The 61,256-nt window shown below is 42.6% G+C and overlaps 2 protein-coding genes across 3 annotated transcripts; one reads left to right on the top strand and one right to left on the bottom strand.

The window, feature by feature from the left end:
* Window positions 1–4,063: 4,063 nt before the first annotated feature.
* Window positions 4,064–54,960, top strand: XRN2 (5'-3' exoribonuclease 2). Of its 2 annotated transcripts, XM_042789676.1 has the most exons (30): window positions 4,064–4,228; window positions 10,753–10,880; window positions 10,961–11,072; window positions 12,164–12,275; window positions 13,387–13,445; window positions 13,525–13,614; window positions 14,701–14,773; window positions 14,878–14,928; window positions 15,227–15,384; window positions 15,822–15,896; window positions 15,997–16,130; window positions 16,223–16,280; window positions 16,379–16,486; window positions 17,545–17,589; window positions 18,794–18,925; window positions 20,298–20,416; window positions 23,779–23,914; window positions 27,544–27,651; window positions 27,731–27,820; window positions 28,331–28,403; window positions 30,745–30,828; window positions 31,653–31,750; window positions 31,843–31,922; window positions 33,783–33,839; window positions 35,927–35,995; window positions 36,094–36,228; window positions 37,609–37,736; window positions 43,616–43,676; window positions 49,224–49,365; window positions 54,144–54,960. In XM_042789676.1, exons 1-30 carry the CDS (start codon window positions 4,154–4,156, stop codon window positions 54,204–54,206), a joined length of 2,853 nt encoding a protein of 950 aa, XP_042645610.1. In that variant the 5' UTR covers window positions 4,064–4,153; the 3' UTR covers window positions 54,207–54,960. The 2 variants fall into 2 exon arrangements, with proteins under 2 accessions (XP_042645610.1, XP_009965320.3); XM_009967018.3 differs by lacking the exon at window positions 4,064–4,228 and having other exon boundaries at window positions 10,666–10,880.
* A 3,115-nt stretch (window positions 54,961–58,075) lies between these two features.
* On the bottom strand, window positions 58,076–59,236 carry NKX2-4 (NK2 homeobox 4). The gene is made up of 2 exons (XM_042789722.1): window positions 58,861–59,236; window positions 58,076–58,752 (listed from the first exon to the last, which is right to left on the bottom strand). The coding sequence occupies exons 1-2, from the start codon at window positions 59,231–59,233 to the stop codon at window positions 58,076–58,078; spliced, it is 1,050 nt and encodes a 349-aa protein (XP_042645656.1). The 5' UTR covers window positions 59,234–59,236.
* Window positions 59,237–61,256: the final 2,020 nt, after the last annotated feature.

The raw sequence follows: 61,256 nt of genomic DNA, 5'->3' as shown, positions 1-61,256 counted from the left end.
TATGTGCGAGCCCCAGTGATTTTCTGCTTTTACTTGCTTTGTAAAATCCATGCTGGCATTGCTGTATGGACATCACAGTAATTGGATGACTCTAGGAGCTTCATGCATTTTTAATTTTCTTCTTTTAATTCCTTTTATCTAAAATTAAGTTCATTAAACATGAGATTTTCTTTCGAAGGGAGAAACCAGGGGACATATTAAAAAAAAAATCTGTTCATAATTACGATAAGTTCAAAAGCAAAAAACAGCACCCCAATTAAACTCTGCTGCAAAGCAGTACTGCATCTTTGAATACAGGCACCAATCTTTGGGCCCAGACCATCAAAACAATTTTTAAATGGTAACTATTCAATTTAATAAAAAGAGCGCGTAGTCTGAGAGAAGCTCAAGAATATGAAATAAAGGCTTGCAAGAAGGCTTAAAAATTAGAAGAAACCCTTGGTACAGATGTCTGCTGGCTCGCTTAATCTCATGGGTTTCAGGCTGACATTGGCAATGGTGCGGTGTGGAATGTTCCAACAACTGGAAAATCAGCTGCACGGAGGCTGGAGCTGGTGAGTGTATGACCAGGGCTGATGTCATGTGAGGCAGCCAGACTTGACTAAAGTTGGGCTTTACTGAAGGCTTTAACATCCTTCCCCACTGTGCTGGGGCTTTCCATGCCCATTTGACCACAGGCTGTTTGGATTCAGGCTCCTGTGATCCCTCCCTTCAGAAGCTGGCTAGCTGATACAACCTCAGCCAGAAAACCAGCAAAGATCCTTCCGCCCTTCCCAATTTTTATCACGCTGGCTCCCCATGTCCTGTGGGACTGCTGCCCCACTGAGCAGCCCCTGCGCTGTGTGATGGGCAAGCTGGTCCAGGGATGGGAGGTGTGTGGAGAGGAGGAGGCAGCCCCCGGGGGCCACAGGAGGTCTCCTGCTTCCCAAAGCAGCAATTCCCACATGCCAGGCGATGGCGTGGGCTGTGCCTGGCTGTGCTGGAGAGGGTGGCACAGCTCCCGACTCTCCCCTGCTATGGCCAACCCCAGGCAACACTTGGATAGCAGGGCCTGGCAGGGTGGGGGGATGGCAGGACTGTCCTGCAAATTGTGACACTTGAAAACAAATCCTGCCGTGCGATGGCAATATGCCCAGAAGGGCTAGCGCCCTGCCACGCTGCTACGGCTCGCACCACCAGCTAGGCTTAGGGGCTTCCTAGCAGCGCGTTGGGGGCTTACGTGTGTGCTGCAGGCTCGTCGTCACCCAGGAGACCTGTATCAGAACCAGTGTCTGAACCCAACACCCAAAGGCTGGTGGTGGGTTGTGGCTCCCCGCTGCTTTTTCCTGATCATCCCTAAGCCGTGGTAATTCATTCCTGACGGTCCCAGAATCCACTAAACATAAGCTCACCAGCATGTCACCCCACAGACAGGCTACTGTGACGTGATTTTTCAGTGAATGTCAGACCAAGGTTCATCTGGAAAAAGTCTCTCTGGCAGCTGGTGCTGCTAAGTAACACTGCATCAAATCCATGGTGCCTTTGTAGTTTTAAGCTCTTCCTGAGTGATTCTGGGTTCTTGATGTCAGCCCATTTTATATCTCCTTGCATGATACAAGGCACCCATCACCAGTCTTTGGTGCTTTCCATTCCCTCAGTCCATCTCAGCCACAGACATGCAACTCATGACAGATGACAGATGGCTTTGGGAGCTTCTGCTAAGGCAGTATCTCTCTTTTGGTATTTAAGTGATAGCCGAGTTCCTCCGGAGCATTATTTATTATATTCTTATTGTGCACAGACTCATTAGATGCAAAACATTCTGCCAGTCAACTTTATTCTGCTCCTTCACAGCTGTCATACTGGCAGCCCAGAGATGATGACAGATGATGCTGATGGACAGGGGGACTGTAATCAATACAGCCTTAACAGATTTAAATCAGCATGCCACTCATCTATGGAAAATACTGCAAGGACAAGTCTTCCAGTATTCCTGCTGTGTATGTGCCACAACTCAGTGCTACGTTCTTTTTTTTTTTTTTTTTGAGTGTCATACGCACGCAGTTGTGAGGCGAAACTTCAGCTCGTGCCCCTGTACGTCTGCTGACAAAACAAGTTAGCACATAGGGGATGACAAAAAAAATGCCCGATGAGCGCCATTACCTGGTGAGCCGAAATAATGTCCGTGTGGGCACGCAGTCCTGACCCCGTGAGCCTGCAGAGTGAAGCCTCCGAGATGCGCGGCGGCGGCTGCACCGAGGAGAGCTCGGGGCGTGGAGAACCGCTGCTGCCTTCGGCTGCTGCCGGGGAAGCCAATGGAGCCAGTCGCTTCCCCGGAGAGCAAGGTGCACTGAGAAGAGAGCTCGTCCCCACTCCAAACCAAGTGTTGAGCAGAAACTGGTGCTGCTGGCTGTCAGCGAGAGGATTCTTCTCCATTGGCAGACTTCCGCTACTGCTTCCTGCACGAGAAAAAGACCATTTTTCAGTTTGCAGGTGCACACCTGGCACACCAGCATCTCACCTGCCCAGCTGCCTCTGCCTTGCCTGCCTTGTTCCTAGAAAGTTGTGCTTTCACCCAGCGAGTACCAGGCCAAGGCTGCCAGGTCCTAACTTGTTGCAGCATGGGTTTTGCTTTAGGATATTTGCAAGGGTTTGGTTTTTTGTTTTGTGTTTTAGATTGACTTCTCAAGGAAATGTTTGTTGCAGTATTAATTTTTTCAGTGCTTGTTTATGCAAGTAATTATAAGATAAGATGATCATATTTCATTTGCATTTGCTAGTGCCGCTGTTTTCTGTTTTCTTTAGCATTATCAGAACAACTGATTGCCCATCAATACAAACAAAATGTTAATACCAATCTGTCTTACAGTATACTAAATTCCAGGGGAAGCACTACAATAGGAAACTTCAATCAGGGTACATTTTGTAAGGAACAGATAAAGGACAATCTTTAGCTGATACCACAGATGTGGTGCCAATACAAAGTTGCTGGGGAAATGTATTCAAGTCACAGATTTTATTAAGAGGAGTGACAACAGAAAATGGCTTAACAGCAGCTAAGTGAGGCTAAAAATAATGAGAGATACAATATTGGGTTAATTTGTTCTACAGCAAATTAGCGAAGTAGCAAGGTTCCCCTCCCCAAATCAGCAGTATTGACTCAATAAGCACTTCTGATATTTTGTGATTTTTGTTAATGATCCCCAGACTGCTTTTTCATGTCCACACCCGCGTCACTGCCCTCCTAATAAAATTGGTGTATAGTGACAGGACATAGCAGAGCACAAAATCTTCCTCGTGTTAATCCCATTTAATACCTGAAGGTTTAATTCCATTTCAACATCGTCAAACGGCTAACTTAATAGTATTTGCTTATGCAACGGGCAAAGCGATGGGACGCTGCCTCTTGTGACTCTCATGAATCGCACCGAGCAATTTCACACTTGCCGCTTCTTGCAACGTCCCCTCAGCTTCTGCTGCTCTTCTACCCTCCTGCCAGTGCCCCGACGCTCCTTTTAAACCGCTGCCAACAGCTCCCTCTCTCCTCCCCGGGGGGAAGAGGCCTCTTGCAGAGCAGAGCCTCATGCTTCAGTCGCATTTCGTTGCTGTGGAAGCCGGCTCACTGGAGGCGGCCCCGCAACACTAGCTTTGACAGAGCAGCTTGTTTTGTTGTTGTTGTTTTTTTTTTTTTTTTTTAACCAAGGTTGTTAGTCGAGGGCAAGCTTCCACACACAGGCTTGCCTGAGAGCAAAGGACAGCATGCAGTGCTGCCTCAGGCGTCACTCAGCCCTCGGGCTTCCCCGTTCTGCCTCTTTTCCCTCCTGACCGCCACCTTTGCGCCTAAGGAGCTCCCCTCCAACCCCCGGGCGGAAGGTGGCACCCCGGGCCCCTCAGGGCCGGACAGGGCCGAGCCCCGGCCGCGGCCGCTCCACCTCCTCCCCTCACGCCGCCATGGCGCCCTCAGCCCCGCCCGCTTCTAAGATGGCGGCCCGAGCCTCACGTGACCTTCCCCCCGCTCCGCCGCCTCTCCTCCGCCGCCTCGCCGCCGCCGCCGGCGCGCGCGCTTCCCCATGGTGCCCCGCGCTGCCCTTTGCCCGCGGAAGCGCTGCCTGCCTTCTCGCCCGGCGCCGCCGCCCAGAGCCGCGGCCCGGCCGCCCGCGCCCCCCCGCCTGCCATGGGAGTCCCGGCCTTTTTTCGCTGGCTCAGCCGCAAGTACCCCTCCATCGTCGTCAACTGTGTGGAGGAGAAGGTGAGGCGCGCTTCCCGCCCCCGGGAAGGGCCCTCTGGCCGTCCCGTCCCACCCGTGGCTCCCCGGGGCCCGCGGAGCGCTGTGGGGGCCGAGGGGAGCGCGGGGGAACCGGGCAGTTCGGGAGGCAAGTTCGGGAGTTTGCCGGTCCTCAGCGCCAGCCCCGGCCGCGCCGCCTCCAGCCCGCTCTCCCGGGCGCCTTCTGAAGGAGTTTTAGGGGAGAGGGGGGGAGTTGGTTTGGGTTTGTTTGGTTTTTTTTTGTGTGTGTTTTTGTTTGTTTGGTTGGTTGGGGTTTTTTTCTGTTGTTTTTGTGTTTTGTTTTGTTTTGTTTTGTTTTCTGGATTCGAGGCTTTTAATCCCGGTGAAAGCGGTCGGTGTCGAGGCGAAGTTAACGCGTCTGCCTGCTTTCCACTCGCGTGTGAGCGGTTCGGGAGGAGTTGGGGGGGGTTTGGAGCAGGGAATTGGGTTTCTCCTACAGTTTTCTAGTCTTCAGATGGTTCACTGAAACGCGAGCCCTTCCCGGCGTGGTGGCTTCTGGCTTTGTGTTGCTTCGGGCAAAAAGAAGTAGGTTTTATGAAAGTGTCCGGCAAACCTTAGGGAGACTAAGGAGTAGCGGAATACTTGGTGCTGTTTCTTTTCTTTTCTGCGTGTGTTCTTCATAGGCCCTGCTTCTCAACAGCATTTTTGTAAATTGCAGGCAAGTTTTAGGACTTGTTGAAAACAAACCTGAACCTGCCTGTCTTGAAAAGAGTAAGGAAATGACAGTGTAAATAGTTAAAAGTAACCTGTGGGTCTGAAAATGCATCTCCCTCTGTGAGCCCACCATGTTTGCAGGCAGATTGGTTCCGTGACCCTGCTTGGGAAAGCCGGTGCCAGCACAGGAGTGAGGGCAGGAATGAAACATTTGAGAAGAAAATGGGCTGTTCTTTATAGCTACGTGGGTTTTATGTAAGATTAAAACAATATCTTGGTATATATATGGCCACACACTTCCTTGGACTCTCATTCTCCTGGCATTTCACTACTTCACAGTTGTATCATTTTCAGATCTTGTTAATTGTTTTTGTAGGTCTTTCCTTTCATGTGTTAGTGTTTCTGCAGCTTCCTACTTTGCTCTAATACTTATTTCTTTTTAATGCAACCACCAACACAGGATATCATGCTTGTATCCAAGACTTAAAATGAATCTGTACTTGCACGCTTTAACCTTGAGCAGCTTCAGACATTTTTGTCTCATTGCTGGTATTTTTTAGTATAGAACTACCTCCTGCCCAAACAGTAGGTAGAGTTGCTTGCTTGGTCACTGCTTCCAGCTGATGGTTTCTATTTATGCCCTCCCTTGCACCAGCACTAAGGTCTGCATGGTTAACTGGGGAGCCCTTTCTAGGAAGTAATGCAGATGAAATAGCATTTGTTTATATGTTTTTTCTAGGCAGGTTCTCGGATAAGCTAGTTCCTTTGTGCACGTCACTGCAGCCCCATGAACACTTGAGCCATCCGTCCTAGGGACGTAGTGAGAGGGGGAAGGTGATGGGGAGGATGGGGTTGTCTCCCTTCAGCGCCAGCCTGGACTTGCACTGCATTTGAGTAGCTGCGCTGTGGTCGCTTTAAAGGGCAGCGAATGCTTGCAGCACAAGTTATTCTCTTCAGTGCTAATTCAGCCAAAGTTTTTCTGAGAAGATGAACTCTTGAGTTCACGTTTCCCAAGCTGTTTTTCCTGTACACTTTCCAAATGATTTGTATCATCTTTTGTCAGGTTGTCCTAGTTGCGTTCTGCTCTTCTTCATAATACTGGTTTTGAAAGTTCACACCCCTGCTGCTGAGCACGTGCTGTGGCTTCTGTCTTTCCTACCTCCCATCCTTCCCTGGGAGAGACATGCCTCACATTTGGGAAACACTGTGCTGTGAAGGAGTGAGGTAGAAAAGTGTGGGCAAGGTGGAGAAGGGAAAAGAGAGTGAAGTGATTGCACTATGTGTTGACACTGGTTTCTTTTTGACTGCATGTGTTACCTGCCTGCCTTCAGCAAGATTCCAGTGTATGCGAATGGCAGGCAGATCAGTTTTAGTATTCTGTTCTTGTTACAGTCAGGGTGTTACTGCGTTTCAGATTGAGGTTGTGAAACAGAACTGTAGAGTTGGATTAATCAAATGTTGCACAGTTAACACTCTGAGTTACTCTTTTGTTACAATTGTGGTTTCAGTTAGCCCTTCTCGGCAGGATGTGTGAAGCTTATTTTACCTGTAGCTGCAAGAAGTGAATTTTTTTACTCCAGTGGATAGGTAAGATTTGAGGATTTGTTTGCCTGGGGGAAATGCTATAGAAAAAGGCAGTTTGTGGGTTTACAGGTACAGCTTAATAGCCACTCACTTGAGTGCTTACTCTGGAATAAGTTGTTGGCAGCTAGCAGTGATTGTTGTGGTTGCTTTACCAAACTCTTGGGTTTTGTGTCATCTCTCATGTTACCTATTCTGAAGATCTGGGTAGCCCTCAGTTTAGAGGGCTGTCAGGTACACGTGTCATGTTTGCATCTGCAGGGGAAAAGTGGGTAGCAGGGGTATTTGAGGGGAATTGGAGAACAAAGTGTCTCTACTAGCTACACCTATTGAGCATGTGACTATTGACGTGGCATTCGCTTTCTCCCAGCTGGGGTTGTGGGTCTTTAGGGTCCTAACACCTGGACACGTGTGTGTGTGTGTGTGTGTGTGTGTGTGTGTGTGTGTGTACCCTACCTGTTGTCTTTAACTCACACTGGTTGATTTGCTTTATCCCCGTTTCACCAAAGTGGGGAACTCACAAAGGTGAACAGTTTCTTCTTTTGCTTACAGTTGGCATCACAGCTGGCTGTACGGTCCAAGACTTCCGCTCACCGAATCCCCCTTTCCTTTATTATGTCAAAAGTTCACTTGTGCGAATGAACATCCATTTCAGCAGTAAAGTTAGATGGTGGAGACAGCAACTTGAATAGTTATCTGTCATATTTATAACCTTGCTGGCAAGATAGCCTTGGAGCTTGGTAACCATGAGATGAAGTTTAGTTGTGATGTTTTGAAGCAGCGTTCTTCTGATCAGAAGGGTACAGGTAGAGTTTTGACAGTATAATGTAGATTTTTTTTTTTTTTACAGATTTGTCTTTATTATTTATGGGTGTTTTACGTTTTTATCTTACAACCTTGTCCAGCTGTTTATGGATAATGCTTTAAGACCTATTTAAAAGCAGTCACTATTTAAACACCAAATGTACCTGCAATCTGTAACACTTAAGTACAGTTTTCTCTAAGAGCAGAAGTCTTATCTTTTTCATCACTTTTATAAACATTTAGATTAATCTTTATGTAATTGAAACTGCTCTAATATTTAGGTAAAATAAAGGTTTGTATTGTCTTGGTTTTACTGCATTAATGATTGGGTGTTATTTTTTTCATCTTTAATAATTGAGCTTGTAACAGCAAGTGTTCTTTATTAAAAGAAATGGAAAGATATGACAAATTCCCTTGGGCTAAGGTAGATTTAGTGTAACTGAAGTGTCAGATCCTGATGTCTTCATCTACGTTGCTTTGTTCCAATTTAAGAGCACATTGCAATTACAGTAAGGACAGCACATGGATAAATGATATTCATTAAATTTTTTTATATTCAAATCTGGTCATAAATTTGAGCGCGGACTAGGACAGTAGTGAGAAGCTGTGGTTTGTCTTACTGTAGATGAATTTAAACTTCTCTCACGATGTAATCAGCTCTGTGTATTTTAGGATTGCTTATAAATCTCTCTAATCAGAAATTTTGTATTTCCCAGCAGCTTGTCTCTTTGAAATATTAAAAAGTTGATCCTTGTTCTCTTACCTTGCTAGATTATTTCTTTTTCTTAAATCTGATTAATCTTCTTCTTAAGGTGAGCAGGAAGAATAAGAGGAAGATCTTGAAGATAATATAAAATCCAGGAGAGAATATTCTTAATCAAATTCATATGAATTAATAAAGCTGCAACTAAAGTATCATATTTGAAGATCTGTTTTCAATGGTTTCAAAAGAAGCTGTAGATTAAAAGTGAACAATTTAGTTATATCACAAGAGATATCACTTCCAGATACTTAAACCTTTTACAAGGCCGTTATATTAAAAATCTGATAGGTTTATGAGGATGTAATGGTAAAGTTGCTGACATAGCACTATGCAGATGAAAACTGAATGGCTTTCGAAGCCATCTGAAAGAGATCCTACTTACTTTGCTTTACCTTCAAGACTGAAAGTAAGATCTGTGGCAGGGGCAGTTTTATTTTCCATATCACATATTTGTAAGCGTTTGATATCTTCTGAGTCACAGTTAGCTCTGGCAAGAGGTTTGATGAAAGATCAAGTAGAACATAAGGCAAGCTTCTTGTCCCGTTATCTGATGTAAACCAGAATGAATAATCTTCTTTTAAAATTGTAGGTCTTGGTTACCCATAGTAACTTTATTAGGACTGCAAGCTACAGTAAGTACAGTGTTTGCACCTGATGGTTAGTTTCTTCTAAAACTATGTGGTTTTCATGTGTGTGTTCTAGGAAGTTCAGTAAAGGAAGCAAATGGTAGTCAAGATTTCATCTGTCAGGATTTGACTAGTTTGGATGAATAGTATAAGAAAGATGTGAAGTAGGAGAAATTTCACCTGTTTTTAAAAAGTGAAGTAGAAGGACTTAGTGTTCAGTTATTTAAAAATTACTTCACAAAATTGCCCAGAAATAATTCCATACACCTATAACTGTGAAAAATGTAAATACCGAATAAAGATTTATTTTGCTTTAGAGGTTTTAATTTTTGCCTTCTAAGACTGGGGTAAGTCCAACTAGTTCTGCTGCTTTTGTAAGCAGGAAAGTTGTAAGACAGCTGATGGCACAGTCTGTAAGATTTTTTTTTTTTTCAGTCATAAAGTCTCTGAAAATCATTTGATTTTTTTTCTTGATCATCTCATGTCTCTTCCATCACCGATGCTATTGGTGTTTAATATAGCGGTTTACATGTTTGGCTGGTGGTATTGCTCTGAAAGGGAGAATGTCAAGTTGCTCACAATTGCTGTGAGAGTGTTGCTAATTGCCTTTTTACCAAGCTAAACCAAAACAAACAACAAAACCCCAAACAGAACAAACACAAAACCCCAAACATATGGTGAGGAAACAAAATTGAGCATGGTTGCTAATCCATCTTGTAGAGGAGCCACTCTGAAACACTCACCAGTGTTTGAGAACTGCTTGCTTTCACAGCTTGGCGGAAGGGGATGTTTTTTGATGTAGGTGTTAGAGTGCCAACTCCAGTTTCTGCTCTGGGGCTGATCAGAGAGACTGTTCTCTTCACCTAGATAGCTGCTTGTTGTTGACATAACAGCATACACGAAATAACGTGGGATTATTTACTGTTACCAATTCAGATGAGATTTGTTTTCTTTGTACTTCTGGGTTTATCTCATATAGCCTGTTGTAAATGTTCAAGAATGTTGGAGTGGTACAGGAACATAGGTGGCTCCAGGTGGCTTAGGGCGATTATAAGTCCGCATCGAGTTTACCGTCTGCACTGTGGCCTGGATTTCAAGTTCATTAGGCAGCATCCTGGCAGTAGAAAAGGCACTGACGTAGAGGAAGTGAAGCATTAGAGTCAAAAGCTTGCTTACTTTTGTAAGTGGAAGGTGAGGACTGGACTTTATTTAGCATTTCAAATATATCTGCACACAAACTCGGAGGCAATAGTTGAAGAGTTCAGGGGTCTGAGCATCTTGGTGCATTTGATAGTCATGAGGAAAAGTAACACATATGTACCCAAAGTGAAGATTTGGCTGGTGGAACATGAAAGGATCTCCTCTGTGTAGAGGAATCTGGGAAAAGTCCTCTTTCTAGTTAAATCTCGTTGTCCTTTGCTCATCAGGATGTGGTGATATACTTTGGGAAGCTTACCATGTCATCAGCTGGGCTCCAGTATATCATCAGTCATAGATGAATCATTTTTACTGTCCTCCCTCCCCAGCTGTGTGTGTAACTGAAATATTGGATTGCCATGAGAAAAGGCAGAGGTGCAAGTTTTGTTTGGATGTGTCAGTCTGGGGAACTAAGTGTTTACTAAAGTAGAAAAACTTTGATTCTTCTTGGTTATGTTAAAGTTATGGCATCATATTAGAAACTTTGAAGTCCCTTTGCTAAGTTTTGAGGGAGTCAATATGGTCCTGGCAGTAAAAGGAATTGCTTTCTTGAATAATATGAAATGTGGAAAATTTTTGTTTATAATATGTGCCAATCAACAGAAATGAACCAACTCTGCCATAACATCATAATATCTTCTAGTTGTGCTAGTTTATAAACATTTTCTAAAAAAAAAGTGCTATTTTAATAGTGTAAGCATGCATCTTCAGGTAGTTATGTGGGTAGCTTAGTGCTATTTTTTTTTTTCTACTGCCCTTGAAAAAAATAAACTTTTATGGGTCTGTACATTAATAGCTCTGTTGGTTATTTGTGCTACTTCTCTAATCAAGTACTGAAATATTTGTTTTGGCTGCATTCACAGGCTAAAGAGTGCAATGGCGTCAAGGCTCCAATTGATACAAGCAAACCTAACCCTAATGAGGTGGAGTTTGATAACCTGTATTTGGATATGAATGGTATAATTCACCCTTGTACACATCCAGAAGACAAGTAAGGCAACTTTCTGTCTCTTTACAAATAGGATTTATTGATAGTATTTCAGATGTTAAATTGAATGCTCTACATTTTAGGCCAGCGCCCAAAAATGAAGATGAAATGATGGTTGCAATTTTTGAATATATTGACCGGATATTCAACATTGTAAGACCAAGGCGACTTCTTTACATGGCTATAGATGGAGTAGTAAGTATTGATACATTTATCTCCCGGTAATGGCTGTTTGTAAAATTAGGGTAGATGCCATCTGCTCTTATAGGATCCTTTGAGAAATAGTTTTCTAACATGAAAATCTACAGGTAAAATACACTGTTAATTTAATTTTGGTGAGGGTAAATAAAAGTATTCTTGGGTTTAGTTGTCCAGGGGGTTCTATGAGCTGGCTAATGCGGTCTACTGCAGTCTGAACTTTTGCTTCTGAAAAGCAGGAAACTTCTGTAAGACAGTCACACCTTGAAGGTACTTGTGTTCCTCTGTTCTGTGGCTTTAGTAATAATTTATGCCCCAGGCTAGGAAGGACCAGAAAACCATTTAAGCAGATGCACTTAAAATGGGCAGTGATTTAGTTGTGCTGTGGAATGTTTCACAGGCTAGCCATAGGGGACATCTGAGGTTGAAGGCTTGTCCTTCTCCATACCTGATCCTTATCTCCCCTCGGTACATCAGTTGGTCTAATGAAAGATAGAAGCTTTTCTCAGTAACTTTGCTTTACTGAGTATTTTCCTATCCAGATTGCATAATCTTGTGGAAAGATGGCAGAATGGCCCAGCAGACACTGCTGGTAGGCCTCTTAAGGTTTGGCTGTTTTTCTAGACTTTGTGGTTCCTCAAAGGTAAAATGAGTGTCAATGAGCAAAAAGATTTTTAACCTTAATTCACGTGCAGGAACTCCTAACATATGTGTGTATGTAGAGGTAATCCCAACTAAATGTTAATGTAGCCTTTTAAAAACCCTGACATACCTGCCATAAGTAATAGCTAACTACTGTCTGCCATAGTCTTTTTATTGTCAAGAGAGTTATGAATACAGTTGTAGAAGTTTATGTAATAAATAAAAGTTTCAGGTACGTATCACTAAGTTTAATTTATTTTGCAAATGAAATTTAACAGAAATCCTTTTTTCGGTTACAGTTTAGGTTGATATCTTGTTAAATGCTTGCATAGTTACAGACTGGCCAATTTCAGGAGACTTGTATTGGCTATCAAAAACAACTAACAGAAAGGAAGTGATTGTCCACATGCGATAACTAAACCAAGCGTTGTGATACCTTTTTTTAGGCTCCACGTGCAAAAATGAATCAACAGCGGTCAAGAAGATTCAGAGCATCAAAAGAGGGCATGGAAGCTGCTGAAGAGAAGCAAAAAATAAGACAAGAAATTCTGGCAAAAGGTAGATTTGTGTCCATATCTGGGGGTTTTCAAGTGAGAGTCCCCTTGTTTGTTTTGAATGCTTCAGTAGGGTTTAGAAAAGGGATGTCTTGCTTAGTGCATATTTGTCTGTGCATTACTAGGAGAAGGAGGGAATAGCAAGCCTACAGAAGGATGGATCTGTGTTTTCCAAAGTTAAGAACTAAGATGAAACTAAGTGTTACTTTCTTCTTCTGTCTTCTGCCTGAAATGGATTTGTGTTGAGTACTCTTAATTCCTTTAGAAGAAAATAGAACAGAAAAGCAGGGATAAATGTAGTAGTGGGAAACTCACCAAAACTCTTAGGGAAGGAAGTACAAATTTGTAGGGCTTGATGAAAGGAGAGTTGAGGCTTAAAAACAGGGATCAAATGAAAATACTACTGCACAGGAATAATGAACTGCAAGCAAGGGTAGTTGCTTGACAGTGAAAACTCTAAACTCAGTGAGGAAGCCAAGTCAGGGCAACTTTCTAAGGGTGATAGTGACATGACTCGAGTGAGAGGAGTGTGTGTAGCTGAAGCATGCTGTCTGGGCTGGAGCAGTTAATTCAGGTGACTGTGTAGGAGGAATGAATGCGGTAGCTCAAGCGAGTGGGCCATTGTGTAACCTAGTTAGAGATTTAGAAGGGAGAACAAAGACTTTTTTAACATTTCTTCCTGTAGCATTTCTAGACTATGAAGACCCTTTATGAAGCTCAGAGATGAGAGAAGTTGGTGTAACCCTGTTTGTGAGCCCAAGTGAATAGATAGTGGAAACATAGGGGAGAATATGTAAGAAAATAATTATTTCCTAATGTTTTATCTCATTTAGCAAGCTTAGTTTCTTTGAATTTTCTTTCACAGTCCTTTGACAGAATAGGAAGTGAAATCACTTTTCTGAAGTAACAATGTTTGTAAATGTACTAACACCTTATTTTAAGATGGAGATAATGTAATGGTAAGAGCTGTTTTTGTTGGTTTGTTTTTTTTTTTTTTAATTAATTTTCAGTAAGTGTTAATTGTTATCAGGGGAGCCATCTGGGGTTTTATCATGCAAAAATGTTTTTAGTGTTCCATATTGATTTACTTCTGTTAAATGTTTTTATTGCTCTAGGTGGCATTCTTCCTCCAGAAGAAGTGAAAGAGAGATTTGACAGCAACTGTATTACCCCGGTAAGTAATCCTGCACTTTAACCAGCAATTGCCAGTGTCTGAAAGAAGGTTTAATTTATCTTCTTCCGTCACTTTTTAGGGAACTGAGTTTATGGACAATCTTGCTAAATGTCTCCGCTATTACATTGCTGACCGTTTGAACACTGACCCAGGGTGGAAAAATTTGACAGTAAGTTTCACAGTTTCATACTTCAGGAAAATCAAGGTGATCTATTAGGCTGGGTTGGGATATGACTGAAGACTATAAATTTAACAGATTTGTCTCCTCTTCTGGCACTGTGCTGTTATTAATGATGGACCAACTTGCACGTTCTGCTGGGACTTCAGAGGTACATTTCATCCTAATAACACAGTCTAACAACACTATTTGTTTTGGTTTCATTTAAGAGCAATGAAAAGATTTGATAGAAGCCACAATTTGATATAATGGGAGACAAGGTTTTAGGAATACTTTTTTTTCTTTTGGGGAAAAGCGTCAAGTTATGTTGTATATGTATTCTTTAATCTCTTCAAACTCATTTGCTACCTCAGGTAGGCTGCGTTTTCTCTGTTATTCTAATGATAGATGGCAGGCAATGAAAATAATATGTATCAGCTTTCTTGACTTTCTGGACTTTGAAACTCTCTCCTTGTGTTCCTCAACCACTCCACTCCCACTGAGTTTTCTGACAACCCCGTGTTTGCTCTGTACAAGAGGGCGGAGTAGTCAGTCTTCTCAGGTGCAGCTGTCAGTTTTATTTTCAATAAGTTGACTGTTTAAGTGGTCTAATTAGAAGGCAGTTGACTCTGCTTAATTCCCTCCATCAGGCATGAGTTTTATAAATGCTAATGCTCATTTGGACGTCAGTGTAAGGAAGTGTATAATGCAATAATTTATCAGTATATCTATGAATTTAGAAGATCTAAAGGGAAGAGGGCATATGTTTGCTTTATCTCTTAGTTCCCTAGTGTGTGTTTTGATTGCCCTGATAAATTATCAGGGAACTTCAAATATGTTAGTTAATGACGTGATAATTTCAGTGGTATTTGAATCAATGTCAGCTTCATCCTAGAATTAGTAGAGAAAAACCAAGGTTTATTCATTGATTCCAAACTCTTAAACGATTTAATTTTGAGTTACAATATTTTAGTTAAAACTACAGATTAGAATTTCAAGTATACATAAGTCAAATGCAGTATTTGGTATATGAACTACATAAGTTATTTTTTTTACTGTGGCAGCATAAATTATTTACATAATTTAAATGTTTCGCAGGTTATTTTGTCTGATGCTAGTGCTCCTGGTGAAGGTGAACATAAAATCATGGATTACATTAGAAGACAAAGAGGTAAAATTCAAGTAAATGTGTACATTTTGTTTTATATTAGTGTGGTCAGTAATCATTTATTTTACATTACTTTGGTTGACTAAATCTAATTTTCTTTTCTATAGCTCAACCAAACCATGACCCAAACACTCATCATTGTCTGTGTGGGGCTGATGGTAAGTTCTTTTTTGCTAGCAATATGTCCTGTGCTGTTTTGTGGTTGAGTTGTAATGTAGTTTTTAGGCTTTCACTTGTATTTGTTAGTTTTTGAAAGCTCTGTGTAATATATGGAGAAAGGTCTAGCGTTGTCCATAGCTGAAGGGCTAGCTTTCACTTGGTTTTACTATCTGGGTAGTTTGTGGGTAGGCACATCTGTGTGCTCACACTTTAAGGTAGAACGTGCTTCGCATTTAATTTTTTTTTAGCCTAATAACATTTATTATTCAGTATATTTTATTCTCTTTTGATTCGTAGCTGATCTGATTATGCTTGGGTTAGCTACACATGAACCAAACTTCACTATAATTAGGGAAGAGTTTAAACCAAATAAACCCAAGCCATGTGCTCTTTGTAACCAGATGGGTCATGAGGTTAAGGATTGCCAAGGTTTGCCCAGAGAAAAACAAGGCAAGGTAAGAAATCTGCTATTTCTAGAAATTCTTTTTATCTATAAGCTAATTTATGTTTTAATGAAATTGTCAGTTTGTTCTTGCTGTTGGTTTGGGCTCAGACATAATGCCAGTTATATTATTGGAATTACCTAGCTTTCGTCTTATATTAATAAGTAAATATTGTACCTCTGTAGCACAAAAATATTATGCCAGACCTAACATGCTCACTTTTGATGTTTCATTGTTTGGTTGTTTTGTTTGTTTTTTTTTCCACTGGCGAGAGAAAATGATGGGTAACTTAACAGACATATAAAGTAGGAAAATGCATGGTTGGCATAAGAACTTGAGAAACTGTAATTGTATACCTCTAACTCTTCTCAAAATAAGCCTTCAAAATTGAGCTGGAGAGACTTTTAAAGTGAGCTTGGATGTAATGCAACTCTTTCCTTTTATTTTAGCACGACCAGTTTGCAGACAGTCTTCCTATCGCTGAACAAGAGTTTATCTTCATCCGATTATGTGTTTTGAGAGAGGTATGTTGAAGCAGTTACTATATTTGCTTTATAAATAATGTTTTTTTTAAACTCCATATGCAGTGTTTTCTAACATCCTTCTTTTGTATGTGTGTTGCAGTATTTGGAAAGAGAACTCACTATGGCCAGTTTGCCTTTCACTTTTGATTTTGAAAGGAGTGTTGATGACTGGGTCTTTATGTGCTTCTTTGTGGGAAATGACTTTCTTCCTCATCTGCCATCTTTGGAGATCAGGTAGATGAGAATATATATTTTGTCTTCCTGTGAGTATACATACTGTGGTTTTAAATTATAAGAAACTCATGCTTTTGTTTGTTTGTTTTTAGGGAGGGAGCAATTGATCGCTTGGTTAACATATATAAAAATGTGGTGCACAAAACTGGGGTAAATATTTTTTTTTTTTTTTTTTTGCTTCTTTAAAAATTTCTGTGTGTTTGCTACAAAAATAGGCTTGTTCTTCAACTGTATTTTCTGATTTGCAGGGCTACCTCACAGAAAGTGGGTTTGTCAACCTACAACGAGTCCAGATGATCATGTTAGCTGTTGGAGAAGTTGAAGATAGTATTTTCAAAAAGAGAAAAGATGACGATGTAATTTTTTTTTTCTTACAATCCTGGAGTCTTGTTTTAATCACATGCATTATTGTTAGACTGTGACACTCCTTCAACAGAATAAGAAAAAAAACAAACTGTTTTGTTTTTTTTTTGTTATAAACTCTAGTGAGTTCCTCTGTACTCAAAAAAGAATTGCATGCTTCCAGTTGATTTTCTTTTCCTGGACTGTGGGGCCTGTTTTTCTGATTGTTACCCCAAGTAACAGCAAAATGAAAACTATGCAAGTTCTGTTACTGCCTGCAGCTTTTTGCATAGTCACTATTAAAACTGAAGAAGGAATTGGTTGGTAATTTGCTGCAACCTGTGGAAGTGTAAGCCACGAGCAGGGATGAAATATGAAATTAGAATTCCAAGTGCGTTCTTGCCTTGCAGTGCCTCCTGCCATTTGAAATGTGTCCATAAATTGTTGTTCTTTTGGTCTCTATGCAATTTCTGCTGTTTTTTGCAGACATATTCCAGTTTATTCATTAAGTACGGAGATAAAACACCTTGTGAATGCAAGAGCAGAATTCCAGTCAAAAAATACTGTGCCAGTGCTGGCAAAACGTTTTGTATTTAATTGCCCCAGCCTGGACCTCTCTTGAAGTAGAAATGCCAATTTGATATTTAAGTTTTCAGTTTCCATGGGCCAAGAATAGGAAATATCTTTCCTTGAGCCTCTTCTTTTTCTGCTTCTTGAACTTTTGTGTGTCTCCTACATTTTTTTTTTTATTGGCATCTCTTCCAGTGCAGGCAAGGAGCTTGTGTCCTTTGACACTGCTGTAACCTTGAAGTAAGGCTATAGGTAAACTTAGCAGATGATATAAGCCATTACAGAAATTGTGGGGCTTTAAATACACAGCTAGGTTTTCAGGGTAGGATAGAAAATTCTGTCCCATTTCCATTGGATTTACAAACAAAAGAATTGACCTATGTCTTATTCAGAACATTCCATAAAAACCTTATGACCTTCTGGTCAGTAGATGATTATAATGAAATATTTTTCCAAGAAATATATGCTTGTCTAACTTTATTTCTCTTTATTCTCTACTTAGGATAACTTTAAAAGGCGGCAAAAAGAAAAAAGGAAAAGAATGAAGGTAAATTAATTCCTTTCACAGTGCAAAAACTAGCAAGAATTGAAATGCATACTACAGCTTTCAGCAGATGTGTTGGTTGAATCTGCAGTTGTAATCATGGTATTTTCTGGCCTGTGTGTAAACTATTTTAAAGGGTTTTTCATGGCTTTTTGTAGACTGGAACTTTGAAAGAAGGAATTGCATAGTAAAGGTTTCTTAAAAGATAAGGAAGGAGTGTTGAATACGCTAGATGATAGCTCTGTGTTGTGGCCTTCAAATCTACACAGATCTGCATTTCATGATTATTAGTGATGGTTCAGCATGGTCACTGTATAGGAGTTGCTTTTGCATGTGTTGGCCCATGTCTTTTCAGCAGTTGTGTTGCTGAGGGCAGTGGAGTTCAGCAAAAGAGTTTAGGTTTAAATATGTATACCAGTTTGCATTAAATAGATTTTCTTGAGTAGAAGCATGTTTCTAAAAAAGCAAGGAAGGCTTACCCCAAACTATAGTTATCTCACATTCTGCCTGCATGCAAATCAGCGTTGTCAAATATCTCTCAAATGTAATAGAGAAGCACTAGCTGTTGTGGGAATGTATTTGCCCTTTCTGACCCACATAAGCCGCATTCTTTAAAATTGTATTATTGGAACAATGTTGAGTTTTCTTCTGTTCACAAAATATTCTGATATTTTTCAAATGGCCTTTTGGATGTTCATTTCGACACAGCTTTGTTCTTGGTTCAAACATTCAGATAAGTGTAGCTTCCAAAACTTTCATGACATATGATATCCACAGTCTTGAGTCCTATCTAGATCTTGTGTTTATTTTTAAAATTAGGTGTTTTCTGACTATCCCTATTAGAGTGGAAGAGATTATTCACTTTGCTTATGAAGAGTATGTTCTTCCTAGTAAGTTAGACGAAAGTCTCACTTCCTCAGAAAACTGCCTTTCAGCCCATGTGGAAAGAACATGGGCACAAAATGCAGGGTTGGTTTGTATTTTTTTAAAATACTTCAATAAATTTTAGGAATATAAGTGTCTCACTTGAGTGCCATCTTATGTCTGGGTAAGATTGCTAAAAATAACTAATTTAAGATTAACTGACTGGGTAAATTATGCTTGTTTTCTGTAACATGTTAATCTGAAAATTGTGAGAGAGCATCATTCATACTGCTGTGGAGATTGTACAGCTTTCTCAGTATACTTGTATATATTTATCTTTTAGAGGGATCAGCCTTCTTTTATTCCTGGTGGACAGTTTTCCCCGCAAGCTCTGGGAAATCGATCTAGTCCTCAAGCAATCAGTAACCCTAGACAAGCTGCCTTTGAGATGAGAATGCATGACAGACAGAATTCTGTAAGTAGGTGTTCAAAGGTATTTACACATAGAAGGGGAAATAATCATATCCTGTGTTACTCTGGACATGTTTTTCTCTACCCCATCAAGCTTTCTTGAAAAATAAATTTTTTGGTGTCTGCTTTTCAAGGAAGTGGCTTTTAATAACCAATTTTTGTGACACTACTTGAATAAAATAGTGTTCTTTATTTAAAGTGTTTGGTATGATACTGCTTGTTAAATAGTTCAGGGAGGGCAAGTGTGAGGTGAATACACCCAAGTCAAATATGGTGACTCTTCTCCCCAAACTTGTTTAGCACTTGTGGTGTCAAACCTCCTTGTGAGTACAGGTTTAGGAACTTCCTCAGTAGGTTTGTGAGAGACACAAACTGAATACCTGAGCTGGAGGTCTTTTAAAATTATTTTTGGAATTTATATACCGACGCAGGCAGAGATATCTGTATTTTGGAAATTTGTGATTTGCGTAGCTACATGTTTGTCAGCTGCTTATACTTTCCAAAGCATTGCTTTTCACTGGGAAGAGGAGAAACTTAAATGAAGTTTTTTGCAAGGTATTAGAAAGTGAGGGAAGACTGGAAATAAGTTGTGCTGTGTTACAAGTCTTGGTTGCTGGCTTTAAATAACAATTATGACAAATACTTTCTTTCTAGACATAAATCTTCATCCAAACAGTGAAGATATTAAAGGTCCTTTTCATCATAAAGACTTGTGTTCAGTCTCTTAAGCGTAAATAAGTATAATATGCTTTTTCAAAGTGTAATTCCTGCTACTCTTCCATTTTAAGTTTTAAACTTTTGCACATAGGTTAAGCAAACCATTTCCTTTATGGAATGGGTGAAGTTTCTTTTAGACTCTGTAATACTAAAATAGATAAGTTTGAAAGGAGTTTAAAAGATCAGTTGTGAAGAAACTTGGAGTATTTTTGCCAATTCTGAATTACAAGCAGCAGTTTTACAGTAGTCTGCATATGCATGTTTCACTGTTTCTGTAAAATGAAGCTGTAACATAAACTGTAGGACTAGAGAAAACAGTTGTATTCCAAAATTGGATTATATCAGAAATGGCATGTTTTTTCATTTCATACTGTCTTGTTCATTGCAGCTTTTTCTTCAAGTACAGTGAACTTTTTGCCTACTTGTATCAATGCCTGTCTTAATACAAAGATGTATTGTCGTCTTTTGACTATCAAGTCGCTACTTGACTTGATAGTTTAAGGGTTGTGTAGCTTTTGCCTTGAATTTTTGGTGAACTAAAAGTAATACATGTGTTTATCACAAAGCTGTTAATTTTAACTTGAATTTAAAATGCCTAATAAATCCTCTTCCTCCCCCCTTCCCCCCCCTCCCCTTATCTGTAATAATTCTGACCCTAGACAACTTCATCATCTCCAAATACCAGCCTCACTTCTGATGGCAGCCCATCCCTGGCAGGAGGAATTAAGCGAAAAGCTGAAGATAGTGACAGTGAACCTGAGCCAGAGGATAATATCAGGTGAAGCCATTTTTTGTAGCACTTTGTTAGCAAATTGCTGAAATAGATGCAGTCTAATTAATGCCATTTAGCTTAGAGCAGCAGTGCCTTCAGATGCTTTTCTATGATCTTTTTATCCACCGGTAATTAATGTGGAGGGTTAGAATATTCAGTAAATTCCAGTGAGATGTGTAAGCTATAGCTGTTAAATCTAAGTATCTAGATTAGTATGCGTGCAGGTTTTCATCCTCCAAGCCACTACTCCCTTTGAGACCAGGCACTAGATTGGCTAGACATTCACTGTTCGGCTTTGATTATGTGAGCTGAATGCCACTGTTTTGCAGTTGAATTTTTGAGCTGTTTAACCCATAAAATTCAGTTACATTCATGTGTGCAGCATTATTTATCTTGATTATCACAATATGTTTTCCTCCATCTTTGATTTGTAGCAGGCCCTGTTTTGTCTATGACGAGTTCTTTACATCTATTAGGACGGCTGCTCCCTAGATGATTAAGGGATAGGAGTTTTATGAGAATTAACTGACAGTGAATTACCAGTGAGTCTGCATTTGCCAAAGATTTTAATCAAGCTATCGCCCTTTTATATCGAGGGTGAAGGCCCTCACGATTTTTTGTTAGAGGTTCTGCCCTGATAAATGCAAATAGTAGGCTTTTGTTTTCTCTAGAGTCAGGGGACATAGGTGGACATGGGAAAACAATAAGGGCTACTTCATCATGAAGTACTGATCACTGAGCTGGGCGCTGTTGTTGTGACATTTGTGACATCTAGCCCATCAGATATCGCAACATCAGATACTCTAATTTTCATTCTTAGCATCTTTCCTGTATGTGCCAATCTGAATGGTTTGATTATTAATTTTGTTTTTAAATCAAGCAAGCAGAATTTTTATCTAAAACTAGGATAAATTTTAATGTTGCTTTCTATTTGCATTTTAGCAGAGGTCTAAAAGAAGCTTTAACAGTTTTATAGTAACTAGTGTGAATGAACAGTGGTGATTTACAAGTAGCAATAGTTTTGACAGGGTTGGTAGTGTCAAGCAAAAGGATATGCTACTTTTGTCTGCAGATATTTAAGCTCTTTTGTACCTCAGAATACTTATTCAGATCCTTTTCTGAGTGGAAAATAATTTTATGCTTCTCATTGTAAGTAAAACCAACTACATAAATGTACTAGATGCAACAAAGTTGTTTGCAGAAATATATTCTGTATTTAGAATTACTTTAGTACAAATAGTTCTAGACAGATTGTTTTTTATTAGCTTACAGAAAAGTTTTTTTTTAATTTCTGCAGGTGTTTAGCTGCCAGGGAGCTTCTAGGGTTAGATGCTCATAGACTGCAGGTGTTCTTGATTCTGTCCATCAAGACTTTAGTGCAGGTAGCTCAGTCCTTGCTCACCTGCCTTTCTTAGTCTTGAAAACATCTCTTGGTTTTCCTACCTCCTCATCAGTTTGAATCATCATTGCACTAGCTCAGGTCAGATTTTGAAAAGTATCCCTGTATTGGGCAACTGACTTGAAACAGAAAGAAGGGGGAAGATCATTTTTGCAAATCCGAAAGGATATGCATCATGTAAAAGAGCATAAATCCATCTTTGCTCTCTCTTAAAGGCTTCATATGCTATATTTGTTGTTCTATGAGATTCTGACAAGTGTAAGTTTGAGCTGACCTTGCAGGTTACTTGTGTGCTTCAGAATCTGTGTGTAATTTGAAGTGGTCACAGCCTTTGTGGAAGGGCAGCTTGCTTGATGGTTTTCAGATGTGATAATCAATGCCAAGTTTTGAATTGTTGAAAATAAAATTCTATTAAAAAAAAAAAAAACAAACCTACATCATTATTAAGGGATTATCTGATTTAACCAGTTTCTAAATCTGATTTGTAATTTACTTTACTCTAGTTTGCTTGAATACCGAAATTAATACAAACTTGGAGATGTGTATGTAAAATCCATGTACTGTGGTGAATAATAGATTTAAAAAAAACACCAAACCCAAAACAAACAAACCCACAAAACAGAAAAACCAACCCATATATTTTAATGAGGGAGGCCAGTTCTGAAGTGTGGTATCATGATTGAACCAAAAGTTATGTAGAGCTTAATGTTTCCATTACTTAAACTACATCTGCCGTCTTTAAATGGCAGTCTCTGAATTGAACTGAAATTTTCAAGATGATGCTGTGTCTGTTAGGACTAGCAACTTGAAATTTTGTGTGCATATTAATAGCTCCTTGCTTGTGGCACAGCTGTTTTCTCAAAATTGACCCGTCGCCTATGGAGCGACACAGCAGATGTGGTGAGCGGACATGTCCGAGGGAGAAAAGCTCTGGAGTCTGCGGGCAGTGATGCCAGTTGCTGCCCATGCCCACCACAGCTGTAGTCCCCCTGCCTTTTCAGTTTTTCGAGGAGCCTATGCTCTGTGCTGACTGTTAATCTAAAGAGAATATTCTTGTTTGAAATGTGGCACAATATAGCACATTATTCACTTTTTCCTAACATTATACAATAGAGCTGAGGGATTCAGATGCTTGACTGTCAAAGGTGAGCAAGTGTTTGTTTTCCCCTGCCCCAACTGTAGACAGACATAAGAGGGAGCTGTGTGAAGTAAGGATAAATGGTGTCTGAGGTTGCTCTTCTGACTTCAATTCCATCTCTGGCATGAAAGGTTGAAAGTCCCTGTGTAAAAGGGAACTCGTCTGATGTGAGTTAGCAAGCATGGGATTCCTGAGTTGCAGATAATTCTGCTGGTGATAATAGCTTGTCTGAACAGCAAAAGAATATAGAAATCAAGCTGCTGCTTATTACTGATTTTCTTACTTTTAATTTTGAGTAACAGGGAAACTATATCACTTCTCTCCTTGACAGGGGCATTAAGAATAGAGGAATTAGCTTGATATGAGAAGATATTCCAGTAAGATAAAGATTTTGGCCTAGGGTAGATTAAACAAAATGAGGAAGGGGAAGAGTTTGTTCTCCTAGTGTCTGGAAGAGTTAAAGAGCAAAGTTCAAATGACAGTTTTGGTGGTAGATTCGTGATAAGAAAGATGAAAATGACGACTAGGAACAAAATTGTTCTGAAAAATCCTGACAGCAGCAGGCACATGTTTGAAAATCTGCCATGCTCCTCGCAAGTACTTTGAAGATGTGTTTATCAGGATGGTAGCTTTGGAATTTCATCTGGATTTTCTATGATGCTAGCTATCAAATTTTATTCTCTTGCTGTTGAGAATTAGTTTTTATGGTTTCATTTAAATTGTATAAAAATGTGAATTGAAGTAGCAAGTGACTTTGGCTTATATTTAATTCAGATATGTAAATGTACATATATTAACATGTATTGACATCTATTTGTGCTTGTTACGCAGGTTGTGGGAAACTGGTTGGAAACAGCGCTACTATAAAAACAAATTTGATGTTGATGCATCTGATGAGAAATTCCGTCGTAAAGTTGTACAGTCCTACGTGGAAGGGCTTTGCTGGGTTCTCAGATATTATTATCAGGTACTTGAAAATTTCTTCTCTGAAACTTCAGTTTTCTTTTGTGTCTGCAGCCTATTTCTTTTCAGGAAATAATAATTATCTGTTGCGCATTTTTGAAAAGCAGTGCTGCTTTTTTTTTTTTTTGAAGATATAAAATAAATGCCCATTCTATTTGACGCTCGATACTTGAATGCAGTTTTTGTTTCCCACATACAGCAATGGCGCTTGTTAGTTAATTAAGGACTGATGCATATTTTTCTTTTGCAATACATAGCCATGCATAGTGAAATTGCAGATGACTAAATGAGTGAACAAAGGACAAAGCCTGTGAAATGCTAGTAAGAATTTGAAAGGAACAGAATTGTCAATCTCCTCCATAGATTGTAATGATGTTCTATGAAGTGTATTATGATTGAAGTAATCTGTATCTGATTTAAATCTTTTGATAATTGAGATGTCAGATTGGCAAGAGATTAGTTAGATATATTGGGGTTTGTTGCACCGATGGTTGATAACTAGCTTCGTGCTCTGAAGACAAAGTTAGTTATATTTCATATGTGACCTGGGAACAGAATGTGGTTGAGCCGATGAAGTTTCTGTATCAGCAGGGCTCTGTAGCTTGAATGCAGTGCCGTGTTAATAAAACTGCACATTTTTCATAGGTGATTCACACCTGCCCAACTCAGAGCACAGGCAGGGCAAATACCTCACATGCCTGCAAAAAACTATGCAATCTTAAAGTTAGCTTATTTTCACGTGTACTCCTTTTTCTTCCTCACTTCTTCCACATTGGAAGAAAGAGGGAGTGTGTTCCCTTTCCTTCCACTGTATTAACTGCTTGAGTTTGGGCTCTGACTTGCATGTTACAGTGGATGAAAATCATAGTTAAAGGGTTGCAGTCTGTTGCCGTTGATTTACAGGAGAGCTGAGCTCTCCACATCCTTGAGCAGCTCCTTTTGCAAAGGACAGATGTCACCTGGACACCTTTATAGGTGGAAACTCCCATGATCCTGCGTACAGTTAAGGTCTGTTAAAAGCAAACCAAGTTCCTGTTAACTGTGGCAAGGTACATTCCTAGAACTCTGTGCCCATATGTCTCCAAAGCGTGTAAATGAATCTTCAGATTATCTGTAGGTGTTTACTTGCTGGAAGACTGTCAGTGTGACCTTCAGTGATGCAGTAGTACAAAATCACTGCAAAAGGCAGTCTGCATTTTAAGGGAAACTGAAGGGCTTAGAGGAAGGGAGTATATGGCAAAACAGAGATAATATTTACAAGGTGACCAAAGAATTCATACTCATTTGAAGATGGTAAAATTAAGTTTGGTTTAATCAAAGAAGGATGCATGGAGTGTGCCTTCATTGCTTTGTGATCGGTGGCCGTGGCCTGCAGACGTCGTTGTGTGCTTTTATAACTGTTCAAACCAGGGCTGCATTTGCATGTGCACTGTTGAGATTTGTGGCTTTAAATGCATAGGAGGTGGAAGACAGGTATATGCCAAACTTGAACCAGTATGGGCAAGTCCTCATGCAACACTCGCTAGTTTAGCTTGTAAAACCAATTTAGTTACTGAGGGGTATGTAGGTGACTCCTTGTCCTTCGGAGTTTGTTGGTGTTCTAGCTGAAGTGACTGATACGTATAGAAGTGATAAATGATTACAATTGCAAAGAAAATAAATTGGTGAGGTGCAACTTCAGACTTCAGGCAGGACCATACTGCTCTCAGGAAGATTGAGGAGGAGTGCCAATAAGACCTCAAGGAAAAGTGACTGTACAGAAAATATTTTCTGGTTTAGAAATGTTCCAAAGGAAAACTTGATGACACAAACGTTTAGGGCTTTGTTTTTGCCATTTTGCTTCATATTCAGATTACTTGAAAAGAAGGCAAGTCTCTAGGCCTTATAACAATTATGTTGCAGGCTTAGTGCAGCAATGAAGTACTTGCATATGCTACTGCTTGTGCTTGCATAACGGAACAACTATGTGTAGGCAAGATACGGCAACCTGCTGTACATGGGCAGCCTGTTCTAGCAGTATGGAGCAGCAATCAACTTGCTTTCTGCTCGTATGGAAATTAGAGCAGGAAGCTGTTGGACTGGGGGAATTTCAAAAAAGGTTTGCTTGAGGGTTTGTGGTTTTATGTTATGTTTTTTGTTGGTTGTTTTTTTTTTTTCTTCTTTTTACCATAATAAGAATTGCTTCCAATAACTACTGCTTATTGTCCATAAAACTTCTGACAGAATACATTATATGCTTTTCTATTCTTACAAAAAGCTAATAATGCAGAACATGTTCCACTAGTGAGAACATCTGTTTGGAGAGGGGAAAAAAAAAAAAAAAAAAGAAAAAGAAACAAACCAATCCACCTGGCTTTTGAAACATACTGAAACCATCTGAAGAAATACATCTAATAATTATAGTCTCTGTAATTTTATACCAAAAATATCACTGGAGGAGCCTCATTGACATTTGCTTATTCAGAATTGGAAGTCAAAATAGTAGGCTTTTGTTTCAAGTGGTACTGCTAAGAAAAATAGCTGAGGTGAAAACTTGAGTTAGACCTTCTAGAGCCACGTTTCCTTTACAAAGTGCATTGTGTTCTGATGTGTTCTGAATTTACTTTTTCTCCTTTTTGAGGATTATTTTGCCTCTTTCAAGTAAATGCACTTCATATTTCCCAGTATTCAAGACACCATAATAAGAGGGGAAAAGCAAAGTGTTACTCAAAGTGTGTATTAGTGCTGGTACTGAATAGAAAAGTAACAGTTAAAACCAGAATACTTTTTAACCTGCAACAAATATTGTTCACATTTTCACACCTTGTAGAGCGTATCATATCAGGTTTCTCTGGTCTTCCATATTCCCAAGTTAGCAGCAGGATTTTGCGTAGTGTAAACTCTGCTGCCAGATAAATCCTACTTCCGTTCTTGTTGAGAGCTCTGTAATGGCTTTCAGACGGACACAATTATGCTGTTTATACAGTTTCAGAAAACCTGGAAATTCCTTCTCTGTGTCATTTGTGTGTATTTCCCTGTTCGAGATGTGGTAGGAACTCTTCACAGGTTGAAAATGTGTCCAGTTGTTACAGGCTCCTCAGCTTAGCCCCAGGGACTGGTTAACTGTACAGATAGACTGTGATTTCCTACTCTTTTCAAGAAATTTTTGTGCTTGGTTTTATTGGGCTTTGTGCACATGCTCGTATGTTTTTTCTCGAGGGGGAGGAAAAAGGCATGAGGTACATTACGGTATCCTGAAGCTAAGGTTAAGGTCTTTTGTGTCGTTCTGGTGCTAGGTCCTGTCTCTTTGGCTGTCTCCCTTAGTGACTCAAACCTAGCACATAGCAAGAGTACTTTGGCATAGAAGTCTATCTGCTGTTCTGTGCTGCCGAGGAAATGCCTGAGGTCTCCATTCACTGTCCAGTGAACTCACTCGCTCTAGTCTGGCTATGAAAAGTTAAGTCCCAACCTGAAGTCCAGAGTACCTTTAGAGGCAAGAGCTCTTTCTTTTCTAATCATGGGGACTCCTCTTTCTCCTGGTTGATGCTGGGCTAAATTTTGTCATCTTTAGTGACTGGGCTACGTGATTTTTATGGTTTTTTCTTTTATTTTTCTGATTTGTCTGATTTTGTTTCTCTTGTTTCTCTATCCTAGGGTTGCGCATCCTGGAACTGGTATTACCCTTTCCACTATGCTCCGTTTGCTTCTGACTTTGAGGGTATTGCAGACATGCCTTCAGATTTTGAGAAAGGCTCAAAACCGGTATGGTACCTTTATTTATTTATTTGTGATTTAACAGCTCGTTAGACGTGTCCTACATCTGCTTGTTTAATTTCAACAGTTTAAGCCCCTTGAACAACTTATGGGAGTGTTTCCAGCTGCAAGTGGAAATTTTCTGCCACCAACGTGGAGGAAGCTCATGACAGATCCGGTAAGAATCCTTGTTGTATTCTTCTCTATAAGGTTATGTCGCCTTGCAGTTGTGTGGACCATGACTTGCTGGTGCTTACTTTAGACAGAAAAATAATGGACCGCAGGAGGGAACATTTCTGATAGATTGCAGAGATTCTTCAAAGATCTTTAAAGTGATTCTTTGAATTCAGATGTTTAGTGAGAAAAATTATTTCCTTACTCTTTTACACCTTAGTAAGGTTGTTTACTTTCTTATAGAAACCTTGTAAAACCTCACTGGGGAGTAGATACCTTAACTCAGTTATCTGGAATTGGTCAATCCTGCTTAATTTCTTGTTTTGATACTCTAAGTGATGGAAGTGCCTTACCACACTTCGTGTTTAAATGATATTTAATAGAAGATGTTTCTATTAGAGTTCTTTGCATCCTTCTTAGCTTTGTGTTTGCTCGCCCTCTGTGAGTACATGGCATTCTGAATAAATTTCATAATTGGCTTTAATGATATTTTTTTTAATTTCCTCAAATACAGGAATCAAGCATAATTGACTTCTACCCTGAAGATTTTGCTATTGATTTAAATGGGAAGAAATATGCTTGGCAAGGTGAAAATTTAACTTTCTTTTATTTGAGCTATAACATATTGACCTTAGTCTTAAGAATCTATGTAAAAATAAGAAGGTAGAAAATTATCTTAGTGAGATAATGGTGCACCAAGTCACATAGGTAACTTGGTGTGGGGGAGAAGTATTTTGCAGCAGGTATATTTTTTTTTAAAAAGTTAGTGTGAAGAATAAATTATGGTTTGCTAACTGATTTCAGATTATTGGTAATTTCAGCAGTCATTCTAGATTTGTTAATTTGTCCTGAGCTAGATTAATCATTTTTCTATTTTTATCAACCTTACTATGCAATTGTCTTTTGTCTCCTTTGCATTTAATTAATGGATCTTGTTCTGTTCAATCAGTGGCTTATCAGTACCTTGCAAAAAATGCTTTGGGGAATATAGGAATATTTGGATGCATACAATGAAGGAAAAAAACAGCTACAGTATTTAATGCAGCTGCTTCTTTCTTTAGAGAATATTAATTGTAAAGGTTTGCCAAAGTTTGTGGCTGGTTACACTATTCAGCCACTAGTGTAACATCTCAATTACAGGTAAAAATAATTATTTTTATCAACCTATGTTTTGAAATAGCCACAGTTAGACAATGTTCTGAAATCAAAGAGAATATTCCTAGGTGTTGTGTTGCATAGCAGGTTTTCCCTCTGTAACTTGAGGCCTTTTCTTACTCTTCTTGTAATTCTGGCAACTTTCCTAAGTCCTTTTGTCCAGTTATTAAATCTACAGTCTAAAGCAGTAGTGTTTTAAGTAGCTCCCACATGCTTTCTTCAGTCTGTAATGTTACTTTTGATTCATCTAATGCTTAATTGCATTATAATCTCTTTGTTCTGGATTAACATCTGGAATTTTCATTGATCCTTTTTGTAATCTCCTGGGTTATGAACACTTCCCATTTCACTGTCATTCCCCCACTGTGTTGCGAAGGTTTAAATAAATTGTTTGTTTTCCAGGGTAGGCTTATCACTGTTTCCCTTCACAAGTAGTTATGTTCCAGCTGAAATTTGAACATGGCTGAGGTCTGCTGCTGTCTTTGATAAAGCAGCAGTCAGTCTGTGTGAAGATTATCCTCATACTTCATAAGCAGGGGCAGTGTAGATTTCTTGTTTGGTGAGGTTGGCAACAGCAGGCTGTACTGCTCTGCTCATCATTATTTTACAGTAGGATAAATAAAGTTCTGATTCAGTTAAACTTCTGACACATTTAAGGCTTTATTTATAATTTGTTAGGAGAGAGGACGAGCTTCTGGTGTAATTGCACTTCAAGTAAAGTTTTAGGTTGTCCCCTTTCCTTCAGCTCCAGGACAATAGAATTTGTTTTAATAAAGCCACATAAAGATCTAACTTCTGAAGCAAAAGTGTTTCAGGCAGACCAAGTTTTAGAACAGGAATTTAGGTCTGTGGAAGACCGAAGTCTCTGTGAATCTTGTACCTTAGAGCGATGACAAGCGTGTCTGAGATCTGCCTGCTGGTAGAACTGATAGAGGCACAAATATGAAACTATTAATAGCAGTTTAGTAGAAAGTCTTTGCTGCCATCTTGATCAGGAAAAGCTCTAGTGTTCATAGTAAGGGAAATGAAATAAAAATTAAAATAATTATTCCAGATTCCAACTAATAACAAGGGTGACAGAAGTAGATCTTTGAAGAATTTTCATAGTAAATATCTTAGTGCTTTCTTGGATTTTATAGTAGAAGAAAACATATACTGGAGCATACTAGGGAAGGCTGTTCTCCAGCTTCATCCAATATGATCATGTGAGTGCTGAGATGTGCTGCTTAGTGAGAGATTTTGATCCTGAGAGGAGCCTCTGTGTTATCTCGGAGTATTCATACCAGCTATTGATTGTACTCTCTAATGGATAATATCTGTATCGCCTCATCGCTGAACTGGGAGTGATTTCTTCCACTGTTGTCTCCTAATAAATTAATTTGAATAAAGTAGCATTGAGTTCTGTCAGGGGACTATCCGTAGCAAATGAGACAAATAATGACTGTCTTACTGAGCTCATCTTGTTCCTCAGTGAGGCAGGTGTGGGTAGAAGTTACTGCTTCCCAGTGTCTGCCCAGGACTGGGGAGGAGGAGGAGTATGGAGGGGTGCTTGGAGATAAGTTTCCCTTTTAAATCTATGCTACCACTGAACTATTTTTCTCTAAACAGCCTACAGGGTCACAGCCTCTGAAAATGTAGGGTTTTCTTTTCTGTGACTGATATCATAGTTGTTTCTTAGGTAAAGAATCTATTGGAGCTTTCCATGCTAGTGGGTTTGGTTTTGTTTTGTTTTTTTCAACAAGTGTGGAAGAAATCATGTTTTGGTTTTGGTAGGTGTTGCGTTATTGCCATTTGTTGATGAGAGACGCCTTAGAGCTGCCCTGGAAGAAGTCTACCCCGACCTCACTCCTGAAGAAAGTAAGAATTGTGTTATTTTGTTACAACTTGTTGTTACTACTGTGTTCCACCCTCAATGAGCTGGGTATAATAGGTGTTTGGTTAGATTGAGTTATGGCAGGCAGTAGCTGCCTCTTCATGTATGGTACTGGAAATTAGGATGATCCTCAATGGGTTTGGTTTTGTAGCTTTCACTTACTTATCTTTTATTCAAGTAGACCTGCATAAGACTTAACCTGAAAATTAGATGGCAGCCTAATCATATGAAAAGTTTCTACCAGTATGCACTGTCAAAGACCTTGTTAGATTAATGTGTTACAATCAAAAGAATAAACTCTGTTTCCAAGGTTAGAGTTGATGATAAAACTTGGTAGGCGTATTGGCTGTTCTGACCAGTAGTCTGGCTTTGTCCAGTTATGAGAAGTGAAGCTTTGTGTTCAGTTTATATAGGCAAATAGATGTATTATTTTCTCCATTGTACAGAAATAATCACTGGTTCTTGTAGGTAAACTGCTTGGGAGGTGTGTGTTTTTTTAGGGGTTTTGGTTTGGTTATTTTTTTACCCAGCCTGTCTGTATCTTCAACATTAATCTTGTAAATTCAACATTCCTCCCACTGAACACAAGATTCCTGTTTTTTCACTGTCTGCCAACTGCCCTTGTGACCAGAGACATCCTGTTCTGGGCAGAGACTCTGTCTTTCTAAGGAATGTTCAAAACTTTCTCCTAAATCACAATGAAACTTTTCTTTTGTGGGGCTGTCAACAGGATGGTGTGCTGGTCTGCTATATTTCTTCCTTCCCTTTTTGCTCTAAACGATGATCCCATTCTCTTCATCTTTTCTAGGCAGAAGAAATAGCCTTGGTGGTGATGTTCTCTTTGTTGGAAAACACCATCCACTCTGTGACTTTGTTGTAGAACAGTACAAGACCAAAAATACAGAGGTAGGTTGTACTTGTTCTTAAGGGACTGTGTAAATGGTGAGGGTGGAGCTCTAACAAAGTGCTTCAGCTGAAAAATTACTTTTTTTCCATAGCCAGTGGATATACCTCCAGAGCTGTGCCATGGAATCCAGGGAAAGCTTACACTGAATGAAAATGCCGTTCTTCCAGATCAGTGAGTATGGCTTTTGTTATGAGTTGTTTGATGCTAAAGGACATTTCCTTAAGTTATGCCTGCATTTAAATAAAAATATCTTTGTGCCTACAGTGAGAAACCTGGAACTCCTGACAAGGCAATGTATTTAGTTCTGAGGCTGAACATGTTTTTCTGCTGGGTTTCATTGTCAGTGTGTATTATCATCAGCATATGTAGAAAACCAAGCAAGTAAAACTTACATTCTATGATCCTATATTTTTTTATTTCAGACCTAAGCTTTTAAAGCAGCATCAGAAATCTCTAAAGTGCTCTAATGTGTGTGTTGAACTGCTGATGGAACTTTTTTGTTTGTTTGTTATTTCAGTTATGGAAGACTGATTTTTATGTACCTAGTAATGTTTGAAATTTAATAGGTAAGCAGGGCCTATATAATAAAAGTAGTAGTGATCAGTGATTCAGTAAGGTCATGTTGTTTTGGCCTCTCTGCTTTTGTATGAATGTTAATTTAATGCTGTCTGTAACTTCCAATAGTTCATGCTGTTTAAAAAAACCCAAACCAACAACTCTGCTTTTTATATGCTAATCTTAATTGCATTAAAGAAAAATCCAGATACAGATTTATATGGGATATATTTTGCCATTTTCCATTTAAGCTATAGCACTAAATTCAGGACTGTTACTAGCTACACATACAAAAAATGCTGATGTTTTTTGTTTTCCAGATAATGCATTTAGTTTGAGAAGTTATCAGTGTAATCTTCACATTGTAGCATGTGCATTCATTTATTGAACTTTGCTTAGAGGCATAAGCAGGTGTTCAGTAACTCATTTGCATTAAATGCATAAACACTCCGATTTTGTTGGACAGATAGTGTATCCTAGGTCACAGTCACTAGTACACATTTCTCTATTCCTATCATGGCTTGTGAAGACTATGAGCAACTCAGAGCTGTTCTTGGAGGGAACAGCAATGCAGGAAAAATAAAAACCCTTTTGCCACTGTCGTCCCTAGATAGGGCAAGAGAATTTTTGTTGTTGTTGTTGTTGTTGTTTTTTGTTTGTTTTGTTTTGCCTAGAGAAGTAGTTTGCTAGGAATTTTGTGAAGATGAGCAGGCACTTATATTGCCACTGCAAAGTAAGTCTTACTATGCTAAAAATATTTGGATTGAATTTAGTCAGCACAGAGTTTGTGATCCCTATGTGTAGCATGGGTCTGTGATAGCTGTCTGCAGTAGGGTAAACAAAGAAATCTGGTTTCTGGTGGATAAGAGTAATTGTCTCAAGCGTGTTGTTTGTCTGCTTGAATTGAAGGGGTGAAGTTTTCTGGAGGAAAGAAGGAAAACGTTAAGATGCAACTCTATCTCAGCCTATTAAATCTCTCTAAAGGAAACTCTAAGTGCTGTGTAAAACAACTGCTAAATTTTTTTTTTTTTTTTTTTTTTTTACTTCAAAGCCTTTTTCATCCCAATGAAGCAGGTTTGTGTCCTCATGGTGTCTGTGTCTGGTCTTCTCCTGCCCTCTTAGAACCTGTTGACTTGTTATAATCAAACTCTAGCAGTCCAGGGAGGTTTCCAAGGTGCAGAATAAACAGTACTAAGGTTTGTAAATAGGCTGCTGGGTAGTGGGAAGTGTGTGAACCCACTGTTAGACACTAGAGAATCCACACAGATCAGCTGCAAAAGTAATGACATTAAGAAATAAGGATTCAGTAATTCCATTGCTTATAGAAGTATTTGATTTAGGGGAAAGGCAAGTTAATTTTGAAATCCCTTTTATGTGTCGCAGGCTTAGTTAACAGAGGAACAGAAGTGGTAGCAACAGAGAACACAGAGCAAATGCTGAGAAATATGTTACATGATGTTTTTTTCTCTTTACCAGGACAGTGGAGTCTCCTGTTCCAATGCTGCGTGATCTTGCACAAAATTCTGCAGTCAGGTAAGTAAACTCTGGGTTTTAATTCAGTGGCGTACAAAATACAGAAATCAAAACTCATTTTATTCTTGTGTTTTGTGTTGGTGAATTTGCAACAGAATCCATCTCTTAATAAAATTGAAGCTTTTAATTTAAACATTTCTGGTATTCTGTGAGAATTGAATCCAAGATATTATGTTGTAACACAGCAAGCTTGTGTTAGAGGGGTTAAGCAGAGTGTGTCTAGTGGCGTGCCCTGCAGGGATGTCCAAAATAGTTGTTTCTGAGTGTATCAAACACACTGGGTTTCATCCCGTCAGAAATACATCATATTTCTTCCTGTTGCTTTTCTGCTCACTCTGTGTTGGGACTTCTCACTCTTTGGCAAGCAAAGAGCAGCACCTACAGAACTTGATAGTCTGTATCAAGCCTTTTAAATTAAACCACATGTTCATGAGAGCAAGCCTCCAAGACAGAATTTGGTATTGATTGAAAGCCCCGCAGCTCTTGATTTTTGCCTCTTGGTTTTTTATTGATTTTTATCCCTAGCAATTTTCAGAGGATGCCTGAGAATATAAGCTTCATGTCCTTAAGAAGTAAAGGAGTAATACTAACTTTGCCTTAATGCGATGTTTGGGAGAATAATAATATTTATAATGAATGAAAAACAGTGCAGAGTTTTCAAGAGTAAATCTTGTGGTCACAGAAAATTTTAATTACTCTTGCACTTGAGAGGAAATTTCTGTAGATGTAGTGTGTTGTATGTCATTTTCACTTAATTTGGTGCAGTATAATGGGTATGTAATGCTTGAGCCTATAACCTTTCACTTCTTGAGCCACATAATACACCTGAGACACTGAAAATCACTTGTGATCTGTCTGCATAATTTTTAACTCCAATGAGGCATAACTTGTTTCAGCTAGAACAACTATCTACAGGCAATACGAAATGCTGAGTTGTGACTTGTCAGGATATTGTTGAAAGGATGTCTGAAATGGGGATTTAATTACACTGAGTGATGAGTTAAAGGTAGTTTTTGGCTTTCTATCTGCCACTGTCAGGAGGTTTGAATTGTTTTACGCTTCTGTCCATTTCTCTATTGCAAGGATTTTTCTTCCTGTCTTTTGAGATAGTATGAGCAGTCATGGTTCTGCTCTTCAGTTCTTGTGACTTGGGCTGAATTTTCCAGGGGACCATTATTCTCTTTCCTTCCAGTCTCATTCATTCTCTGTGCTGAAAGACAGATATTTCAGCTGGAACAGTGAGATTATTCTGCTTAGCTGTTTACTTTATCTTTCTTGGCATCCCAAGCATTCTTCTATATCAAACGGCAGGTAGTGAGAGAACAGGAAGCAGATTGGTGCCGTCTACTCCAAACACATCTCTGGTGGGACCTACCTGAGACCTGGATACTTGCACCAGGAGACTGGAATTGCTAGGAGTATGGGTGAATTTTCCTGGAGCAAACCCAACCTGCTAAATAATGCATTGTATCAGCAGCAATTAAGCTTTTGGCCACTTTTTGTTCTGTTACTATTTAGTTTGTCTAATACTAGACAGGTCAAAATGCTGGGTCTGTGAGATGTCACTGAAAATAGGTGTATGTCCCTCCCCGGGAACTACATGCAACTGCAGAGCTGCCTTTCAGGATAAAAGCTCCCTGGCCCAGGAAATCCCACTTCTAAATTTTGTATACTTTTGACTAGACTGCATAGCAAGCTGATATCCTTCCTGTCTCTGCTGTGGCAGCCTTTGAACTTAATCAAGTACAATCAGTGCTTTGACTAGAGGATTTGTGCTCAAGGGTCTGCAGAAAACACTTTCATTACCATACATAGAAGTAGCTGTTTTCTAGACATTAAACTTTCTTTTGGACTGGTTACTGATACAGGGGAGGAGAAAGGTCAGCCTGTGGAAAATAATTGCAACATCCAAGTTCACTATAGTCAGTATATCCATGTGCAATAAATGCACTTTACAGTTTAAGTCATGGGTTATTCAATCTTATCTTTTCTGTTGTGTACATCACTGTTAATAAAGCAGCAATTAATTTTTGATCTTCTGTGTCTTAATTATCAAGTAAACCTAATCCTCAGATACTTTCTCCTAGTATCTCTTTCAAAGATCCACAATTTGATGAAGACTTTGTTTTCAAGGCTACAGTGTTACCTGGTGCAAAGTAAGTATCAGTTGTCAGTTTTCAAATAATTCCATTTTCTCTCATTAATCTGATTATTTGCTCTGATAAGTATTTCTGGAACTGTTTTTAATATTAAGGAAACCTGCTCCAGTTCTGAAGCCAGGAGACTGGGAAAAAACCAACAATGATGGCAGGCCATGGAGACCGCAGCTTGGTTTTAACCGAGACAGAAAACCTGTCCATTTGGACCAGTCAGCGTTTAGAACTTTAGGGTAAGACCAATGGCATTGTTACTGTGACTGCCTTCCTGAGATGACTCTACTCATTGCTTTTTTAATTAAAAAAAAAAAAAAAAAAAAAAAAAAAAAAAAAAGGCAAAAGCAACAAAACAGGGTTCATGTTGGAAACTTTGGCATGTGATATTTAAATTCAGTATTGATGAAAACTGTATATTACTATAATTTTGCAGTAATGCCTTGCATTCTTCTTGATTTGGAGGGAGGTTCTACTAAACATTTCTAACTAGCTTTCCTTTTTCAACTTGCTTGGTGGTTATTTGCTTGAAGTACAAAAGGTACAGCGAGTGTATTGCATACAAGTGATAATTAAGACTGTTATGAAAACAGGAATGTCTTTTACTCTTTTAAAAAATAAGAAGTTTTAAAAACCCTTGTATGAAGCATGTTACACCATAAAATCTGTTTGTTTGTCACTTTTCAAGGCATTGCCACAGTAAGTATTTATTAGTTCTCTGAAAGTCCAAGTAACTTTCTCGAGTGCTGCAGTGTAGTACGAGAATGCTTCTGAGCTCAGGACGGGAGAATGAGCTGGGGTTATGTATTACACATAAAAGGAAATGGTTTTCCTTACTGGGGAGAGCAAGGAGCCATACCTTTCAGAGCCAGAAAAGAGAATGTTTTAATGGAGATTTTATTACTAACAAATAAAAGTAAACTCTGTGAACAACTGACCACAAGTGTCACTTTAGGAAGAGAAAATACTTCCTTCTTCATCTTACGGCTCTGGAGCTGCTGGAAGAAGAAAAAGCAACACCCTTCCTTCCATTTGTGTGTTGGAAAGCATAGTTGTTCCAGTGCTACATTTGTGAACCATGTTATGTTCTTTCATGTCATAGATACAAAAAAAGTATAGCTGTGTTATTGATCACATATGATGGCTCATTAAATTGCTGTCCAGGGTGGCAGACACCATTAGCATCAAAGTATTAATGCCAATGTAGTTGAACATTTTTCCAATGTACAGGAAAAACAGCAAAGGCCTAGCAAACATTGGCACGCTGATATTTGCAGATCCCACAACTATCAACTCCCATTTCTTAGGAGATGTGACAGCAGTTCAGTTTTACTGGACTCTTCAACAGTTTGCTGAAAATACATGTTTTTCTGCTTATTGTGGCTTGCTATAGAAACTTCAGAGTTTTTTCTGGGACCAGCTCACAAAGCCCGTGCTTTCTTTGTGGTGTGCCTGGGACCCTGATCTGTAAGCGAGTCACTGCATCATGTTTGTGCACATCTCCACTGACGCACTGGAGAGAGCTGAAGTGTTTGATGGGCTGGGTAGCAGCTGTGCTGTAAGATGGCGTTCATAAAAACATCCTATTCTTTTTCCTTTCTATTTCTTACACGTAATAGCCATACAATGCCAAGGGAAAGAGGGATGCCAGGAATGTATGCCAATGCAGTACCCCTTGGAACTTATGGGAGCCCATACGCCAGGCCGCTTCTGAGTGGGCAGCAGCAGATTCCTAAATTGTTGTCAAGTAAGTAGGTTCTGCTTTCTACATTTCTGAGTTTGAAAAATATTTGTTTCAGTTTGGTCTGTTGCACTAATACAAATAAAAAGTGAATTCAGGTATCCGTCTTCATTAACCTTGTGTTGCTCGTCTCTACTGCTCTTCCTTTATGTACTAAACTGTAATTATGTGCCTTTAAGTGGGATCTCATTTTGGATACTGTGCCCAGTATTCAAATGCAATAGGAAGAATAGCACTTTGTCTCCTAAGGTGTCCTAGTGTCCGTTTTCCAGAAGGTATTCAGCATGTATCTGAATCTCAGTATCACCAGCATCAGCAGACTTAGCAGAAGCTTGGTGCTTTGTGCCTGAAGAGAACAACAGGAGGATGCTGGCCACAGAAAATAATTAACACGCAAGGCATGGTGGCAGATCAGGAGAGATTGTAGGACTGACAGAAGGGCTGTGGTTGTTGCTGAGGTGCCAGACTGAACCCAAATTGATAAGTCACAGTGCTGTATTGGCTTCTCCTGCCTGCAGTAGGTGTTGCAACTTGTGGCAAAGGGGTGGTGGGAGATGGTCACGGATGCCACTGCTGTTGGCTTGGTGAACTAATGAGTCACTGGAAGTTGTAAGATAAATCCCATGTGATCTAAAGTGGAGCTCTTCATCCTGGGAAGGAATTGCTTGTGTGAAGGGCTCCCAAGAAGGGTGCTAGTTAAGAGTCCTGTCTCTTTACTTGTGATCAGGAGCTGCATTTCTGTAATGGTGGGATTGAGACAGGAGAAAGCTTTGCTAAACTGCCTAAATTGGTGCTTTAAAGTATGAAGTTCTCACTGTTGATCTGAATTCTTGAAATATTGAATTATGCATGTGTTGAAGTTTAAACAGCTGACAGATAAATTTTGAACTTCACGTTTTGTCACATATAGAAGACCCAATTACTGCATGGTGAAGCTGTCAACATTTTTATACTCGACTTACTTTTTTGCTGGATATGAAACTATGAATAAGCAATATCGTATGGCCACTCTGAATTAAACTTATTGTCCAGTCCCAAAGTAAATGAAGTGTAGTTGAATAGTGGATTCAGCAGCTTTCTTGTTCGAGGAATGAGATTGGTTTAAGTGGAGAGATGGATTGAATATGAGAACCTGGAGTTACTAACTTTGATTAATGGAAAGCAGTGGTTTTTAAACGAACACAGAGTATGCTCTAAGAAGAGTGTGGTGAATGGGCAGACAGGCATCACATTTTTGTATGAATCTCCAAAACCAGAAAGTCTGCATAGTTTTGGGAAGAGAGAAAGTACTCGTGAGCCCATCAGTCCCTGTACTGCTGTTCATGCCTTCTGAAGCTTGAGTCTTGACGCTTTGTGGGAAATACTTACTTCAAAGCAGTTTTCTGTGCGTTACATACATGGAGCTGATCTTGCCAATTAGGTGCTTAGAAAGCTCTGGTCTTCATGGCATCTGAGCACCTTGTGTTGTATAGGAAGCACTCCACATGCAAATATGCCCCAATGCCATCATTCTTTCAGTCAGAGGAGGCTTGAATCCACTGATCGAGATGAAATCCCAGTCCTCTTGGCCTCAGAAAAGCTGTCTGGTGGCTTTTTCATGCATCCCTTCTTCCCCTCATCTCCTGTCCCTTCCTCACCCTCAGATCACCTCAGGAATCCCCAGTTGCGGTTCTGCAGGTGTGCCTGGAAAATTTGAAAGCAAGGTTTTGTTTGTTTTTTTTTTTTCCCCCTTTGTCTCATTGTGCCACTTTCCTTAATGCTGCTTTTTCTGTTAGGCAGAGGTTGACCTCATGCTTTCCTGTTTGTGCAGCCAGAAGAGGTGCCAGGTCAACCCGCTGGTCCCTCCGGCCACCGTTGTGGCATGCTGCGTCGCACGCCGCCAGCAGCCATCGTACAAAGGCTTTTTCACAAAGTGGGGGGCTGCACGCCTGCCGTTGCTCTCTGGGGCTCTTCATCCCAGAGTTGAGAAGCTGGTTCCTGGCACTCTCTGGTTTTGTGGGAAACCACAGTGCAACATGCTGCAAATGTATTCTTTGTCAGTTAATTTTGTTGTGTTTCTCCTCCTCGCCTGCTAACGATACCAAGCTGTCCTTGGAGATTAGTTTTAAACTCTAATTAACTTCTGAATTAAACTGACTGCAATGTGAAGTCTTTACAACTAACTACAGCCGCAGTTGACTTAATCAATGCCAAGTAGCCACGTGCATCTTAACTCCTCTTGTACCAGGTAGACACCCTGGTCAAAGGTTTAAACTCTTGCTTAAATCCTTGTTAGAAGAATACCTGAAGTGTCATAGCCCAAAATTTCTGCTGAAATCAATCTTTCTGACCTTCACACTGAAAGATGCTTTTGCCAGTGGGACCACACCCATACGCTGCAACACATCCTGGATTATGGATTGTGTGGGTTGAGTGTAAGGCAAACCTGTCAGGATGGGAGCATGTCAACAGCGCTCTGAACCTCACTGCAGTAGGTGGTGGTCATCTTACTGAACAGGAGCAGTCTGTGTGGACAGTGCATTTGCTCCAATGGAAACTTGTGGTCAGAATTGAGCACGTGGACCAGTTTTTACCCAGGCAGTGGTCTGTCTAGGAGTACCAAAAGGTGTTCCTAGATCTGATGGCACAGCTATCTTCTTGCCTTTTGCAGTCACACCCTTCAGTTCAAACACAAATATGTCTGTCAAAGATACCTTCAGCTAGAAAATCCCATTAGAAGGAATGGGAAGGCATATGCTGAGTTTTCTTAATGGGGCAGGTTATCTCTTGTGTCAAAGTTGTGTTCATCAGCTATATAATTGTGAGAGAACAGATGTATGTTGTGGCATAATTGGATTGGGAACCCCCACATTCCTGAAAAACTAGAGCTGATGTGGTTAAAATTACCACATTTTGTGGGATTGATGCAGAGCAACTTTTCATTTTATGTATTATGTTTTTATATGTATGATGAAGTAAAATTAGACTCTAGAAGGGCAATGCGGTCAACCAAAGTGCCATCTCTTCCTCAAGAGCCTGCCGGGGGTGTTCCTTACTGTTGTTCTTTGATTTGACTTTGATGTACCAATTTTCAGTTGATGAATAATTGTCTGTGCTGATAACTTGGAGAGTCAAGTGCAGTATGGCATTGCTCTGTGAATGGCATATTTGGTTCCTGCAGCACAGGATATCTGATTTATGACTTTCATTTCAGTCAGTAAACTTGTCAATTAGCTGGATTTGAAAAGTGATTTTGATTAGTGCAATCAGTAAACACAAAATCTCGTCGTTGATTGCTACACTGATTAGATAAATTGTTACTTGAGGAGCTGCTAGAGAAGGCAGTTTATTTGGCCTTATAGCTCTAGGAAATGCCTAAGTTTTGAAGACTAAAGAAAATATCAATTGTCATTTCTTCTCCGACTTTGTACCTTTTTGAAGTGCAATTCACTGCTTCAAGCTTTTTCCCTCAAAGATTGTTCTCTGTTAGAGCCATACAAATGAATAATAATAAGGTGGCTTTAAATGTTTTCATAATGATTTCACTAAACTGTTTCTTAAACTGTTCCCTAGAGCTGAAAAACAATGTGGTTACAGCAGGAGAGCTGGGTCCTTTCTTTTTCAGATGGAAAGAAAGTGATTAAATTAGACACATGTTTTTAACTAGCCCTTAAACAGTGGTCTCTATGAATGAGAAACACTGTACCAGGACAAGACCAGCATCATCTCACTGGGTTTTTCACTAGAGCACCATTTGACCCTGGCAGTGGAATGGAAAACATGTTAATGAACTTAAACTAAAATGTGAAGTTCTGATAGGGGAGGGCTGGGGAGGGGGAGACTGTATTAGTCTGTATAAATGTCCAGGTACTTGGGGGTCTTGCCTGGCTCAGCCTACACAGAGGAGGAGGGTGTGGGAAATATGGCCATCATTCTTCTTGGAATATAGGGGTGTTTTTCTGGAAGTTTGTGTCTCCCAGCAAGCAAAAGAACTGAGCCAGGCCTCAGAGACCTGCAGATCTGGTTATGGTGACAGAGCCAAAACCTAGTCCTCGTTCTGGCTGCTGCAGGTGAGGAGCTACAGGTGTTGGCAGCTATAGACAGAGACGCTTTGTGCATCTGAAAACATCTTTAGCAGAACTCAATTCTTCTGTATTGCATGTGTTTCAATTTTTTTTTTTCCTTCGCAATTTCATCTTTGTACTTTTTTAAAACTTCAGTTTAATGTTATGTCTTCATGGCTCATTTCCCCAAGAGTAGCAGAGGACAACATTATGGGCCTGGGCTTTCTTGTGTTGCTCTAATCTTGTATTCAAAAGAAAACACAGCATCACTAAGGCATCACGTTAGTACAGCCTGTTTGTGCATGTAAAAGTCCTTGTAATTCACAGGCTAATCAGTATAAAAGTGCCACATACCCGTCTTTAGTCTTTGCTGTGCTTTAGGCTGGTTTTGTTACAGTGTATATGAAATAACCAATTATATCTGATTACGAGCATCAGTTGGTAACAGTATATATGTTTGTGTGTGTGTGTGTGTTTATATATAGAGAGAGACAGAAGTGTATATATTGGTTGGGGGTGGGGGTGTATACATGTAATGTTTACTAAATAAATAAAATGCAGTGTGCAGCCCTCTGCAGCTCAGACCACCGCTGGGCTGGATGGGCTGGGTTAGCTCTGCCCAGAGGATGCTGCTGAGGATCAGAATTTATTTCCCCTGACAAAATGGTGTTACTTTCAATGGGGGCTGCCCGCAGCCTCCCTGCATGTTCGAATGCTGCTGTGAAAGGCTTCTATCTGGATCACACCATTGCAGCCTGCAGACAAACCAGAGTTAGGGGAGAGGCGCAGATTTTTCCTCTGTGGCCTGTTTGTGTTGGTTTTTTTTCCCCCCTCCTCTTTTTCTTTCAGGCTACTGCAAAGCTTTAGTGTACTTGAATATCAGCAGTTTAACAGGGCATTGCTGTCCTGTCCCAGTGCATCCATTAGACAACTTCTGGAACCAGCTGTTGAAATTAGGTCACACTTAAACACCATTGAAAATAATCAAAGGTGTCACTGAAACTGAAGCTTTTGATTGATGCACAATTTGAGTGTTGTGGACAGACCAGGGAGCTATTGATTAGCTGTTTCTTTTATCCTGTTTGCTGACCAGTTTATTTAGAAGAACAACAACTGTTTAATTGCATGTCCTGTTAAAGCAATGTTGTTACTGCTACGTCTTTGTAAAGAGTTAATTTGGGTCGAAAAAACAATTGAGAAGTGGGTGGTCTTCTTCATTGCAGGTTCTTATAACTGCAGTGCTAGGTCTCTAGCCAAGTTTTTACCCAGGAAGGTTTAATTCAGTCTGATTACATTATCTGAGAGATCATGAATAGATTTTTATTATTATATTATCATTGTCTAGTCTAACTTTTAAATATATTTTTACTGTCTTAAAAGAGATCTTAAATATAACTTTACATATACATATGTATATATTTAAACATGAATGAAGTGGAACAGTTTGCTTTATTACGTACTCTGGTCATTCTTTTAGTTTGCTTTATAGAATAACTTAGCCTAATCAGAGGGAAACTTGCACATATTTTGAGTATTAAATATTTGTTACTCACAAATATGGTGTGTTGTGATGATGACACAGTGGTGTGCATGTGTGTATATGTATATTTTTAAGTTGCCTTTAATTAGTATTAAGCTTGCCACTGATGGACATGAAGGGCTCTATCAAAACCAGCAATAGTAACCAACGGCATGGTGAAATGTATTTGGTATCATACCCAGTTTGAGCTTTTCTGTTTGACTTCTTAAAACAAGTTTTTAGGCGTGTGTAAGAGTAAGTTGAACACGGTTCTTTAAGTATACTTGCTCTTTTTTATTTTAACGTTTTGTTTTACCCCTTAGATCTTAGACCCCAGGAGTCTTGGCGAGGTCCTACGCCCTTGTTTCAACAGACACCACAGAGGTAAGGCATGAGGGATTGAAGTTTTGTTAAATGTGGCCAGGAGGATGTACTCAGTTCTGCCAGGCGTCACAACTTTTTTTTTCCTCTTTGTTTTCAAATTTGTTATTTACATTTGTTGAAATCATCATGTACAGCAGGGGTTTTTTTAAGTTAATTAATGTCCATGATTTATTTATATTTTGTGAGTGCACTATGTGGTGTTCATCCTTTAAATGGCTTGAGTACTTTGTATTAAAAAAAGAAGGCAAAAACACTTTCCATTAAAACTCAGACTTCAAAATTAACTTTACTGTTGGTGCTTTGGTACCGTTCTTGGTTCTTTGGCCTTTGTCTTATTGAAGCTTTTGAGATACTATGAAATTGAACACAGAGAGCTTAAAACTGCATTAGATTTTGGACAGGCTAAACAAATTTCTTTTTAGGAGGGCTGTGGAGCTTAATGAGGCATAACTAATGGTGTTCCACTTTTATCATTTCTGTGCCGCAACCGCAGCATTAGTACAGACCAGCCATTGATTCTTACTACAAACCTCTTGAAGTCCTAATCAGCTTCTTTGGTACAAGTTTTTCAGGCCTGACAAGCCTATTGTAGGGCAGTGTCACTGTAGGTCAGTAGTTATTAGTTGCCACTGAAAACAGTTTCTTTAACTACTTAAGACTGAACTGAATTAAATGCAGAAGGGACTCAGAGAAGGATTATGGAATCTGCAGTCCAATAAGTGCCATCGAATAGAAGGAATGTGACATGGTTTGATAATAAGGGATGTTTTACATGCGTTCCCTCATTGATAGGTTGTATGTCCTTAAGTCAGATGTACTTTAAAAACTGCAGCGTACCTGTGAAAGCTATGAATAATTATATTTATTTATATTTATGGAGGAATGAGAACGTATGCAAGACCTTAAGTTTCTGCTCTGAGGCACAACTTTTTTTTTCATGGTTTTATTTGCAAATGGTGAGCACTGAAAATACAAGCTTTGGGAGAATTTATTGAGCTCTCTGCAATCACACTTTCCATGGCAACCATTTTGATCCCTATTGAAGTAAGTCTGGCTCCCTTGTCCTGTGCCACATCAATGTGGAATATTGCATTATAAATGAATCTTACATTGCAAACTTTAATATTACTTTGTCCATGGGAGTTGCTATTCCCACATCTTAATTAAATCCAATTTATATAGTACCGTTTTGTGAAATACTGCTACAGGTAACTGTAACTTGTCATTACTTTTACAGTGCTGTACTTTTTAGGCTGTTTATTTTTGCAGAGTGGAAGAGTTTCTCAATTCACATATAAATAACTTCTTTCAGCCAGAAATTCTGTTTGTTTCTCTCTTGAAATACACATTTTTATTACAATTGTCATAATTGACTGTCTGTCTGATCAGAATCTTGTCTTTAGGTTACTGTGCTTGGTTTGTGCTAATACGTTTAGAAGGGACCACACACTGCCCAAGTACTTCAGAGCATTTCTGCAGATAGACAGTGCTTGTGATTTGACCTGCTAACCTGTCCAGCATGCTTCTAGTGTTGTGGTACTGACCTCGCTATTCAGCTCCCAAACTTGAGGAAACTGGTGTCCCCTGAGGTGACTTTAAATTGAAGATGTGCCATCTTCACCTGGAAAATAAGCTTTGGAGAACCTTGAAGAATGCTGTTCTAGCTTTTAAGTGATCACAGTATATTCACAACGCTGTCCCTCTCTGGTGGTGCTTTGTTATACCTCTGATGGCTTATGAAGGTCACTAACTTGCCAGTTTTGGTGCTGAGGATAAGTACTTTTGCCATATTCTTGGAAGGCGTTTGATTTGGGAAGCAAATCAAGCAGATGCTTAGGGCTGATGTTGAGTTGATTTGCCATAGAGATAAGCATGGACACTTAAGCAAAAGTTTAAAGAGAGACATAGATAGGTCCCATCAGGACCTGTTGAACTGAACTCCCGCCGTGAGGTTTTCCATTTCCCAGTTAATGCCCTGCGAGCTGCCAGTTCCCCGTACCGCTACCCCCGAGACTGTCCCGCTTGCTGCTGCTGCTTCAGGTGCTCCAGGAGCAAGAAGGTGCCACCGGCGAGAGCAGTGAGGAATTTCTGTTCTCCATCACCTCTGCTCCCAGGAATAAAGTAGTTGAGGGAGAGGCCAGCCCCTGCTTCAGCCTTTTCAGATGGAGTGGGTTGGCAGGAGGCTACGATACCCTTGATTCACAAAATCAAGCAAGCGATAAGCAAGGAGCCCTGTCTCTGCCAGGAAAGCTTTGAGCTTTTGTGCTCTTTCAGGGATAGAGTATTGCAGCGGGGACTAAGCTAGCTCTTGCTTCACAGGCCTGGGTGGAAAAACCTGATAGTGTAAAGATGCTTCTTCATAATCCAGATGATCTTGTTTCCTGCATAAGCTTTCTTACTTTTAAATTTAGTCATACAATTCAGTGTGCAGCAAGTAAAATAACAGTGGTGAGTTGTTGTTGAACAGGACCCCTTTCAGCACCGCCTGCTCAGGCCCTGGTCTGACTGGGCTGCATTGCTGGAGATTGCAAAGGATTTTTTCATGCTTTTGCCTTCAGTGCTGGTAATCTGATGTTTCATATATTACATGTATTTGCTATCTGGTTTCCTGGCTGATGGAAATTTGTAATCTGGGTAAGCAAATCCTTTTGCTTACCCTGCTCATAGAAGAGGTTTCCACAGAGACTGAGGTTGGAGCACAGAAATGCTTTACTATATAAAGTTTCCTGAAGTTCTATTTTAGCTACCCTGTATGTATATGCTTTAGTTTAACTGTAAGTTAATATAATTCTGGATAGCGTGTTTGAGTAACTCTGCCAGTGTGAACCCACGTGATATTCCAAGTGGCACAATTCTTTTTTTTTTATCCATGAGGCACAGCTTTGCTGCATACCAATCCTCATCCTCAGATAATTTGAATCACCAATTAATACATCCACTAGACGAACATGAAGTCAAGTGCTGTGAAGACTAAAATTTCCTGATTTCTGTTTACCAGATGAAAATCTAAAATTCTGGTTTTTAAAAATAGTACATAATTCTGTGAATTAAGAGCAGCAAAAAGGTGTAAGCTGCTTTTCTGGCTTTAAGATCAGAAAATGCATTGCAGCTTTTTTTTTTTTTTTTTTTTTTTTTTTTCTTTTTCTGCTAGGTTTATCCTCTAGAATATGTAGTGGTTCTAACCGAACATCACCAGTTTCACTCTTTCAGACGGCCTGGAAGCAAAAATGCCCCAACATAATAGTGATATTAGTGTTAATGTGTTTCATTTCTTAAATATCCCAACTTTTCACTAAGCAGCACTTTATTAAAATAAGAAGTTTTAACTCTGTGACAAATACATATTAATGTCAAATGAAATTTGTGTCAAGCTTTCCCGTTCCGGGCACATAGCAAGTGTGGGTCTGCGATCATCAGTCCCTGAGGGTGTTTGTCACAAGCACGTTAGCAAAGTTCTAGAGGCAGTGACTGTCGATGAAAGCACTAGAGCTGGGGCTATATAGGTAATTCCCTGTAGTTTTCTTTAAGGCTGAGTAGTGTATTCTTCCTGGAGAGTCTGCTGTTTTCTAGGAATAATGGGGGGAAAAAAAGTTAGTACTCAAAACACTTAATCAAAAGGAATATCATACTTAGAACACTGATTTTGAGTGTTTAGTCCCTGAAAGTGTAATGTGCTATTAACTTTAAATACAGTATTGCTCCTCCCGATGAGTGGTTTTGGTAATGTCGTGCATTTCTAGACATAACTCCAAAGCTAAAAATAAAACCGCATGGTTCGGTGCTACCACTTAGCTTTTGTGCATGTTCATTTTTGCTCCATGCACTGCACACACCGTATTTGCCAATTGTGTGTTTATCAAGTAAGACTCAAACTTTTATAAACTGGAATCAAGTTACTTCATTTCTGGAGATGATAGGAGTTTCTCTTGCCTTTGTAAAATACAGGCAGGTCTTAATCTGACCAGGTGGAGCAGCTCCTATGCAGGCTTTAGTGTGAAACCAAAAGCCATTTGCATGCAAAAGCAGAAAGCCTTCGTGTCCAAAATGCCTGTTTTCATTCATTTTAATCTTACGTTTGCCTGTGTTGATTGCTGCTTTGCCTCTGTTCCAGCTGGTGAAAGGTGTGTTTAAAAGTCCTTCCTCTCCCAGCATCGCTTCCTTAGTTGCTCAAAGCTCAGTTTTGCCCAACACTGTACAGCTGGCTGTGAATCCTCCCTTGGTCATGAAAGCCATACCTCCTCCCTGAACCGCCTGTGTGTTTGAAAGAATTGTTCAGCCTCTCTGGCTAGGGTTACTCCTCCAAGGCTGAAGTCCCGCCAATTTAATCCAGCAAATCTAGGCAGAGGCTCTCTGAGGACGTGCAAAGTAACTTCCAGTCCAGCGGTGCAGCAGGTGAATGTGAACTGCCGTGCTCGTACTCTCTGCTATCCCCATCCCTCGGCAGGCTGGCCGCACACTGTTCAACGGACTCTCTCTTAAACAGGGGTCAGGAAAGATTAACTGTTTCAACTATCCAGTGTTTCTCCTTTGCAACACTATATTGTGCTGCAAAACATAACTTCTATGAATTCTGCAAGGAATTGTACCCTTGCCAGTGCTTGGCTTTAAAGACTATATCATGGCTATATCATTTTTCTAAATATTTTTAATCAAACAATGATTTGATGTATTATACCTGTTGCTTTATAATTGTAATGTTAGAATAGGTACTTGAAGGCAATTAAAACATTTCTCGCTGTTAGTAATCTAGGATGGCAAACTAGGTTATAATGGATGTTGAATTTGCGTTCCCATATAAACTGTACACCAAATGTCAGTCAGTCCATGCCAATTAGTGCTTATGTTGCTAGGTCACCGTGGTCAATTGAAAACGGCATCAATAGAACTTGAAAAGGTTTCTTCCCGATCAGACCTTCTGACATATTGAGCAGAATAATGGATGGGAAAAAGCAGCCAAGGCCCCTACCCTAGATTCAGAATACTCGCAGTAAGAATTCATTTGCAACCTGCAATTAACTAGAAAGAATGGACTCCCAGAAAGAGTCTGGACATTTAGAAAAGAAAGCCTCATTCTCCTGTATCGCACATGTTTACTCTTTGGATGGTGTGTTACGTTCAGCTAACTTGGTGATATCTGGATTTTAATCTACGATCAACATCAGTGCAGATGAACTGGCAGATTTGCTCCTAAAATAAAAGATGGACAAAATCCTTCCAGGGAATTTGAAAAAATCTCTGATGTGTGAAATTGAACTTGCTGCTTGTGGTAGTACCTGGTTCTATAGCTTTCAAGCTGTGATGAAGGAAGCAGTAAGCAAATGTGGCCTTTTGGTAGGAGAATCTTGGAAGATATTCCCCCCTCCCCTGTTTATCTTTAATGCCTTGGCCACCTGCAGTGCCACTGCAGGCATAGCCGGATGGGACAGTGTTTAAGTCTGAGGCAAATTCAATCGTTTATCATGCAAGACTATAGAAAGTTGGGGTTTGTGGCATGAAGCTCTCTCTAGGAGCTAAGTTCATGCTGCAGCGTATTTCTTCTTTACACAGAACTGCTGGGGCTGCTCCTCTTCTTGCCTGGAACCGCATGCTGCAATCCCAAAATCAGTACCAGCCAAGTCAGTACCAGGGGATGGGCGGACCAATGAGTTACCCACAGAGACCTGAAGATCGGATGGACAGGGGAAGACAGGTATGAAAACATTGCCCCATTTTGCACGTTTTGGTCTCCTCACGAGTATGGCTTTCCTTGTGTGTGGCTGTGGAGAGTGCGTGCAGCATAGGTAGGCATTCCTCAGCTGGTTTTAGCCCAGCAAAAGCACAGACAGGTAAGCTTCCCAGCCTTGTCCAGCACCTCCGTGTCTACCCCTGGCAAAAGGCTCGTGCCGTGACTGTTCTGCCTCTGCTTTTCACTTAAAGTAGATCAAGCATGTCACCAAGTCACACACTTTGTGCAGCCTGAGGAAATGTAGTCGGAAAGCAAGTATTTCAAACCAGAGTCTTCCTCTTCTGTGAGGAAATCTATCAGCTACACATTTGGGGGATAGAAGGGCTTCTCCCCTGTGTGTTTAAAATGTAGATTCTTACAACTTCATTAATTTTTCCCCTCAAATGCTTATTGGCTTTCTCTTAGCTGAAAAACTACTTAAATGCAAATACTAGATCCTAGTAGCCAGAGAAATAAACATGCCTCTGAAAGGACATGTGAAAATAGCTTTGTGTGTACGTGATAGGAGAACCTCCCCCAAAATTATAGGTGACTCTCGTCAGTTCATGAAAAGCCACAGAATTAAAATGCTCCTTGAAAGCAGCAGGTGATTTTGCTTATGGCTTGGTTTTGTGTGTGTGTGTGTGTGTGTTTAAAAACGTGATCTGCATATGCTCTTGCAGTAGAAAATTGAGTACTTATAATGCTATATACTAGTTTAAAATAAATGTTGTATATCTATATTAAACCTTGAGTTCTGTTGCTGTTTTGGTAAGTCAGAACTCCTGCTCAGCTGCAGGAAGGTTACTGACCAGTGATGGGGAAAGAGGAGAAAGAGTGCTCAGCTGCTTGGTAACAAACAGCACTATTTCCCAATCCTTTATATGGAAACTAAGGCACAAACTGCTCGAAATTTGCCTTCTGTTGGGACCTGGTTCAGCTACCTCTCGTAAATGTGCTCAAGACAAGTCACTTCTTCGTGTATGCTCTTTGTTTTTCTTTTCTTGTCCCCAGTATGCCCATCTTTCCAGTACACAAACATTTGTGATGCACAGTGCAGCACCAGCACAGTCAAATTTGGTGTTGGACTTCGGGGACTTTCTCCACTCTATTGGCAGGGTATAGTCATTTTCCCATGGGTATGAATCCTGTCCTGCAGCATGTGCATTGGGTAACATCCCAGTCTCCTTTGCTTATACAGCAGGGACTGCAAATACAATCCATTTTAACTGTAATGTCATACAGCGTATGTGAAAGTTGTCCCACAGCATTTTTAGCACTTCTCTGATCCTTTGCTTTGTTTTTTTCTTTTCTGATCTGGTTGGGAGACTCAGGTAGCGCTCTCTATCACAACCACTTTTGCACCATGGCATTGTTACAGTGTGGGGTTTTGAGGCAGCTAATACAATAAAAACACATACTGTCAAACCAAGTTTGTAAAAGAGCCTTTGGCCTTTGCTGGGGAAGGTTTTTACAGAGTGCCATGTGCTTCTTTGCCTGGTTCAGCTTGTCGGGTCCGAAGCCGGGCAGAAACAGCCTGTGAGCTGCTAATACCGTTCTCTGCATTGTCTGCCGGCTGCAGGATTATGTGGTGCTGCTGAAAAGATCTATAGCCAACAAGCAGCCTGCCCCAGCGCTCCCAACTCTTAAACTCTTGTTCAACTGAACCCTTGTTAGCAGCAGTGAGGTTTTCTTGTGCCCCCGCCACTCCTATACAGAGCATTTTTAGTGCAGAGGAGGCTTTAAAGACCTGAGTAAGAACTGTCTTTGGCTCATTCAGTTGTATTGGTTTTGCAGCAAGAAACAGGGTTAAAAAGAGAGGCAAGTATGTCACCATGTACTCTTACCCCAAGAATCATGGAGAGGCATTACCAGTACAACTCCTTCCAGGACTGGTTTTGGTTATAAGCAAAACTAGAGAGCATCAGTTATGATCACATTAGGCTTGATGGGGAAAAAGTGGGGCTTGAATCCTGGCTGTGCTGCTCAACTAGTCCCCAGTGTTTGTTTTAAGTATATTTCAATTTTAGGTGAGGTGTATTGATAGAATCAGATTTTTAAAATCTTTCATTTTGTGTTACATAGGTTTACCCAAAACACTGGAGACAAATTAATAAATGCATAATTGTACTATCCATAACAGGTGCTGCTATAATAATGTAGAAAAATCAGTGGAGGATTTTGATGCTGGTGGAGTCTGGGTGGTATTTAATTAGGGCTGGAAAATAGATACTTGAAAAAAGTCTCTCTGCTACACCGTACTCTGTTCTACCCTTTATCCTGGGTACTGTAAATGGATTTATTTGCAAAAGGAATCAGTGCTTAAATTGGTTCATTTCCGACCTTAAATCTTCATGCGTAACAGCTACAGCTAGAATCACAGAGGTGAGCAGGAATTCTCTTCCAGCCACGGCTGCAGCGTGGGCTCAGGGTCGGCATCCCCTGTTAGTCCCCATTTGGAAACCTCTCTCTGAACCATCGGGTCTGGGAGCATCGCGGGCACCTACAGCCTGGCAGGGACAGAGAGCCTCTGTCCTCGCAGCTCCCCAGCTGTTTGCCGCCGGAACAACTGAACAAGAGGCATGTTGCTGCCTGGCCTTCTTGCCCAAAACATAATTCACCTGTCACTATCACGGGACACGTCTGCTGGATCATGAAACGAAGTTAAAGCCGGGTGGTGGCAATGGTTTTATTTGTATTCACATATGTGATGGTTATTAAGGACAGATCTTTCAGTCAGCTCAAGTAAATCTGTTTCCTTAAAAAATTTCCTTTACAGTTGTGTTGCTTTCCGACTGCTTTTATCTCCTTTTAAATTTTGTTGCCTTTTTCTTCTTTTTCTGTTTGGTTTTTTTTTGTTTGTTTGTTTGTTTGTGTTTTTTTCTCAGTTATTTTTAAATTAACTTTCAGATGTCATTATTTCCTCGGTGCTGACAGCACTGGAGTAAAATTAGAAGCTACCTTAAAGGGTTCAGGGTGCAAAACCAATAATTGAATCTAGCGTTGCTGCCTGTAAATTTCAAAGCTTTAAAGCCTTGAAAAGGGATTCAAGTGGAAGTGGTGACACATAGCAGCATAAATAATTATCTTTGGTCCCTTTCACCTCTGAATTCTTTTTTTACAGCATACAGAACATGGTCTGAAGAGGTTAATAAACACGCTGCTACAAAGTGCTTACAAAATTAATGCAACTGCCATGGATATGGGTTGCTCTGTGGTAGTGGGTATTTGTTGGTGTTGTCCAGCTGTTCCAGAAAACTAAAGAATAAACTTGATCGTGTGGTGCAGGTGTTTGACATTTTTATTTTAATCTGTAATAATACACAACTGAATGTCCAGATAAATGTCTTGTGCAGCTCTTACAAGACCTCCGAGTTGTAGTTCTGTACAGGGATTGCTGCTATTTATGTAACAGGAAGGATTTTTCAAGGGATATAGTTAACTTGTTTCCTTTTGTAATTGATAACAATCAAGCACGAAAACAAACATAAAAACCTTGCTGATGATGGAAACAGTGTATTCTTCGTGTCTCTTTCAGAGTCCTTTAAAAACAGGGTTTAACAAACCAGGGCTTGTGCAGAAAGTCGGTTTTGGTTGCCTGACCCAAGCAGGCTGAAGCGAACCTCCCGCTCACAGGTTTGCTCGCTCTCTCTTCAGCTTCAGCCGTTATCCCTGAGCCCCCGTAGGACAGGGTAAAGATGGATTTCTCTTTTAAAGAAATGAAAGGAAGCCCCTCTTCCCCCTACCCACCAAAAAACCTCCAAGAAAGAAACAAACAAAAGCCCTATAGCTGTTGTTAGTGCATCTCATTTAATTAACTTTCCGGTCTCTGCAGTGTATCAGGTTTTGAAATAATTTTAAAGGTTTCAAGGGGACGTTTTATGAAATTTTACAACAGATTTTTCACTGGATAGCTAGCTGATGCACCAAATGCCTCATCTAAATTTAAATACAAAAATATATCTAATTTGCAGTGATTTTCCAAGGTGAGATTTAGGCTTCTTTCACCTTTTATTTAAAATGAATGAGTGCTGAAAAATGTTGCTTCTGTAACAAATACAGATATTTTTTTCTTTAAGTACTTATCTGTAAAAACGCCTGCCTTGCTTTAGGATGAGATTGCTTACAACTAGAAGAGAAAGCTGGTAGTTGAGGGAAATTATTTTTTTCCCTCTTTAAACCTGATTAATCCTGCTAACAGCACACAGGCATCGCACACCCCAAATTGATAACTTTAGTTGGTGCACGAAAACGACATTTACATCATTACTCTGTGTAAAGCATAAGCGTGCATACTGCAAAGCCTGTGTTTTTGTCGGAATTAAAAATCTGCGTTTCGAATCTGCCCTTCAGGTGGGTGTGGGGGGGTATATATATGTGGCTTTAACATTTTGTACCTTTTTGCTTCCAGCATTGCTGAAAGCAAAGAACAGGCAGAGGTGCTGCAGCTTGGGAATGACTTGTCCCCAGTACTGTCTTTTGGTGAATTAATGTAGTTCTGCGTCGGCAGCGTTGCTCCTCCCGCGGTACAGCTGGAAGCTGTGCCCGGTGCCGTGCGGCCCCGCTCTCCGTTGGTGAAGGTTAAAGCTTCTCTTTGCAGGAGAGCATCTGTAAGCTCTGTTAAGAGACGTCCAGCTCTGCCTGCGGTACCTTGCTGTGCAAAGGGTGTATTGTTCCATTTTTGTATGGCGCCTGAAGCTCGCCTAACTTGTTTACTGTGATGTTAATCCAAAAAATAAATGCTTGCTTTTGTTTGTTTGCAGGCATATGGCCCTGGGAGGCCCTACCCGCTACCACCTCCCTCAGGAAGATACAGCTGGAATTAGCCCGACTTTTTTTTTTTTTTTTTTTAAGTATAGAAAATGTCTGGGTGGGGGTTTTTTTGTTCTTTTATTAATTGGGGGGAGAGAATGGAATCCTTAAGAAACATCCCTGTAGTTTTTAAACTATGATATTTGTTTTAAATGTGCACATTTCTTACCGAACTGATTATTTGGGGGGGAGGGGGGAGCTATGTTGCTTGGAAATAGCATATTGCAAAATACGAGTAAAGTAGACTTGCTAATTTGCCTGTGAGACATTTGATGAGGTAGGAGTGCTGTTTTGTCTTTATTACGTATACAAGCTGTGCTTAGCTGTGCCTGTCAATCTGAACTCCAAACATCCTTTACTTCACACATAAGAGCCTGAAAACAGACCCGGAGTTTTAAAGAATGCATAGAAATCGGATTTTATTAACTCTTGGGGAAGACACAGCAGGCAGCCTGCGGAGCACGGTGTTTAAAGACATGTCTGTCAGTATTCCTTGTCAGATGCTTCCTTGAATTTCTCACAAAGAGAGGAAAATTTTTTTTTTTTTTTTTTTTTTGGACTTTGAAGTAAAACATTTCAACTTTTACAACTTGTGCCTGTTTTTGACTTTGTTATTGTAACATAAACAAGCACGGAAGGTGTATTTGTCTGTTTTGATATATAATTTAAAATAGCTACAAAGTACAGAGTTTCCATTAATTTTTAGCACTCTTTCTAGGGATTTTCCATGTGAGTGTACCAAATCAGTAAATATTTTTATTTGCTTTATAAAGTGGCTTTTGAAATTCTGAGCAGTATGAAGTGATTTATTTCCAACCCCCTCCAGAACATGTTTGTATCTTTTTCTCTCTACCTGTGTGCACACATTAATTTCTTGGAAAAATAATTCCACCCAGCCTCTACAATAGCATTTAAAATTTTTGTTTAATCCAAAAAATGACAAGAATATCTGGTTAAATGAGCAGCATTAATACAACATCTTCCCCTTGTGCCACGCTTGGACTTTTCCATTAAACACATCTATCACCTGTATCAGGGAACTTCAAAGCTTTGCTGTCACCCCGGCACCAGGTCACAAGGTGTGAGGAGATTTTTGGCCCCTCTCTTTGAGGGCCCAGATGTTAATCACCAGCAACGAGGGATAAAAAAAAACCAGACCACTGTAACCTTGGGAGGAATAAATCATGAAACTGGGTTCATTATTTTCAAGTGATTGAGGGTGGAGCAGAAGCTTTCATTGTAATGCAAAGAGTTGCCATCCTGGCTGGAGCTGGGAAATGCCATCAGCCCTCGCCAATGGCCTTCTCCCTCAGCCGGGAAAATATTTGGGTCTCAAAAAAGTAATTTTGCTTTTCGAGCGGAACAAAACCACCAGCGAATGTGAATTTTCATGCAAATGCAGTGGTTGAGTGCGGGGCTGGAGGACAGAGCAGGGTGGCTCATCCTCGCCCCGCCGAATGGAACTGAGGTGCCGGTGGCCTTTTATCCCTCACTCCCCGTGTTTGGGGGCAGGGGCTATAAAAATGGGGCTGGATAACTATTCGGGGGGGGGGGGGGGGGGGGGGGGCTGCTTTGCGAAGGGCTTGTCCTTGCCGGTTCCCCTTTGGCTGGCAGCTGCCAGGCCCGGGGCTGGCCGGCCTTCCCGGGATACACGGTGCCCACCCGGACCCTCGGAGCGCCGTGCTGGGCCGGGGGCTTCAGCTCCGCTGGGGTGCAGGGCCCGGGGGGGGGGGAGCGCATCGCCCCTCCTCTGGCTGTTTGCTTCAGTGGCCGATGCCTCCCCTCGGCCCCGCTGCGCCCCAGCGCACTCCAGCACCCACAGCTGCTGGGGTAATTTGGGGTGGCCCGTGGGGACAGGGTCCCCGTGGCGATCCTGAGGCTGCCCGAGCTCTCTCTGTGCGTTTTCCAGGCTGGAGATGAGCCTGAAGCCGTCCCCCTTGCTTTAGCAGGGTTGGGGCGGGGGTGAGGGACACACACGGACACACGGACACACACACACACACGACTCGCTCACCCCACCCATCCCCTTTCCCAGGGGCTATCCCGAGCGCTCCCAGCCACATCCTACAAGCCGTGGGAGCTCAGCCGTGGAAGGAGGGGGAGAGACACGGGAGTCCCTCCGTCCCCCGAGGGAGCGGTCCCCGTGCGGCGGCCGGCGGGAGTGGGAAGGGGGGGGATCCCCACCCTCACCCACCCGGGATCCCCCCGCTTCCCCTCCCAGCCCCCGGGATGTCCCTTGGGAAGGTGGCCAGGAGCCGGTCCCCGGGCTGGCAGAGGCCGAAATCTCTATTTTCCGCCCCAGAATCGTTCCTTCACGGAGCAGCCGGGAGCGGCGCGGAGCCCCGGCGGTCCCCGAGGCCGGGGAGCCCCCGGAGGGGCTGGGGGTTCAGGGGACCCTCCCCGAGGATGGCAGAGGCGAGGGGCGCGGAACGAAATCCCCTTGGCGGCTGGGAGGGAGGTGGGAAAACGGGGGGGTTTGGGGTTGTCCAGGGGCGGTCAAACCGCATCCGTACGTACACCGAGAACGAAGCAGCCAACTCTTGAGAACGTTTCCTTTTATTGTAAAAAAAAAAAAAAAAACCAAAAAAACAAAAACCCAAACAAACAAAAAAAAAAAAAACAAAACCAAACAAACAAACAAAACAAAACAAAACGAAAAAATAAAAGAAAGCAAAATTGCCAGCAACTTTCGCGAAGCGTTTCCCGGTGTGCTGGATTTCCTCGGGGAAGAGGCGAGGGGCCAAACCCCGCCGCCCCGCTCCGTCCCGCCGCTCGTTCCTCCTCCTCCCGCTGCCGGCGGCCGCGGCGGGGCCCGATCCCCCCCCGCTCCGGGCGGGGCCGCGGCCAGCCCCGGGAGGTGTCGGAGCCCCCCCGGGAGGTTCTCGGGGCTCCCCGTGATCTCCGCAGCTCGTCGGAAGTTCAGCGAAGTGCCGGGAGTCGCGGCGCCGTCTTCTCGGCGATACGTATGTCCGTACATTAATTTACTAAGCAATACTTAATAATAACGATAAAAACGGTTTTCCCCCTTAAATCTGAGCACCGGCGTTGGAGAGCTCTTCTGCCAAAACACCCTCCGCCTCTGCCAGGCTCGGATTTGTTTTATTTTTTTGCTCCAGCCGCTCCCCGTCCTCCAAAAGGCAGCGGCTGCCCGCCGCTCGCCCCGCTCGCCGCCTCCTCGACCTTGAGTTACAATTCAATTTACCTTCAATCAAATAATAATGAAATTGCACTTCAGGGGCACCCTTATAAAATTAATTCTGCTGAGATAAGTTGCACTTCAGAAGATTTATTGTTCGCGTTCAATGGGGCTGTAAGGTAATACGCGCACCGGTGCGGGCTCCCGGGTGCGGTTCGGGTTTGGCTGCCGGTGCCCGGGCGCAGGAGAGCGGGGCCGGGCCGGGAGCGGAGCCCCGCGCCCCCCCGGTCCCCCCCGGGGCGCCCCGTCGGGGCGGCTCATCCAGGCGGGCCCCCCCACCTCACCCCCCTCCCCGACAGCCGCGCTCACCGGCACGAAGGCGAACGGGACACGGAGCCACAAACGCGCACACACGCACACGCACACACACACACACGCAAGTAGAGGCGCGGACACACGCCCGCAACCCTGTGCCCACGCGTGGGCGCGCACTCGGCCCCCCCCCCCCGTCCCGTCCAAGTTTCCAAAACCCCGGAGAGTCTAAAAAAAAACGAAGCGAGGCCGGAGGTGGGGGGGTGGGAGGGCGAGCGGACGAGGCGGGGGCCCACGGGCGGCCTTCGGGGCTCCCCGCAGGCGCCTCGCCGGGCCGGGGCGGCCGTCGGGGCCGGGAGGGTCCGGTCCGGGAGGGCGGGGGCGCCGCCGGGGCGGGGCGGGGGGGGGGGACGGACGGACGGACAGACACACGGATTACCACGTCCTGCCGTAGAGCAGGTTGGGGCTGACCATGCCGCCGTTGTAGTCGACGGCGGCCGAGTCCATGGGGGCCAGGGGGGGCACCTGGCCGTGCAGCGCCGGCGGGCTGGGCGAGAGCTCCTCCAGGTCGGCCGCCTGCCCCAGCGAGCCGGGGTGAGGGTGGGCGGCGGGGGCGGCGGCGGCGGCGGGGGGCAGCGGCCCGGCGGAGGCGGCGGGGGGCGGGGGGGCGGGCTGCCCGGGGGCCGGGGTGCCGCTGCCCGGCGGCGGGCAGGGCTTGCCGTCCTTCACCAGCACGGGCACGGCGACGCGGCGGGGCGAGTGCTGCTGGCAGAGGCCGCCGCCGCCGCCGTCGGGGTGCAGCTGCTGGGTGGCCGCCTTGTCCTTGGCCTGGCGCTTCATCTTGTAGCGGTGGTTTTGGAACCAGATCTTCACCTGGGTGGGGGTGAGGTGGATCAGGCTGGCCAGGTGCTCCCGCTCCGGCGCCGACAGGTACTTCTGCTGCTTGAAGCGCCGCTCCAGCTCGTAGACCTGCGCCTGGGAGAAGAGCACCCTCCTCTTCCTCCGCGGGGCCGCGTGGAGCGGCACGATGGCCTTGGCGCCCTCGGCGATGCCGCTCAGGCCGCCCATCCCGGCCACGTTCATCCCCGCCGACGGGCCCATGAACCTGGAGACTGAGCGGGACAGGCGGCTCAGCGCCGGCGGTCGCCCCGTCGGGGTCAGCGGCGCCCCCCGCCCGCCCACCCGCCGCCCCCCGCCCGCCGCCCCTCGCCCGCACTTACTGCTCGAGTAGCGGGGGTCGCCGCCAGCCCCGTACCAGCCGCCGCCCGCCGCCGCGCCGCTCCGCATCCCCTCGGGGTAGGCAGGCAGCTCGCCCATGTTGCCCAACCCGCCGTTGCAGTAGCCCCCGACGGCGCCGTGCGGGAACTGGGAGACGCCGTGGGGCATGTGGTAGGCGGCCGCCCCCGTGGGCCCCGCCACGACGTGCTGCGGGACGGCGGCGGCGGCGGGCACCGGCGGCTGGCGGTAGGGCCCGAGGGGCGCGCCCAGCCCGCCCGCCCCGTCCATGCCGCCGAACTTCTTGTAGCTCTCCTCCATCGGGCTGAGGATGTCGGTGACCGAGAAGGGCGTCGTGTGCTTGGGGCTCAGCGACATGGCGCGGCGGGGCGGGACGGGGCGGGATGGGCCGGGCCCGGCGCTGCCGCCGGCACCGGCGAAGCCGTCCCGCGGGCGAGGCGCGGCGCGGCGCGGCCACCAGCCCCGGGCGCCGGTAGCTCGCCGTTTCTTTTAGCCCGGCGCCGGGTTTACGCCAGACGCGGGGGGGCGGAGCGATCGCGCCCGGCGGGGGAGAGCGGCGGCGGGCGGCCCCGGCCCCCTCCCCGCCTCCCGCCGCCCGCCCCGGCCCCCTCCTCCCGGCCATTGTCCTGCGCCCGCCGGACGGCTCTTAAGCCCGGTCGCCCCGGGGCAGCGCCGGAGCGGCTCCGAGCGGCCCCGGCCCGGGCCGAGCCCCGCTGCCCTCTCCCGTAAGTACCTGCCCGCTCCCCTCCCCTCCGCTCCGCGCTGCGCTGCGCGGCAGGGGACGCGGACCGTACCTCTGTCTGTCTGTCTGTCTGTCGGTGTCCCAAAATAAACCGGTCGCGGGGCAGCGCGACGGCTGCGGCGCGGACCCGACCCCGACGGCGCGGACCCGACGGCAGGAGCTGGGGAAACTCCCCTGACCCCGCTGCCGGCCCGGCTCCCCGGGGGCGGGCGGGCGCCCCAGCCGGGGCAAGGCAGCGGGGGGGGGGGGGGGGCGGCACCTCGGGGCGGCGGGACAGAGCCCCCGCGGCCACCGCTCCCCGGAGCCACCCCCGCCGGGGTGCAGGCCCGGGTGGGGACCCGCGCAGCTCCCGGTGCCCTTTTAAAGCTGATGCTTCGTTTGTGGTTTGTTTGGGGGTTTTTCGTTTGTTTGTTTGTGGGTTTGTTCTGGATTTCTGTTTTGTTTTGGTTTGGTTTGGTTTTGGTTTTTTTGTTGTTTTTTTTTTTTTTTTTAATTTATTTTTTATTTTTTTTTTAAGGGGGTGTCGTTGTTCGTTTGTTCGTTGGTTTTGCAACAACGAAATGCTCCATCGGGGCTGCCTATGCCCTCGGCTGGGGGCCGGGACGGACGCGGGATGTGCTCCCCCCGCTCCGGGCTGCGGCGGCTCCTGCGGCGGGACCCGGCACCCGTCGAGGGGAGGAATGGGGGGGCAGCGGTCGGGGGTGCCCCAGCTCGTCCCCTGCCGCTCCCGGCGGGCAGCGGGGAGCTGAGGGGGCTTTTTGACGACCCTTCGCAAGCTGAGAGGACGGGGCGCGGCCAGACCCCGCGGCCAAACTTTCCCCGTGCCGGGTCGGGGCTCCGCGGGGCCGGCCGGGCCGGGGGCCGGCCGGGCGCTTGCCCCACTCCGAGGGGGCTGTGGGGTGCTTCAGGCGGTTTCTGCTCTCTCTCTGCCCCGGGGGGACGCGACGGGGCGGCCGGGGCGGTGGGGACCTGCGGGCCGTGGCCGAAGCTCCGCGCATCCCTGCGCGGATATACGCTCCCTGCCTATACAGCGCTATATGTGTGCGAGCCCTCCCCACGCCCCCACTCAGCCCCATTTTGGGGAGCCGGGGATGTCCCGTATCTCGGGCCGGGACTCTTCTCTTCCTTCTACTCTCGGTTCCTCTCCAAACCCCATCCCTTCCCTGAGCCCGTTGGTGAGAGACTGGGGGGCAAAGCACCTCCAGCACCGGGGTGATTGTCAAAGAAAAATAGAAGATTTCAGAGAGGGGGCAGTTCTGCTTCTTGAAGTTTGGGCTCCCCCCACACCTTAAACTCTAAAGACTCCCGGTGCAGGGCAGCAGTCGGATCTCTGCATGCGCTACTGCTCTTGCTGTTCTTCTCTCTGAAACTCTGCCAATTTTACCTGCAACACTTCATTCAGTTGCAATTTTCCCACACTTCAGGCAGAATTCCCGGCACCTGTGTTATTTTTAACTATGGCTGTTTTCCCCGCTCCCTGCTTCTCCCCTCCCCCCCCCCCAAAAAAAAACAAAAAAAACCCAAAAAAACCCAAAACATTTTAAAACCCTTCCATTGCTGCCTGCCGTTGGGAGCTGTGCGGGGGACCTGCTGCCACCCCTCTCGCAGCACCCTGCCCCCGGGGCTGGAGGTGACCCG

This window comes from Tyto alba, unplaced genomic scaffold (assembly GCF_018691265.1).
Source record: "Tyto alba isolate M040663 unplaced genomic scaffold, T.alba_DEE_v4.0 Super-Scaffold_16, whole genome shotgun sequence".
Classification (NCBI taxonomy): domain Eukaryota; kingdom Metazoa; phylum Chordata; class Aves; order Strigiformes; family Tytonidae; genus Tyto; species Tyto alba.
This window is presented reverse-complemented; position numbering and strand designations above follow the sequence as displayed.

Excerpts from the sequence above, each read along its gene's own strand:
- XRN2 (XM_009967018.3), top strand. The coding sequence starts at position 10,666 with ATGGGTCTGTACATTAATAGCTCTGTTGGTTATTTGTGCTACTTCTCT. Across the intron at positions 31,923-33,782 it reads AATGCCGTTCTTCCAGATCA|GACAGTGGAGTCTCCTGTTC; the intron begins GTGAGTATGGCT and ends TCTCTTTACCAG. Across the intron at positions 35,996-36,093 it reads ACAGTGTTACCTGGTGCAAA|GAAACCTGCTCCAGTTCTGA; the intron begins GTAAGTATCAGT and ends TTTAATATTAAG.
- NKX2-4 (XM_042789722.1), bottom strand. The coding sequence starts at position 59,233 with ATGTCGCTGAGCCCCAAGCACACGACGCCCTTCTCGGTCACCGACATC. Across the intron at positions 58,753-58,860 it reads CGACCCCCGCTACTCGAGCA|TCTCCAGGTTCATGGGCCCG; the intron begins GTAAGTGCGGGC and ends TGTCCCGCTCAG.